This window comes from Macrosteles quadrilineatus, unplaced genomic scaffold (genome assembly GCF_028750875.1).
Source record: "Macrosteles quadrilineatus isolate MER2022 unplaced genomic scaffold, UCM_ALF_1.0 Scaffold_2__2_contigs__length_208266976, whole genome shotgun sequence".
Taxonomy (NCBI): domain Eukaryota; kingdom Metazoa; phylum Arthropoda; class Insecta; order Hemiptera; family Cicadellidae; genus Macrosteles; species Macrosteles quadrilineatus.
The window spans coordinates 116,350,706-116,419,828 of NW_026542595.1; the positions used below are offsets into that span (position 1 = coordinate 116,350,706).

The 69,123-nt window shown below is 33.6% G+C and overlaps 3 protein-coding genes across 3 annotated transcripts; 1 reads left to right on the forward strand and 2 right to left on the reverse strand.

Moving 5' to 3' along the window:
- Window positions 1-1,847: 1,847 nt before the first annotated feature.
- LOC128984804 (uncharacterized protein K02A2.6-like) lies at window positions 1,848-5,762 on the reverse strand. The gene has a single exon (XM_054404171.1). The coding sequence runs from the start codon at window positions 5,760-5,762 to the stop codon at window positions 1,848-1,850; it is 3,915 nt and encodes a 1,304-aa protein (XP_054260146.1).
- Window positions 5,763-19,146: 13,384 nt separating this feature from the next.
- On the reverse strand, window positions 19,147-29,274 carry LOC128984805 (adhesive plaque matrix protein-like). The gene is made up of 6 exons (XM_054404172.1): window positions 29,266-29,274; window positions 27,806-27,933; window positions 27,176-27,180; window positions 26,593-26,720; window positions 24,922-25,049; window positions 19,147-19,936 (listed from the first exon to the last, which is right to left on the reverse strand). The coding sequence occupies exons 1-6, from the start codon at window positions 29,272-29,274 to the stop codon at window positions 19,147-19,149; spliced, it is 1,188 nt and encodes a 395-aa protein (XP_054260147.1).
- A 5,608-nt stretch (window positions 29,275-34,882) lies between these two features.
- Window positions 34,883-45,210, forward strand: LOC128987474 (uncharacterized). Its single transcript, XM_054408335.1, has 4 exons — window positions 34,883-35,019; window positions 35,884-36,163; window positions 40,784-40,977; window positions 45,017-45,210. The coding sequence occupies exons 1-4, from the start codon at window positions 34,951-34,953 to the stop codon at window positions 45,206-45,208; spliced, it is 735 nt and encodes a 244-aa protein (XP_054264310.1). The 5' UTR covers window positions 34,883-34,950; the 3' UTR covers window positions 45,209-45,210.
- The last annotated feature ends 23,913 nt before the right edge of the window (window positions 45,211-69,123 follow it).

Consider the following 69,123-nt stretch of genomic DNA (forward strand, 5'->3'; position numbering starts at 1 on the left):
TATGATTATAATTTAGGCCTTATAAATATTAGAGATTGTTTTATCAGTGGAAACAGTAAAAACATACTACCATGTTTATCTTTTCGTAAATAAGTCTTTAACTTTTTTTTACAGGTTTATCGTATAAGGCAAGTTACAGGTTACAATTTTATTATTGGGTGAGCTTTGGACAACAACTCAATCGATAATTTTCACCATCGATATTTTCTCACATACTTTTGATTTTTATTACAAACCTAAAGCAACCGCCATAAATAAAGACGAGGTTTCAAATAAGTTATAAAACTCATATAATCTAAACTCATACGTGCTAATAAATGAACAGAATTAAGTGAGTTTCTAAAAGTATATTTCCAATCAAACAAACTGTATACAGATTATTTCCACACTCCATTCTGTGAGTGACCAGTTGAAACACCAAAGCAGATGTTAGTCAGTAATATAACGCATCACTAACTTTCAATAACGATCTTGTTGTTAGTGGAGAGAGCTTTTAAATCACTCTCACTTTTATCAGTTTTATGTATTTTTCTTTGTAGGCTACAATACAAGCCATTTCAACCACACATAAACCTCTTTTGCTGTAAAAATAAGTATATATATTTGCACTCTATGCACTTCAGGATTGTATGAAAACGATTATTTTAATGTAGCTTCCTGAACATACCTTATAAACGACAACCTTACAAAATGTACACTTAAATACTTACTTACTCACTGATGTAGTCACTGGTACCTCAAATGATACTTGTCCTCAACACCACACTGCCTCCACAGCTCTCTGCATCTGTGTTAGTAGTCGTTAGGCATGATTTAGTATGTCTGTAGTCGTTAGGTTAGTCTCTAGTAGTCGTTAGGTATTCTTTAGTTTCTAGTAGACGTTAGGTGTGCTTTAGTTTCTAGTAGTCGTTAAATATGCTTTAGTTTTTAGTAGACGTTAGGTATTCTTTAGTTTCTAGTAGTCGTTAAATATGCTTAGTGTTCTAGTAGTCGTTAGGTATTCTTTAGTTTCTAGTAGTCGTTAGGTGTGCTTTAGTTTCTAGTCGTCGTTAGGTATTTTTTAGTTTCTAGTAGTCGTTAAATATCCTTAGTGTTCTAGTAGTCGTTAGGTATTCTTTAGTTTCTAGTAGTCGTTAAATATGCTTTATTTTCTAGTAGTCGTTAGGTGCGCTTTAGTTTCTAGTAGTCGTTAGGTATGATTTAATATGATAGTAGTCGTTAGGTATGATTTAGTATGGTAGTAGTTGTTAGTTAGAGGTTTACATGGCAGGAACTATAAACAAGCGCAGACACGTTACGGGATCCGGTATTGGCCAAACGGAACATGGTAAAGTGTTATGCTCTTCGTAAAATGAACACTTACCATGATAAATTTGTAATTAAAAAGAAAGTTATTGTTTTTACCGTCCAAGGAAATATTAAAGATCAAAAATACAAGGATAAATTGATTTTTTATATTTTCCTCAGTTTTTTTTTTTTTTTTTTTTTTTAGTTTTAACTTTAGCACCAAATAGATTGTTTAGTAACTTTTTTATTTATTACAATTGTATTACTATTACAGCATTTTATAAATTTTTTCGGACCCTAATCTTGCAATATCGGACGTTTTTTTCTTTTGTATTAATTTAGTTTGTATTTAACTGTTTTCCATGTTAGCATTATTACTTAAAGGTAATTTGGTCGGTTGGTTGATATAGAATAATTAATTTATAAAACTCATTTAAGTAAACTCAATCAAAACTATATATTTACAAAAACAATAATCATGTAAACAAACTAAATGGCAGATGATTCATAACTGTATAACTCAGCTGATAACAATAATCCTACATTTCTCCCCACCCAATTTAGCCTGAGTTTCCGAAACTGTGTTCATCTTCAGGTTCCGTTTGCATTTTCCATTGAGGTGGATCAGTTGCACCTTCTCTTGCTCTCAGCTGGTCAGCGTGTTTTCTCTTTATTTCTCCCCCAACTAAAACGTTGTATGATAGCTCTCCCGTCCTTTCTTGTACAGTTCCTGGTCTCCAGCCCTTCTTCGTTTCATTTTGAACCCACACTTCTTGTTTGGCAGAAAACTCCTTTTGTTTAGATTTTAAGTCGTGGTAGTACTTCTGTCGCCACACTTGATTCTCTATTCTCTCTCTGCTATTACACCTCCACCTATCCAAAGCTGTTGGTATTCTTCTACCATAGAAAAGGACTGATGGTGGTTGGCCTGTGGTCTTTTGTGGGGTGTTTCGATAAGCAAGCAACACTTGTAAAAGTGCAAGTGATGAACTGAGATCTTCTTGTTTGCAAGCACTGTATCTACTCTTGAAGGTTCTGATAATCCTCTCTACTAAACCATTGGTTTTTGGATGATACGGTGCCGATGTGACATGACATATGTTATTGTTCTTACAAAAAGTCTTAAACTCATGGGACGTGAAGGGGGTGCCATTATCGGATACAATTTTTTTAGGAACGCCGTACCTCGAAAACCAAGTCCTTAATCTATTTACAAGAGCAGCAGTTGTCGTACGGTCCATAACTTCGATCTCAACCCATTTTGAGTAAGCATCGATTCCTACTAACCAGAATCGGTTGTCGAATGGTCCTGCGAAGTCGAGATGAATTCGCTCCCAAGGACCGCTTGGCACATTCCAAGGATATAGAGGTACTTCTGTGTCAAATGATCGGTTACTCTGGCAAGGGTGGCATCTACGGACATAAACCTCGACATCCTTATTCAGATTAGGCCACCATACATAATACCTTGATAGGGATCTCATGGCCTCTATTCCAGGATGTCCTTTGTGGAGTTCTTTTAATACATTTTCTCTCAATATCTGTGGCACAACTATTCTTCCTAATCGCATGATTATACCGTTTTCTAATGTCAGCTCTTCTCTCTTATTCCAATATGGTTTCATGGATGGTGGTAAGTTTCCTGTATCTTTTGGCCAACCATGTTCCAGGTAGTCTATAAGTTTCTTCATATTTGGGTCTTTCTTATACTCCAGTACAAGTTCATGATTTGGATAAACGACGTCGATTTTCTCCTGAACCAATGCTCGAATCTCTCTCTCATCTGGATCCAATACTTCTTGTGTCTTGAGTGAAAATCTAGACAAAAAATCAGCCAAACAATTATCCTGTCCTTTGATGTACTGGATCTCAAAATCATACTCCATTAAATACAAAGCCCAACGAACCAAACGGTTGTTTACTACTTTGGTAAGATCTCGATGCATTCCGAATATTCTTTCAAGTGGCTTGTGGTCCGTCCTCACCTTGAAATGTCTCCCACTGAGGTATTGTCTAAACTTCTTCACTGCAAAAACTAACGCCATCGCTTCCTTGTCAACTGTAGCATACCTTTTTTCGGCTTCCGTTAGTGTCCTCGAGGCGTACATTACTGGCCTTTCCGTTCCATCCGGCATCAAATGTAACAGCACTGCGCCAACCCCTTGCTCACAAGCATCACATTCAATAATGATCGGCTTTGATATGTCGTATGGAACTAATGTCTTCTCTAATGACAGGATATTCTTCAACTTGTCGAACGTCGTCTGTTCGGTGTCAGTCCATTTCCACTTAGTCTTCGTACCAGTCAGCTTATGCAAGTTCGAAGCGATCGCATGAAGATTAGGTATGTACCTTTCGTAAAAATTTAGTGCTCCTAGAAAAGCTCGTAATTCTTTCACGTTTCTTGGCCTTGGTGCGTGTCTTATGGTTTCAACTTTGTCTTCGGAGGGATGAATACCATTCCCATCTATTGTATGACCTAAATACTTTACAGATTTCTGAAAGAACTTACATTTTGATAGTTTTGCTCTTATTCCACTTGATTCTAGCCGCCTCAAAACTTCTCTAAGAGTGGTTATATGGGTAGTCTTATCCTTACTAGAAATGATTATGTCATCAAGTAGAACTCCGACATTAAGTCCTTTTAGTAAACTTTCCATATACCTTTGAAATTTTGCCGGACTCGAGGAAAGTCCAAAGGGCAACCTTTTGTAGCGAAAGTAACCTACATGAGTTGCTATTGTCAGATACTTTTGTGACTCGGGGTGTACTTTCATTTGCAAGTACGCGTCTCGAAGATCTATGACTGAAAATATCTTTCCATCAGTTAATTTGGAAGTCAAGTCATCAAAGGTTGGCAAGAGGTGTCTTTCCGGCACGATGTTTGGATTCAAGGTTGTACGAAAATCGCCACAGATTCTTACTCTACCTCCACCCTTGTCTACGTTGACAGTTGGGGTACTCCATTCTATCGGTGTTTCGGAAGGGTCCACTGGTTCCAAAACTCCTTCCTGTACTAATCTCTGTAATTCTCGCTCCACTGCCTCCCTTAAGGGGAATGGAACTCGTCGTGCCCCGTAAGATACAGATTTTGTTCCACTTTTTAGATGGATGACTTCATTAGAGTCAGATATCGTTCCTAGCTCATCACGAAAGAGTTCGGAAAACTCCTGAGTTAATGCCTCTACTTCTTTTTGTAACTCTTTTCTATAACTTTCTTCGTTCTTACCTGCCTCTTTACTACTTGTCTTTCCATTGTCAATACGCCTAACCATTACTTCTCTAGGTAAATTAAGATTGAAAGCTACACTCCACGGCAACCCAAATAATGGAACATCATCTTCTAGTAATACAATGACCGGCAATCGCTTAGTACGATTACGTAAAGTAACGTCCACAAAAGCCTTACCCATGACTTCTAGCTTATTTTTCCCATAGCCAGTGATGACATCAGACGTCTTTTTGAGAGATTCGCCACTTGAATTTATCCTATCCCAAAGAGACAAACTTATAGCACTCACCCGAGCCCCGGAATCAAACTCCATTCTAACATTATACCCGTTCAATTCTACATCTATTGTAGCTCTGGGAACCTTACTCTTGACTGACCTAATTTGTGTACCACTAACATCAATATCAGAACTACACTCATTATCATAAGTTTGATTACAAGAATCATCTACTTTTCTCAAATTACCATCTGTTCTCTTGACAAAATTATTTTTACTTTTGCACATTCTTGCGAAGTGGCCTCTCTTTGAACATTTCTTGCACACAGCAGAAATAGCAGGACATCTATCTTCACTAGGGTCATGTGTAAACCCACATCTATAACACCTATTGAAGCCATTAGATTTCTGTACCTCTGGTTTCCTCTTTTCCTTACTGTCACTTACTTTGAAAATCTCATTTTTACACGCATGTTTGGAAACTTCTTCTCTCGCACGTTCCATGGATTGAGCTAACTCTAGTACTACTGTTGACTTAACAAGCTCACCTCGGTTATCAACTCCCTCGGGCCATCTTTGTCTGACTTCAACTTCAAATTCTGGACAGTTGCTTCCTACTGCAAACCTATCTCGTACTCGTTCATCTAAGCTATCTCCATATTTACAACTTCTAGCTAAAGACTTCAATCTGTTATAAAACAAAATAAATGTCTCACCATCTTTTCTTATAGCTCTTTCAAACTCAAACCTTGTTGCAAAAAGGGTCCTTGTAGGCTTGAACAACCGGTTGGCTTCCTCTTTGACTTCGTCGTAGGTACACTCCTCCCAGACCCTTGGATACATCTGGTCCGACAGTGCCCTGAGGTGCTCCTCTCCGATATTTGCCAATAGAAGATCTCGCCGAGCCGCTTGTTCTTCTAAGTCAGCACCACCCAGTCCCTTAACTCTGCAGGTCAACTCAAAACGAGCTATGTAGTCTTCCCACAATTGTTCACTATTATACTCTTTAAATGAAAATCTGCTCATTCTATCTTGTATGCAAGACATGTTACTACAGTCAATTACACTCTTATACTGAGACTGGTCTGTTTTCCTCGGCATTTTCTCGTCGCCAATATAGAATAATTAATTTATAAAACTCATTTAAGTAAACTCAATCAAAACTATATATTTACAAAAACAATAATCATGTAAACAAACTAAATGGCAGATGATTCATAACTGTATAACTCAGCTGATAACAATAATCCTACAGTTGACAGGCAAAATACACAGTTTTTTTCTTTTTTTATATATAATATAATTATACCCTCCATGAGTAATTTATAATAGTATTGATATATTATATAATTGACATATTGTTGGCAAAAATATAGCACGGTGCATAAAGATTGACATAAAGTATTCACCTTTTCTGGGTTAAGGTTAGTTCGCTACATAACCACGGATGCACGACAGCGTGTGTTAAGGCAATGGTCCGAGGTTTGAAGATAACAAGGCACTGAACAGCGCCAACCCAACTAAATGTTACGGCGATTTTGTCATAAGTTCGCAAGTTTTCACTAAATATGATTTTGTATTATACTAAACCCGTTTTAATATAAACGAATTGTTTAATTTAAAACGTCTTTTGAAGTCAACTTGTACTGCATGATAATTGGCGAGTGTCACATTTATAGGTGTGTCCTCTTTTACGAATACACGTGCGAAATTGATTTGTATATTTTTTTTCATGGGAATTTTACGTTGTTTAGTAAATTATCGTTGATCGTTTTTCACCTGCCCTGATGGAAATGTACTATATGTTTTATTGTGATTGCTACAACTGAATATGCAGCAATCACTACAAAACATATAATAAGGTAGAAATAAATATTTTATACTGGCATAAATCAAGGGTCAGAAGTGAGAAAGTTAATTCTGAAAAACTCGTTTGTTACCTCATCGATATTACTACTACTCTATGCCAATATTAACACTTAAAATTATAACATTTGAATTACTCGTTTTGAAACTTAATATTATCCGTAGCTGTTGCAACACTTAGAAGTATCCGGTCAAGACTTAACCGGAACCCAAACTACCTAACTGAATTAAATGGGGAAAGGAGATAACGGTTTCAACTTTAAGTTGGAACGTTACAATTAATTAAACATATGGTTAAACACAATGCTATAAGTACGTTTGAAACACAAACAGTTAAACTATTATTATTTTAAATCTAAATTAGAAAAGATTTTACTCCTAAACTTAAAAAACCTTTCTACAGAATGTTTTTTTTTCTCATTTATGATTAATTACTCTATGAAGTTGATTACTCTAGCAAGTTAATAACTATTTAGTTTTTCCGTTTCTAAATAACAAATTGGTTTCGTAAATTATTGTAATAGATAATTTTGTAATAGTATATTATGTAACAGAAAGCGTAAAGTAACGTAATAACGTGTTAATTTCTAAAATTTATTAGAGATTAACTAGTGAATATGAATTTCGTACACCTAAATCACCCACCCGAATCGGCCTTCCCCAAATATCTACTGTTTATTTGTATCACCCCAAGTGTCCATAATTGTTTCATTTTGTATCTCATATGTTTTATTTCAACCAACGAAGGTGTTTACTGAAGTATCTGGTTCAAAAAGTTTATTTTACCATCAAAGTGCTGAATCAACAATTTACATTATATTACAACCTTATTTTAAATATAGGCTAATGTAAGCCTACCCAAATAAATGATGATATGATTTTCAAATATTAAAAGTGAAGATAATTACTATGAAAGCTATCGGGAAAGAGTACTGACAGATTGAGTAACAAAATTGCTAGGTCATCTACATACCCCCAAAAAAAAAAAAAAAAAAAAAAAAAACAATTGTACCATCCAAACAGGAAAGTACAAAGTGTATTCAAGATAATAATAAACTAAATAAATATTGATGAATATATGTAGTTATGAGTAGAAGAAAACCAGTGTCCTAAAAAACAATCGGCAGAATTGTTACTGAAGAAAGTCGATTTTAACAAGCTGAGTTTGCACGTTTGATTTTTCATTCAGATTCTGTACAAATAGAATGTTCACTTTTGGGGATATTAAAGCGCAATCGACCGGATTTGGAATTTTTGAATGCCAATTAGACAGATTTCCTCGTGGAAAGTTTATTTACCATTAAGAAAATATTTCTACCGAAGTATTTTTAATTAATTCAGAAATAAATTACTCAAATACCCAAAATATACTATTAGAAAATAATGGTAAAGGAACTATTAAAAGATTGTATAAGAGTACCTATGTGTTAATTTTATCATTTTACTATGTTATGAGTAGTATTCTACTAGTGAGTTTATGAGAGTTAAAAAAATAAGTTTAAAGTTTAGTAAAATAACAAAAATTCCGAATCGCTATTTATCTTAAATCCCTTTACCTACTTAATACAAGATTATTTTAAACCAAGATACGGTTAGAAGAAAATCGTGGTCGGCGAGGAGAGGATCCTATCCTTTCTCTCATACTGAATTATAAATGTACCACGAGAACAAAAACTCTATTTTGTGTGAGGCTTAGAATTACGCTGAGTAAAAATTGTAAAAGCTATTTTACTTAAACCAATTAAATCGTCGTAGAACCAATTAAAACACATAGAAACAAGTAAATATATTACAAGTTGTATACATGACAAGCCTTATTACACTGCATTGCACAGTAACAAAATTCAAAACTCCAGTGCTAAAATTAAGAATCCAAAATTGTCGTTTTTGAAAAAACTACTGATATCTTTACATTTAGTCAATAAATTTAGTTTAACTAAAGTTTAGTTTAGTTTTACTTATTATTTCATGAACAGTTGACCACTTTGAAATGTAGTTAAAATGTTATTTTAGCTATGATAAGAAAGATGCTTCTTTGGGCAGTACTACAAGCCTATGAATTGGTTATGAGTGGTACTGCTGAAAGATAATATTGCTCATATGTTAATTATGACAAGAAATATGCTTCTTTGGGCAGTACTACAAGCCTATGAATTTGTTATGACTGGTACTGCTGAAAGATAATATTGCTCACATGTTAGTTATGACAAGAAAGATGCTTCTTTGGTCAGTACTACAAGCCTATGAATTGGTTATGAGTGGTACTGCTGAAAGATAATATTGCTCATATGTTAATTATGACAAGAAAGATGCTTCTTTGGGCAGTACTACAAGCCTATGAATTTTTTATGAGTGGTACTGCTGAAAGATAATATTGCTCACATGTAAGTTATGACAAGAAAGATGCTTCTTTGGTCAGTACTACAAGCCGATGAATTGGTTATGAGTGGTACTGCTGAAAGATAATATTGCTCATATGTTAATTATGACAAGAAAGATGCTTCTTTGGGCAGTACTACAAGCCTATGAATTGGTTATGAGTGGTACTGCTGAAAGATAATATTGCTTACATGTTAGTTATGACAAGAAAGGTGCTTCTTTATCAGTACTACAAGCCGATGAATTGGTTATGAGCGGTACTGCTGAAAGATAATATTGCTCATATGTTAATTATGACAAGAAAGATGCTTCTTTGGGCAGTACTACAAGCCTATGCATTGGTTATGAGTGGTACTGCTGAAAGATAATATTGCTTACATGTTAATTATGACAAGAAAGATGCTTCTTTGGGCAGTACTACAAGCCTATGAATTGGTTATGAGTGGTACTGCTGAAAGATAATATTGCTCACATGTTAGTTATTACAAGAAAGATGCTTCTTTGGGCAGTACTACAAGCCTATGAATTGGTTATGAGTGGTACTGCTGAAAGAGAATATTGCTCACATGTAAGTTATGACAAGAAAGATGCTTCTTTGGGCAGCACTACAAGCCTGTGAATTGGTTATGAGTGGTACTGCTGAAAGAGAATATTGCTCACATGTAAGTTATGACAAGAAAGATGCTTCTTTGGGCAGTACTACAAGCCTATGAATTGGTTATGAGTGTTACTGCTGAAAGATAATATTGCTCACATGTAAGTTATGACAAGAAAGATGCTTCTTTGGGCAGTACTACAAGCCTATGAATTGGTTATGAGTGTTACTGCTGAAAGATAATATTGCTCACATGTAAGTTATGACAAGAAAGATGCTTCTTTGGGCAGTACTACAAGCCTATGAATTGGTTATGAGTGGTACTGATGAAAGAGAATATTGCTCACATGGCAATACACAATTACGTGTAATTAATGATTATTGTCGAAGTGTAAACTTTATTATAATGTACAGGGGTTTTGTATATGCACTACAACTTTAGAGAAATAATTAATAGTGTTGTTAATCCAACTTAGCACAATTAAGGTAACAAGGTATATACAGAAATTTAAATTAGTGATCGGTAAATCATTTCGGTCGATTAAAAAGTAATAAAGTAGGAATTGAAGCTGTTTACAAGGAAAATTTCAACCTTTAAAGTTTCAGTGGTAAACTTTGACTCAAGTTGTTCTAACTATGACGAAAGTTTGCTCAGTAACCCTACTTAGCTTGGGTTAGCAACTTTCTTAACTGAATTATAAATAGAAAATAACAACATTTTGTTACATAAGCTATAAGTATTGTATAAAAATATAGGTATATACTTTTTATATGTTTTTTAATTTACGGAAAATAAATAAAATGCTGAAATTAATTAATGGCTATTTTTTCTAAGGTTGGTAGGTTGTGGAATTTTAAAATTATTTTCTTCTTGGTATTGTACATAGGTTAAATATAAACCCCAACTTAACATTTGTTCTGCGGTAAACCTGAGATACGTAACAAAAAGATAAGTAGAAAACAAATTGAAGATTGCATAAGCACAAAAGGGATAGATCGTCCTGTACTTAGAACATAAAAGGGTAAAAAACTATAATTATGTCAGACAATCAAACTGTTCAAAATATAGAATGTCATAGATTCGTCATAATATTAATCTGTTTACTTGTGATTATAATTAAACACAAGGTAAACGACAATTGTTCATAACAAGCTTTGTAAACAAATAAGGAATAATTGAAAACATATGTTCACGTACAGAAGGCTATTGGAATTACTTGGAACTCAAATTAAAAAGCCATAATCTACCAATTATAGGACCAAAGATGTAAGACCTTATTAAGGTTAATTACTAACACAAAATTGGTTAGATTTTCTTTGATAGGAAAATATTAAATGGCAAATCAATACTAATGTTTCCTAACTTCTCCAACAAAACCACAAACTACATGTGTTAATTTAAAAATAATTTTAAAACCAGCTTATTTTTGGAAATTTGCACAAAATGTACGTTCAACTTTACTAAAAGGTCATCAAGTCATCATTGACAAAATCACCACCGTAAGGAGCCCATAACACGTACAAAACTATCTAAATTATCAATTTTCAATATAAATGGACCTATAGCACGCCCCTGAGGTACACCGTTAGTTACAATATAATAACTGATGTAGAATAATATCTGCGGCTATTATATAAAAACTTCAAATCCCTCCTGAAGTTGTCGTGAACAATTTACGTACACTAAAAGTTTTTCATTAACTCAACAGATGTTTGAACCTGAGTTCAAAATCTTGATTTTTCTTTCTTCTACTTTATCTAGGGTAGTTAAAATTCATTCTGAGAGGAAAAGTCCATCTATCAGTAACCCTCAGGGGATGCCAGACTAGATAGATTGTCGAGTCAGTCGCCGAGTATGTGGGGAGATTAATGAAAGGATACTCTAAAGATAACAAGACGAAGATTGATACAGAAACATTTATAACGTTTATCTACAACTTAGTGGTATTCTTGGATTGATTAAAAAAATTAAATATAATGTAGTATAAGATAAAATATTAAAGAAATTGGAAATTTGAAAATTAAAACCTATTTCAAAACAACTTTGTACAGAACAATATTAACTATTTAAATACTAGAAATGTTTCAACTTCGTATCTTTGTGTGTGTCATTGCATAAGTTAATTAGTAAAATTGCATGCAGAAGAAAATCTAGTGTACATCTATTTTTTTATCTAGAGTACCAGAGTTTAATGGAATTAGTGGGTTATTATATTAATGGATCTTAATATAATAACCAGCTCTACATTTACCCAATGTCATATTAAGTATAACAGTTAAGACTGATTGAACACTTAACAATTGGCATTACGTTTAAGTTGCTTACAATAAATCATAGTGAGTTTCAACTGTAGAAAACCTATTGTGAAATCTGTGTATATTTTAGATCACTGTTGTCGATTAAATGGTCCTCTTTCATTTTAGGGTCGACCTTAGAGTGTTTCACTATTAGGATATGAATCCCGAACGATCAATGTTTTGAAAATAGATGTGTCTAGATAACAGTTTTCAAGCAAAATATATATTTAGAACAGAATAATATAAATAATACGCCTCTGTATAAACCGGAGGAAAAATAATCTAGTTCGTCTGAAAAGATACTAAATTTATATAGCCATATTCAATTAATTCAATGAACATGTTCAATCTAATCAATACATGTTATGTAGAATGAATTGTTTGCATATCAATTGACTGCAACTGATGTTCTCTCCCATCTCAAGTAAACAATTTATAAATCTAATTAATTTTAAACAAAGGAGCACTGACTTTAAGAAATTCTAGTTCGTCCAAAAGGTCAATAGACTTATAAGGGAATAGACAATCAATTCAATAAAAATGTTCAATTTAATAAATACATGCTATGTAGAATGGATTATTTGCATATCAATTGACTTTAACGGATTTTCTCTCTCGTTGAAGTCAATGACTTATAAATCTAGTTAATGTTGAGCAAGGGAGCAGTAACCTGAGCTTATTGGCTAAGACACTCGACGGTCATCTTTCAAAGGCTTTTACGATCACACTAGTTGATAATACCAACCTTAAACTGCCTCTTGAATAGTTTAAAAACTGTAGCAGACATTTTAAAGTTAAAACATAAGGTTAATTCCTTGATTTGTTTTACTTTACAAGCAGTGAAAAGTATTGAGTACTTTTTACCAAATAAAACTAAATAAACCACCTAAATACACATTCTTTGTTTGAAGTTCATTGTTGGTGATGGTGAGTTAATGTTGTTCAAAGGTTTATTGCGGACATTTTCCATCACGAATGTAAAAAACTACATACAGTACATACCACATACAACATACAACATACAGTACACAACATACAGTATACATACAGTACAGTAACAGTATACATACAGTACATACAAACTATATACAGTGCATATTTTTTGACTACTACCCTCTGTAGTGTATTCCAACTTAGGTTGGGCGTTTGTGTATTGTTAGTTGTAATGTGTTAGTTAAGTTTTTTTCACCTGAGGACGGGATCAGATTCCAGATCCCGAAACATTGTGTATTATTTTTTACATTCGTGATGGAAAATGTCCGCAATAAACCTTTAAATGCACATGTTAACAACTTCCTAATGTTATTTAGAAATTTGTTTATTTATTTTGGTATATTATATTCAAATTTTCTATTTTTAAAGAAGTCTGTCATTTGAATGATTGTGGGGTGTGTGGGTAGTTTTGACAGTGATGCAACGGTTTTTGTTTATGTAAAAACAAACACTTTTTGACTAAGTCTATTACTTTGGGAAAAGTTAAATGACACTAAATTTATTACTATACATATGAATATGTATTGTATTTAATTTGTGAAAGATGCCTTTGACCATCCCTTTATTACTTAGCCTAAGTTTTTATTTATATGTTTACATTATTTGTTTGACACAATTTCCATAAAAATTACTGTATAAAAAATCAGTACTTTTTTGAAACTCTTGATACAGATTGATGTTTTTATTAAATGCAGATTTCCTCTTTTCATAGTTTTAAGAATTATAGCCTTATTTAAAACATTGTTTGAAATTCTAACAACCTTTGTAAATTTTTTTACTACCATGGTATATAATTTAACGTCACCAACAAAATAATTTGTTCAAACTAAAACAGGGCGTTTGCATAGTTACTTTATACATGTATACGTTGATTGCATGTTATAAAGTAATTTTCTTAGTTAGACCAATATTTGTTCCATCCAAGACCAAATTTTCCTGTTTGTTTCGTATGTAAAGTTGAAGCTATTAACATCCTCAGTTCCTCTGTGTATGCAGTGAAAACATGTCGTCCCACAACCCAATTCAGGTATTTATCTTTCTCATTTGTGTTACCGTCAAGTTTAGTGTATTCCGTCGTATTTTACTTATTCAAATAATTGTTTGGGAAATTAATCAGTTTAATAATAATTTTAACTTAGTGCTAATATTAGCTTCGGATCTATGCAGGTTAATATTAGCTTCGGATCTATGCAGGTTAATATTATACTCTACTTAGGTCTTTACGTCCCTATCTTAAGACAATTTTAAGTGATTTTTTTTTTCTTTTGGAATCGTTCAAAACGTGTTGAAGGTATTCATCAATAACATATTTGTGGATAACTATTTATTTCATGTTGGTAAACGAACCATAAAGCATTTTAAACCAAGTAAATGTCGTAATACAAACGGGTCCATTGTGGTGTTTTAATTGAAATGGCAAGTGCAACATGTGAAATCATCCTAGAAAGAGAATAAAAATTACCAATTTCAAAATGTAGGATAATTTAACTAGAGAAACACATCAAAAAGATCTTTAGATTTGACTATAGATGTTTAAATAATCTCCCACAATTTAAAGCAAATTATTTATTTCTATGCTCCAGATTAATTTCAAGACGCGATGAAATTTTGAGGACACAATGGAGCTTAGTAATTAAATACAGTAAACTTCAAATGAAATTCTTCAAATATACAAAATTCTTGAATGCCTAGACTGGCGCCACTTTACTCAACATTCATAACTAATATGTACTTTAGTTTCAAAAATAGCCTGTACTTTTACTAGTGTAATCCACACAACCATATTTTTTTGCAAAAACACGCCAAGGTTTTTAAGTATTTAAAAACAGCGTTGATATGTAGATTCAAACAAAGCAATTACATTTTTTTTCACCAACTTTTTTTCTGAATTCAGATCACGTTACAATTTGACCCTACAACGTCAAATTGTAAAATAATAAAATACAATAAAAACACAACACCTCAAAACGCACAACCCTGTAGAAGGGAACAAGTTTCCCCTGGGTAGATTTATTCAAATGTGTACAAAGTACCTTGTTTAAGACTGGAGAGAGAAATAAAGTCAAACAGAACCCCACCTTTGGCTTGTTAGAGTTGACTCTGCTCAGCTAAACTCGCAGGTGCAGTGTTTCACCCGCAACTTACAGCTGTGCTGACAATAGTTTGTTGTTTTATTCTTTTCACCGCGATACAGTAATGTTTTACGTGATGTCTTTTGGTATATTTAGCAAATAAACTTGTTCTTGTTTATAAAGTTGAAACGTGAAGAATTTTAATACAATGTTTTCGAGTGAGAAGGTTGTTTTAAAAAAATCGGATTTTTGAAAAAACCGGTTTTGGTTAAAAATTAGTATTTCCTCAAACATTACTGTTCAAAAGTTATTGTAACTGATGTTATTTTCCCATTAAAACCCCATAAAAAATCGGATTTTATACAAAAGTCGCTTTTGATTAAAATTATTTTTTATGGTCCTTATAATAAAAAAAAATAGTTCAACCCCCATTGCTGAAACAATTACCGTTTAAAAGTTATATCAATTTTTGACATTTTCCCTATAAAATATCATAGTTACTCCCACCACTTACCCACGATAACGGTTGTTCACAAGCTAATGGGAGAAAGTATGTGTCAGATTGCTGATACTGTTTATTTTTTTTCCGTTGTACAATATTGTTGGCTTACCTAGAGATTAGATGTTGCCTGGTTCAAATCATCTCATTCATTTACAATCTTTAAGTAATCTTTGACCTTTTTTCAATGCGCACCTTTTTACATTGTTTGTACAAAGACCCTGTATTCAATTTTTAGGTTTTAAAATTCGCATTTGTTCGTGGTTCAATACTAAACAACTATCGATCTGAAACGCAATAACCTTCACGCATGATTAATAACACGTTACCTAATTATACAGGTTTACACAAAATCAAGTATAATCGTTAGAGTAAATACTATGTAACGAAATTAATAAATAATACAACCTTGGTATATTTGCATTGTTAAGCGAGTGAGTCTTGAGTAAGGTACCATACAAATTGTATTTTTCAACTTTGTTTGTGCTAAGATGACACATGATACAGTCAGCTTTTTTATAATCAGCTGTTAGGTTTGCTCAGCTCACAAATTGGTGTTAGGAGCAACGATCACATGTTAGGAGTTAGCGTTGGTCAACATCATAGTCTCAATGTGGTCTGCTCGATTCAATATGGTTCATTATTTTAAAACTGGAATTAATTGAATCTATGACTTCCAAAATATTTAAATAGTTAGTTTGGATCACAATCTGTTGTATCTGCATAGGTTTAAACTAAAAGCTAGATTTTCTAAAATTATTTAACTCAAATACTCCAATCGCTTTAAAGATTTAATTCCTTTACTATTGTTAGAAATCATCTGATATAAAAGTGATTATAGGCTTCACAACTAAAACAAAATAAAAGTATATTTTTGAGAAAAACCTTTCAGCTGGCCTTAACTTCTATGAATGATAGCAAGTACGGTTGCGTAAATATGGTTGGGCTAATGGATTTTCACCGATGTAACAAAACCGTAAATGTACTCCCTTATATATGTCTTGATTCCTCTATGCATTTCCCATCAGCCCCTCTCGGCCTATTATGTGCAGTCCGTTCTGGGTAGGCTGTCTTGAAAGGCTCAAGATGAATAACCAGCTGCTTGTGACATTAATGGACAAGATGTTTTGTCTGGTTTGGCTAGTCAAACACACAGCATGGTAATCTATAGAGACAATTACAGTCCTGGTAAACAATTGTCTCTGTATTGATTTAAATAAGTAACTTTACCAAAACATTTGATAAATAGAAGAATATCGTGAAAGTAACAACGTTTGGAAGAGACAACATCGTGTAAAAAGAATAGCATGTGAAACTATGACTTTTCACTATTACTTACTGTTAAATAATTATGGTATATAGATGAACGAAATGTAAAACAAGGCAACTGTGTAGACGACACAACTTCAAATAAATTTAACGAAATGATATAAAATTATATTCAAAAGTTTTCCTTTGTAAACCAATACCATAAAACTAATTACTAGTAAGTTTTACCCGTACTTGATAACTATAGCACAATCAAGATTTTTTTCCAACGTCACTTCTTTACTAGTTTTCTTGATTGGTGAAATACACTATACTGTTACATACCAAGTTAAACTCAAGTCTTTGTTTTACTTTTTTGTGTTCGTTTCCACACTGGTGTGTTAAGGTTAGAATAACTGAATGGATTTTTCCTCCCATTGTTTTAGTTAATACTTAATTTTCACAGATAGTTTCAAGTTTTTTTACAATTAATATATTTTCTTTTCAGAACTTAATTCAAATTATTTTTGTCTACTGTTTTTCCACGAAAACTTCCTAGGATTCGTCATTGAATAGATTGTTCTTTAGTTATAAATTTTCCTCACAAAACAATTAAACCAAACTGCAGTTAGTTCTCTACAGAAGGTAAACAATGTCCAAACCAGAATGCACATAAGTGAAACACCATTCGGAATATCACGGCTTGCACAACAATGGCGACCACATTTAGCGTCTGATGTGGCGAATGAAACATACCTGAGCATTTTGTTACTTGATGGACAGCCTGTGATTCAAACAATACAATACAGATGTACAATACACAATACAGAAGTACAATACTGCAATGGTATACATAGGCTAACAATGGACAGGAAGCATACTCTTGTGAGTTGGAGAGTTCTCACTACCATTTATCCAAAGACACTGTTATAATGCATAGCCTCACAAAAATTCGCGGAGCACACATTCTTAAACCTAGTATCAAGTTTTTTAAGTAAAAAATTCACATAATTGCTATTAATGTTACAGAAGAAAATTAAATTTTCCAATTGGTTAGGTGAACATAGGTTCGTGGCTAATTGCTTTGACGCTCTAAAATTTACAATCTTTCTGTTTTACTTTAGTGAAGACCTTGGAGTGTTAACATATGCTTAATTAATATTCGGTGCATTCCATTTGCTGTGTAAACGAATTTAGCTCAACTAACGGACAGACTGCACAGCTGTTTAAACCATCGTCCTCTTAACTTCATGTTAAACCAAGCGTCTTATTTATTTCAGCTTTCATAGTCTATACAAAATATAAAAAAAACAATTATAGCAGCAGTAGCTTACACCTTTAAAGCCTCTTTAAATTATGTTCTCGTCTATTAAAATAATTTTTTTGTCCTAGGACGCTAGGCACGAGCCTAGGATTGTTTTTCACATTACTTCAGGCTAGACCTAGGGGTTGCGGCATTATCACTTAGATAAAATCCATTGGTGACTTGGCGGAGATCGAACCCGGTGTCTCAGGGACTGAAGTCCCGCGCTCTAACCACTACACCAGCTCGCTCCCCAAAAATTAAAATAAAATTGATGTATTCGTATTTTACCATGAAACAAAGTATCTGCCTAGTATTAAAAGTCATAAAGATTATCTTATTTAGAACACAGGATATTGTACAAAAAAATGTAAAATGAAAATTTGTCTCCACAGTCTAAGTAAGGAAAATTAAATCGAAAACTTTTATTGAATACAGGAATAGTTTCCCTACACTCATGTGATATATTTGAAACTTTCCAGGGACGCAATAAACGATATTCTTTTGGTGTAATAATTCTCGCACAAAACGAAAGCAGTAAGTCAACGTCATAGACTCACAATATGCTGGTGATATTACTTCAGCGAACATTTCTCAGACCGAGACATAAGTCTATTACAATACGTCACGTTCAGTTCTTGATATTTAGATCGTGATCTGAATCACTTAGTGTTAGACTCAAGTTAAAATGTGTATTTTTCGGATTAAATTTAAAAATAAAATAATAACATTTACTTAATAAACACTATACGTGATAGCATCACATGGGATAAGAAAAAGTTATTGCTTCTCGATTACTTCAATCAAAAATTTATTTACATACTCGTACCTCCTTCACATAAAAACGCTAGGACCGTAATTTATACAGCACTGGGACTTTACAATATTGTTAAGAGTTAAAGAATATAACTTACTACTGAATCGTTCGAGTTTTAAGAATTCCACACGACTTTCCTTCATTTTAGGGGTTTCTTGAGGAATAATTCGCCTTAACTTAGTGGGCTTAAATACCTACACTTTTTATCGGTATACATGATTGATATTACCTTTTACATCGAAAACTATTTAGGAAAGCTACAAAAACATTGTTTATTTTACATTATTACCCTAGGTCAGTTTCAAACGCATTGTGTAACCATTGCAACTATTATTAAAATTTACAAATCTAACAAATCACTTTTGTTAAAATAAAAACTTGCTTGTAAAGTGTTGACATTCAGCTGATGATCGCCGTGTATTAGGCATGTAGCATGTAGCTCGACATGTATAAAGCATATAACATGTAGCTCGGCATGGATGCAGCATGTAGCTCGGCATGTAATTCGGAATGTATGTAGCCTGTAGTTTGGCATGTATGTAGCATGTAACATGTAGCTCGGCATGTATGAAGCATATAGCATGTAGCTCTGCATGTATGAAGCATGTGGTACATAACTCGACATGTATGTAGCATGTAACATGTAGCTCTGCATGTATGTAGCATGTAGCATGTAACTCGTCATGTTTGAAGCATATAGCATGTAGCTCGTCATGTATGAAGCATGTAGCATGTAGCTCGGCATGTATGAAGCATGTAGCATGTAGCTCTGCATATATGAAGCAAATATAACATTAAGCTCTGCATGTATGAAGCATATAGCATGAAGCTCGTAATATATGAAGCATATAGCATGTAACTCGGCATGTATGTAGCATGTAACATATAGCTCGGCATGTAGCATGTAGCTCGGTATGTATGAAGCATATAGCATGTAGTTCGGCATGTATGTTGCATGTAACATGTAGCTCTGCATGTATGAAGCATATAGCATGTAGCTCGGCATGTATAAAGCATGTAGCATGTAGCTCTGCATGTATGTAGCATATAGCATGTAGTTCGGCTCAGTCAGAACGAGCTTGGTGACAATACGGCACGTTTTTACGCCTCCGTTTTTCACCCGACGTGATCTGAATGGATAAACGTGACTCAACTAAGCGATCCTCGAGCTTTTCTCAGAAACTTTTATGAACACACTCCACGATGCATCATGCATACGAATCTGCCACATGAGATAAATGCAGTTTTATGTTAGCTTATACTTCTAGTTGGGTAACTGAGTGGTTTAGTGTTTGTCAAAACTCGGGAGGTTGAAGGTTCGTGTCTAAATAAATTATTATGCTTTTCTCTAGGTTTCAAATACGGGACCAAACTGTAATTTTTCATTGCGTTTTGGTTTCAATAGATGGTTACATAGCTACACAGATCCTCTTCATTATATTCATTTATTCACGGTATAACTATTTTACAATAATTTATAATAAACATTCATTTCAACATTTCATCGAGATACTAAATAATAAATAGTTTGTCTACTCTCGTCCCTTATTAGCTTTTAGCGTAATAAGACCTTAAGGGTTAACATCTGTATTCTTGGGTATAGACAGTTATATAGAATGATTTCTTTTACATTTTGCATAGGTTCGGTAGAATTGTGTTTGCATTTAGGTCCCCAAGAGCTGTTTAGTTACGAAATACACATTTCTAACTGTAATCAGCGACATCATAAATGTTTCACGACATGAACGAGTGGTTTAGAGTAAGCCCAACTGAAATAAACACCACAGTGGTTTCCCGTATTGGCAGGTATTACGCTTGTTGGATAATAGAATTCAATACAAGGCTTATCGTCCAGTGCCATCAATTACACAGCTTACAATGTCAACTCTCTGATCGGTTAATGAACAATTCTGCGCGGTTTTTGGTTATCGAAAATATATTCTTTGATTGATTTTAAGAAACAATAAAAAGTCACTAGTTTCATATCGATAGTAGATAGCTCAGTAGTGCTCACCTGGTGATCATAAGGTCACCGGATCGAACCTGAGAAAAGTGTGAAATTTTTTGAAAGTTCGAAACTGGACCCAGCTGATCATTGGGCTTTCAATGGTCCTGACTAATAAAACAGCTGATAGGCAGTAAGAAAGCTACACAAGGCATCACACTCCATTCTACACTCATCCTTCACTCATATTTGGGTTAAAATACGCATATTGGTGGCGTCCCCATCTTAATATGAATATGAACAAATTTCAAGTAAAGATGGCTTTATTTTTTTTTCTTTGATATCTTTATTGTTGTTTTTTATACAATGTATAACACAAAGATACAGCACACACAAGAAACAATAGGCAACTTAGGTTAAAATGTCGGTGGATTTTATACACTTTCATAAGCTCTTAAATATAGAAGAGGCAGTTTGTCCGGTCACTTATGTCACTCTGTTGTAATTTACAGTGTGTGCGAGTTCTACCATAGACAAATAGAATTAAATATAGACTGTAAGCCATGCTTTGGTTAGCATAGGTTCTGACACACACCGCTGGGAGTGCCATGCAGTTACGGCTTTCGTGCTACGTAACTACACGGCACTCCAAGCGGTGTGCGCCAGAACCTATGGTAACCTCAGCACGGCTGACAGTCTATATTTAATTCTTTTTGTCAATGGTCATACAGAGTTATTTTCTTCAGTACTTTTATTAAATAAAAAAATATATTACAGAAAACATTTTCTAGTATTAAAACGTGGTGGTCTTTAGTAGAAAATGACTAAAATACAACCATTCCCATGAGAAGCCTCTAGATTGCACCGATTTGTGTTGCATTGCATATAGATTGCATGATTTTCAATATGTCCTTAAAGTATCTTAAAGCAAGGAAGTAAGTTGAAATATCTTGTAGAGGATGTTTGACACAAAGAAGTAAATAAGAAAGACGGACTGTGAGCTTCCACTGCTGGCGGGCTTCATTAAACTGCCTTTCGTACAAGTAAGATTGTCTTCATCAAATAATATCCGAGAACACAAAATATCCCTTAACTCGCTTTTCCTCACTCATATTGACATTGGGTTTCATTTCACTTTTATTTTTCCTACCTGAAAAATTACACAAATTTCGATCTAATTTATTTAAACACATTTATGGTTAAAGGTGATATAAATTAGATTAAATTCCGTAAGAATATTTGTCATTGGTTTAATCAGTATGCAGGTTCGCTGTTTAGAGGACAAAGTATTTTCTTAAACCAAAAATACTTTATTTCCGTTATTTTTTTACTCTGCAAATGCTATCAAAAGTATCACTGATAACTAGACTTCTGTCAAATAAAAAAAATATTATATTTTTCGCTATCGAGGACCCAAAAGTTAAACGTTTTTAATATTTAAAAAGAAAACGCATACCCACAGCACATTAAATTGATTGATTTTGAATAAAATCGAGTAAAATAATGACTATATTTTTAGATACCGGTACGAAAAATAAAAGTTACGTGATCAAAGAGAAATATCTTATATTACAAAAGTTTTATTTTCTTGTTCAGCTGTAAAGTTGCCATACTTTAAGACCATCGAATGGGTGAACACAGAAGCAATCTAGATATAATTGGTTTATAGATTAACAAGTAAAATCTCCTGTCATTGCCAAACATTGTCGTTAAGCTTTGTTTATCGCAATCGAAGCCAACTTTGATTTGAAAAGTATATTCTAAGTATAAAATAAGTATGATTGATAAATGATTCATTTACTCAAGATATCAGATTGTAAAAACATGTACAGAAGGACCAAAATTAAGTGAGAATTAAATAAACTATAATGTTTTTCTACTAAACTTTATTTCAATTACAAGCCTAAATCTTAAGAGAATATGAACTCACTTATTCAATAACCAACATTTTTGTTGTTGGTAATAAATAAGGGAATTGATGTTTAACCTGTTAAGATGGTTCCACCCGCCGGTTTTTTCCACGTAAACATGGTCCTACAAAAAAGAACCTCGTGGCATTATTAAGGTGTTTATCGAGTTGAAATACACTGAAATATATTCAAAAAGATCCAAACTATACATGTACTGAAACTTCGTAATTGTTTCTTTAATTATTTACAACATCACTTTAAAAATCCATAAATTAGTATTTTAGATGTGATTTTAGCTTCTAAATAATACTTAAACGTTAATTTATCCCCATTGCAATCTTTGATATGTTAAGAGCACAAAAATCACACAATCATTGGAAACAAATTAGTTGAGTTTTGAGAGCTTGTACCGTGGAGGCATGTTAAGAAACATTACCATGTTTAGCCGCCATCTTTAATTGACCGGGTAGAACTCTCTTAAATTAATTTAATCCCCGAGTCATAAATTGACATGACATATTGCCTCAATAGTTTAAACATAAATACAGCTCGTTTTAACGTCTTTACAATGTTTCCCGGACCACGTACAGCAGGAACCATAAAGTGTAAGCCACCGCTACATGCGAACACACTTACAGACTCTGCATATTTTTACGACTGCCGTAAATTATGACGATATTCCAAAGAGGATGAAACTTGTTTATCCCCACTTAAATGGTCCATAACCTCTTCTAATGACATTCCGAAATAAATTTAAGACCTTTGGGATGTAAAAGACTTCATGGAATACGTAAAAAGTATTAACTCATAAATTGTAAAACATTATAAATGAATAGTACGAGTAAGAATATTATTTTAATTGAATTTTAGCATAATGAAATTTATGTATCTTGTACAATTAATTAAGTTTTGTAAAATTTTAATATTATATAGTAAACGCAGACTTTTTACGTCGTTTCGGGGTCATTTAACTATATTCTACATTTAATAAAAGGTTTTTTCACGTCTGGTTTATATTGATGTACGTATTACACAGGGCAATGATAAAACGTTGGAACACTTTAACATTAATTCGAGCATACCAGGAATTAAAATAACTAGAAATAATATAACTCCAAACAAAATATGCTGAGAGCAATAGCAACTGTTAAAACCAAACAAAAATTTAATAAAAACAATAAAATAAGTTATGATATTTAAGTTTTCCACTTGGCACTCCATCCCAAAAGTGAAGTTTGAAAAGTCTATAGATCTGTAAATCAATGTTTATTTTTAAAATCATCAAATTTTCATAGTTATAACAACATTATTGTTAATCGTAACAATTTGGAGGATTAACTTCTTATTGTATTTTTGTGTTTCGGCAGTAATTAATTGAAACAACTTAGAACTTTAAAAACCCTTTATTTTGCAATTAAATATGATTCAACTTGTTGACAAATTGTGCCTAGCTTTAAATTTCATAGGGAAGATTATGTATTTTATTTTTTTTAGGCAAATTTAACGTTTTATTTACTCTTTGCATTTCCTCTCCTAACTTACTTACTGGAGCTACAGAGAATGCAGTATGTACCAAGTAGGCAAGGTTTAACAAGGTGTAGCTCCTAAACGAGAAGCCTAAGAGAAAGACTGCAACAAAAAAGTTTAAAATTGCATTTACATTCAAAACAATTATAAAATACAAGGTGTTTTACACACAATTTTTGAAAGTTATTTTTAGTAGATTTCATACAAAGTATGTCGTAAGAAAACAATGGAATTTTTAAATTTTTTTTTTTTTCAATCTTACTGTCAATGAGATTCTAATGGTGACACAGTCAAGTTTTTCACCATATGCACCAATATAGCAGTTTTAACAAAATATTTAGCGAGAATCACACAGAATTGTTCATTAACCGATCAGAGAGTTGACATTGTAAGCTGTGTAATTGATGGCACTGGACAATAAGCCTTGTATTGAATTCTATTATCCTACAAGCGTAATACCTGCCAATACGGGAAACCACTGCGGTGTTTATTTCAGTCTGAGCTTACTCTAAACCACTTCATTCCAAGTTAAATCATTTAAAATCACTCTTGACATTTATTCAAACTGTTATAAGGATCGTTTTAAATTTGGTATTCGGGTTCAAAGAAGAGAATGAGAAAATTTTACTAAGTAGCAAAAGGGAAATTCAAACTTTAATTTACAAAATATATCTTAAATATGGGAACATGTCAGATTAATACCAATTAATTAAATGAGCATACACACAGTTACTTGAGATTTGAGTCCTTGGGTTGGGTAGAGATGTCTGACGGTAGACTGAAGTGGGGAGCGAAGATCACCAGGGGCGGACAGTCTTTGAATGGGTGAATCTTCTCCAGGAGCGTGTAGATGAGGGGATTCTGCGTAGCCGTAGAATCCGTAGAAGGTAGAAGTTCACAAAATCATTTAGAGATGGATGGATCTGGGAAAGAAAAATGGCTAAGTCCCGATTGCAATACCTATTTCAGATAATTTAGTATATCTCAGGTATTTATGGGTCTAGGAAGATAATTTTTTCACAAAAATATTAAACTCTTTAAGAGCACTAACTCTCTGGTCAAATCTCAAGTAACTGTGTATATACTCATTTAATTAATTGGTATTAATCTGACATGTTAAAATATTTAAGATATATTTTGTAAATTAAAGTTTGAATTTCTCTTTCGCTACTTAAATAAATTATCTCCTTTGGTCTAACGTTATAAATTACTACAAATTCAGAATCCGGCTCGAAGGACCATTTTGTTGGGGGCGGGTTCAGAGGAGAGAATGAGAAAATTTTACTTTAAGAGTGTTTGCTAATATTGAAGTTTGGTAAAATAAATCAAATATACATTACTTTTATAGAGGCAGAAACCTAAAAATACTGCAATTAAGGGCTAATATTACACAATTCTTAAAAATAACACTAAACATATCTTACAACAAGTAATCAATAACAACGAGGGAACACTTGTACAATTATTGAAGTAGGTAAGTTGTGAAAGCAGAATAAGCTACTAGTGATGTGACAAAACCAAATCTCAAATCTCAAAACCATCAAAACTACGGAAAAGTTTCGGTTTCGAGATTCGATCACTGAGTTTTGAGATTCAAAATTGAGGATTTTGGCAGTTATATTTCTGAAACTGCTGATATTTTTTGCCCCATTATTATTTTTATTAACACTATTTTCACACAAGATGGTAGCAATAGAGCAAACAGATCACCATTAACAGTAATGAAACAAGTTAATTATATTCTGAACTTCAAAAGGCATTTTAAATACTATAACTGAAACGACATACAATTCAGTTTCATAACAATATTTACTAAACAGAAACAAAAAGAAAATATTTACCACTAAATGTTTTAATTGATTTAATATGCATGTTTATGTTAAGCGACTATAATAAGACAATAAACCGAAACCTTTCCGAAGTTTTGATGGTTTTGAGATTTGAGATTTGGTTTTGACACATCACTAGTAGCTTATTCTGCTTTCACAACTTACCTACTTCAATGATTGTACAAGTGTTCTCTCGCTGTTTTTGATTACTTGTTGTAAGATATGTTTAGTGTTATTTTTAAGAATTGTGTAATATTAGCCCTTAATTGCAGTATTTTTAGGTTTCTGCCTCTATAAAAGTAATGTATATTGATTTTTTTTTACCAAACTTCAATATTTAATTAGCAAACACTCTTAAAGTAAAATTTTCTCATTCTCTCCTTTGAACCCGCCCCCAACAAAATGGTCCTTCGAGCCGGATTCTGAATTTGTTGTAATTTATAACGTTAGACCAAAGGAGAGAATTTATTTAAGTAGCGAAAGAGAAATTCAAACTTTAATTTACAAAATATATCTTAAATATAGGAACATGTCAAATTAATACCAATTAATGAAATGAGTATATACACAGTTACTTGAGATTTGAGTCCTTGGGTTGGGTAGAGATGTCTGACGGTAGACTGAAGTGGGGAGCGAAGATCACCAGGGGCGGACAGTCTTTGAATGGGTGAATCTTCTACAGGAGCGGGTAGATGAGGGGATTCTGCGTAGCCGTAGAATCCGTAGAAGGTAGAAGTTCACAAAATCATTTAGAGATGGATGGATCTGGGAAAGAAAAATGGCTAAGTCCCGATTGCAATACCTATTTCAGATAATTTAGTATATCCCAGGTATTTATGGGTCTAGGAAGATAATTTTTTCACTAAAATATTAAACTCTTTAAAAGCACTAGCTCTCTGGTCAAATCTCAAGTAACTGTGTATATACTCATTTAATTAATTGGTATTAATCTGACATGTTCAAATATTTCAGATATATTTTGTAAATTAAAGTTTGAATTTCTCTTTCGCTACTTAAATAAATTCTCTCCTTTGGTATAACGTTATAAATTACTACAAATTCAGAATCCGACTCGAAGGACCATTTTGTTGGGGGCGGGTTGAAAGGAGAGAATGAGAAAATTTTACTATTCTGAACTTCAAAAGGCATTTTAAATACTATAACTGAAACGACATACAATTCAGTTTCATAACAGTATTTACTAAACAGAAACACAAAGAAAACATTTACCACTAAATGTTTTAATTGATTTAATATGCATGTTTATGTTAAGCGACTGTAATAAGACTATAAACCGAAACTTTTCCGAAGTTTTGATAGTTTTGAGATTTGAGATTTGGTTTTGACACATCACTAGTAGCTTATTCTGCTTTCACAACTTACCTACTTCAATAATTGTACAAGTGTTCTCTCGTTGTTTTTGATTACTTGTTGTAAGATATGTTTAGTGTTATTTTTAAGAATTGTGTAATATTAGCCCTTAATTGCAGTATTTTTAGGATTCTGCCTCTATAAAAGTAATGTATATTTCATTTATTTTACCAAACTTCAATATTAGCAAACACTCTTAAAGTAAAATGTTCTAATTCTCTCCTTTGAATCCGCCCCCAACAAAATGGTCCTTCGAGCCGGATTCTGAATTTGTGGTAATTTATAACGTTAGACCAAAGGAGAGAATTTATTTAAGTAGCGAAAGAGAAATTCAAACTTTAATTTACAAAATATATCTTTAATATGGGAACATGTCAGATTAATACCAATTAATTAAATGAGTATATACACAGTTACTTGAGATTTGAGTCCTTGGGTTGGGTGGAGATGCCTGACGGTAGACTGAAGTGGGGAGCGAAGATCACCAGGGGCGGACAGTCTTTGAAGGGGTGAATCTTCTCCAGGAGCGGGTAGATGAGGGGATTCTGCGTAGCCGTAGAAGGCAGAAGTTCACAAAATCATTTAGAGGTCTTCCTGTCACAACACTTTGGTACTTTTACAAATTAAATGGAACTCTCTGACATTTAGAAGGGGGCGATATTATAAAACACATACTTTAATAATTGCATGTTAAACGTTATTAGTTTACTTTAAAACAGTCAAAATCTAATCTACTATATACAAGAGAATGAGCAAGGAGTACATGTTGACTCTGGGTTAACTAATGCAAGAGTGGACAGTGCAGACTGGAAAAGTAGGTCAGATAAGATAAGCTATCTTTGGAAATCCTGGTACTAGTTGAAAATTCAAATATATTAAACTAAAACCAAACAGGAATATTTAGATTAAGTTATATGGATATTATAACGGAAAATAGGTTACAGTCGATAGACATCTTGATTTTATAGATGTGTTTAATGTCGTTACAGATGATTGGAAGAAAGTATTAAACTTAAACATATTTTAAACCACCCCTCCTTCGTACGGGGTTAGCGTGTAAATATACTTATTGCAGTTATGGGAGAGGACAGGGTTTAAGAAAATTTGGTTATCTATCTATATGTTAATATGCAAGCATGTTTCTTAAAAAAAAATTTCTCAGCTCGTGTGCATCGCAGGAAAAATTTACGCATACAGTTAGAATGATATTTTCCTGTAGATGTGCAGAATCCCTTTGAAAATTAAAATAGGCTCAAAAATAAGCACATAATTGAATTTGAAATTTAAATAACAATTATATGGACTTAATAGGTTGCTATGCTGGAGACGAAAAAACAACGAAATATAAACAGAAAATCAAAACAAATTGGAGAAATTACAATCACATGTTTTATTTACAGCGAGGGGTGAAAATATAGAGAAGCCTGTACCTTTGAATTACAACTAGACATTCCATCCCAATGTTAAAGTTGTTGCCAGTTTTAATGAAATGGATATTGAGTAGTTGATGTGAGCCACCAATAGATTGCACTGATTTCTGTGAATACACGAGGTTTCATACCGAGTCAAACTTATGGAATGGCACTTATGATAATGTTATTATAAGCTATTAGCAAAGCAACTGTTATGACCCATCAACTTTGTCAACAACAAACAATTAGGTAGAAAATATAATTTTAGACACGCATTCTTGACTGGCTCGCACAACTACATGTTTTTTAATAAAAAAATAGCAACAGCAGGTCCTCATATATGAGATGTCTACTTCAGTATCCAATAGTCAATGCGTGTACATTACATATTTTTGGTCGAGTTTTCGACCCTTGGACGACCCCTAGTTTTAGTTTATACGGTATACTATAGTATAGCACATCTACCATAGCCATAATATTCAGTTGACCTAATCCATAGAACATATTAAAAGTTCTCATTTTGTACCACAGCTTTTTGTTTCTTGTTGGTTCAAATTAGCTGTTATAAATGCACAAAGATAATAGTGCTGCACCCTGTTGGAAAACCTTATAAATTTTTGATGCTATTTAATATTATAGAACCAACTTGTGCAGTTAAAACAGCTGAGAAAATTATTATTCCTTTTAAATATGAATACTCATAAGGTTAACATGCGAAACTCCAGAGCCACTGGGGCTGAGCCTGAAAGGATTTTTGAGATTAGAATATGTCTATATGTTAATCGGAAATGTGAGCTATCATCATACCAAATTTTAAACCAATTCAACCAGTATAGTTAATGCGTTATTGAATTTCAAACGAATAAATACACAAACTATCACATTTTGTTTTAAACAGTGTTGTGTAGGTTTAGTATTTTTAGCTTTTACTTTTAACAAACATCCATACATCCGAACTTTCTCACTTATAATATTAGTAGGTTCAATGTATCATAGCGATCAACCATGTATAAAAACAATGTATAATGTTAATTAATACCAATTATTTTTGTACATTACATTAATTTAGCAACACAACAGGCCGCTGTTTCATTACATTAATTACAATACATGTTACAAGGTGTGGTAATGTTGAATTCGTTTTTACTAAGGCTAATTTATATTCTGGTCTGTGTCAGAAGTATATCATCCAGGCAGAGTGGGTAAACATGTAACTGCTTTTCTACGTTGTTCCGAGCGAGAAACGTTCTCAGAAAAACGTTACAGCGAAAAAACGTAAGTTGAAAATGTAAAGAAGACCAGAGTAGAATTTAATTTTGTATGTGATTTAATTATCAGCCTATTACTGTTGCTCATTCGTAGTTTTGAAATTTTGCAAATAATAATAATAGCGTATTAGGTCAGGTTCGCGCTGTTTTCTAGTGAAACAATTTTAAACTAGATCCAATTATTTATCTTTTTCGAGGTTATTATCAATCATTGAGATAGGGACCTAGGTACGAACTCTAAGCCAATATGAGCGAAGGATGAGTGTATGTAGGATGATCAGTGTAGCTTTGTTACCGTCTGAGATCAGCTGTTTTATTAGCCAGGATCATTTATTTAGCTCTATGATCAGGAACAGCTGGGTCCAGTTTTGAACCATTAACAAGCTTAAGACTAATAACCACCAAAGTATACAATGCAGGCTTTCTATTAAATGAGTAGGAAGTCAATGCATTGCCTGAAGCCTGTAGGCAAAGTATACAATGCAGGCATTCTATAAAATGAGTAGGCATTCAATGTATTGCCTGAAGCTTTTAGGCAAAGTATACAATGCAGGCATTCTATAAAATGAGTAGGCACTCAATGCATTACCTGAAGCTTATAGGCAAAGTATACAATGCAGGTTTTCTATTTAATGAGTAGGCATTCAATCCATTGCCTACAATGCAGGCATTCTATTAAATGAGTAGGCATTCAATGCATTGCCTGAAGCTTTTAGGCAAAGTATACAATGCAGGCATTCTATTACATGAGTAGGCATTCAATGCATTGCCTGAAGCTTTTAGGCAAAGTATACAACAATGCAGGCTTTCTATTAAATAAGTAGGCATTCAATGCATTGCCTGAAGCTTTTAGGCAAAGTATACAATGCAGGCTTTCTATTAAATGAGTAGGCATACAATGCATTGCCTGAAGCTTTTAGGCAAAGTATACAATGCAGGTATTCTATTAAATGAGTAGGCATTCAATGCATTGCCTGAAGCTTTTAGGCAAAGTATACAATGCAGGCTTTCTATTAAATGAGTAGGCATTCAATGCATTGCCTGAAGCTTTTAGGCAAAGTATACAATGCAGGCTTCCTATTAAATGAGTAGGCATTCAATGCATTGCCTGAAGCTTTTAGGCAAAGTATACAATGCAGGCTTTCTATTAAATGAGTAGGCATTTAATGCATTGCCTGAAGCTTTTAGGCAAAGTATACAATGCAGGCTTCCTATTAAATGAGTAGGCATTCAATGCATTGCCTGAAGCCTTTAGGCAAAGTATACAATGCAGGCTTTCTATTAAATGAGTAGGCATACAATGCATTGCCTGAAGCTTTTAGGCAAAGTATACAATGCAGGCATTCTATTAAATGAGTAGGCATACAATGCATTGCCTGAAGCTTTTAGGCAAAGTATACAATGCAGGTATTCTATTAAATGAGTAGGCATACAATGCATTGCCTGAAGCTTTTTGGTAAAGTATACAATGCAGGCATTCTATTAAATGAGTAGGCATACAATGCATTGCCTGAAGCTTTTAGGAAAAGTATACAATGCAGGCTTTCTATTAAATGAGTAGGCATACAATGCATTGCCTGAAGCTTTTAGGCAAAGTATACAATGCAGGTATTCTATTAAATGAGTAGGCATTCAATGCATTGCCTGAAGCTTTTAGGCAAAGTGTACAATGCAGGCTTTCTATTAAATGAGTAGGCATTCAATGCATTGCCTGAAGCTTTTAGGCAAAGTATACAATGCAGGCTTTCTATTAAATGAGTAGGCATACAATGCATTGCCTGAAGCTTTTAGGCAAAGTATACAATGCAGGCTTTCTATTAAATGAGAAGGCATTCAGTGCATTGCCTGAAGCTTTTAGGCAAAGTATGCAATGCAGGAATTCTATTAAATGAGTAGGCATTCAATGCATTGCATGAAGCCTTTAGGCAAAGTATAAAATGCAGGCTTTCTATTAAATGAGTAGGCATTCAATGCATTGCCTGAAGCTTTTAGGCAAAGTATACAATGCAGGCATTCTATTAAATGAGTAGGCATTCAATGCATTGCTTGAAGGTTTTAGGCAATGCTACAATGCAGGCATTCTATTAAATGAGTAGGCATTTAATGCATTGCCTGAAGCTTTTAGGCAAAGTATAAAATGCAGGCTTTCTATTAAATGAGTAGGCATTCAATGCATTGTCTGAAGCTTTAAGGCAAAGGAAGTGAAATAATAAGCTTTAAATGAATTTATAAATGACTCGGCGTTCTTAAGAGTGTCCACAGGGGTGTTAGACAAATTATAAAATATACATTTGAAAAAAAAAACTTACACAACAATATTGAACTTTTTTGTGCAAGGTTAGTTGTCACTTTATGTTAGTTCATCTTAGTTTATCTTAGGCCTTTATCAGATGAGCTAATTTTTAAAAAGTATCGAAAGTCTAAAAAAAAACTTAAGAAACTCCCATAAAACATACGAATATTTTGTAAATGCTTGGGATACGTTTGTTTATTTTAGATTAGATAAATCCTAACAAGAATACATAAAGCGTTTTCTATACCTAACCTTCAGTGCCAATAGCATTACAGTGGCATTCTATAACAGAAATAGAAAAGTATAAGGAATCTACGATATGCACATATACAATTCAAATTATTGTATTTACACTCCATATTTTTATAAATACACATTCTTGAGTCTAACACTAAGTGATTCAGATCACGATCTAAATATCAAGAACCGAACGTGACGTATTGTAATAGACTTATGTCTCGGTCTGAGAAATGTTCGCTGAAGTAATATCACCAGCATATTGTGAGTCTATGACGTTGACTTACTGCTTTCGTTTTGTGCGAGAATTATTACACCAAAAGAATATTATTTTTTAGAATTCGTATCATATTGCATTTATGCACTTTTTTGTAAAGGTGCTTTTATGGAACAAAGGTTATGCCATTGATTTAAAAGTAGTAATAGAATATTTTATTATCATTGTAATGGATCCAATAGTAATGTTTCCAAGTATTGTAGTGGTCTAGGGATTGAGCGCGGGGCTTCGGTTCCCGAGGTACCAGGTTCAAATCCAACCAATCACCAATGTATTTTATCTATGTGATAATGCCGCAACCCTCTAGAACTAGCCTGAAGTAATGTGTAAAACAGTTCCGGGCTAGAACTAGCGTCTTAGGATGTGAAGGTGGGACATAACCAAATATGTGGTGTTTTTATAAGTGCATTACTGACTAAGTAAATCTTTGAGAGAAAGTTGTCTTGTACGAGTATGGTGAACTACTTATAGTGAAGTAGGTCGGGGTAAAATCTTTCCAGTGACCAAAGGTAGACTGGTATACCATAATAATGGTCAAATATTTATTGCTGAGATTTTCCATCACAATAGTAAAATCAATACACAACGTTTCGGGATCTGGAATCTGATCCCGTCTTCAGGTGAAAAAAACTTAACTAACACAAAACAAATACACAAACGCCCAACATAAGTTGGAATGGATTAAAGAGAGTAGAACACAAATATATGCTTCGACAATGAACTTTAAACCAAGGACCATAATAAAGTTGCACATATCGGTTCAGAAAGCTAATAAACTAAAAAATAAAGATGTGTTTCTAGGGTAAGAATGACTATCACCATTAATTTCTTCGCTCCGTTCTCCACAAAAATAAATTCGATTACTTAAACCAAACACATTGCAACTGTAGTAAGAAAACTACTATAACAGAAAAGAAACAAAAATGCGTTTACAAAAAAAAAAATAATAATAACTTACTTGAAGGAATATAATTTGTTAAATAAATTTACAACACTTTTATGTGTACGTGATAATTATTCATCTTAAAATTACCAATACTAACAATCAATCGATAAAACTTAAACTGTAAAGTAATTAATGTTATATTCAATGAGACTGTTGACAAAAGAGTAACAAACACAAAGCTTTGAGCACACATTGTTGTTAAGTCCCTAACAGCCCGTTAGGGGAGCTAGTGTGGAGTTTACGTACAAACGTAACATTGGTTAAGCTAATGACTGCTACAGCTGATCGAGTTAGGTTCGGTTCCACAAACTGTCGACCAATTGTCAATTAGATCCCGTTCCCGCCACTTCTTGTCATTTTGCCGCGTTTATTTCCAGAATTTCTTTCACGTCAGTGGCATTTTTAAATGTTTAGAAAGGGGTATGAATGTTTTTGATTGTTACTAATGTTTAGTTGTAAACGTATTAAGATTATAATATAATAAGTATGTGAAATATAATGATTGCATTTTTGAATTTATTTTGTAATACAGTAAATTCTTATGAATTTTTAAACACATTTAATTTGTTTACAAATAATTTTACGATGTATGATGATATGATGATAATAGAATAATATCCTGGAATAAGTTTGATTAATGTTTAGTGGTAATCATATTTTTTTAATATTACAAATTAATTTCATAAAATTATAACCATATAATTTATAGTGATCTGTATACATTCATCCAATTCATAAGTTCAGTTTCACGTTTAAACTGAATCATCAAATTAAAATGATACAGTTACACTAAATTTGTTATTGAATGCCAATCCCACTAATTACTATTCATATTATTTTATTCAAGTAATATTGTTACTTGTTAGGATCAATAATTAATTACTGGTTGAAAAAAAGAAGCCAAAAAACTCTTAGGTCTAAGAATAAGTTATGCGTACATTTATGGGATGAATCAGCAGCTTTCGAACTTCCACTTAAAGCTAGAGAAAACGTAAAAAATGTGTTATTTCTATTTTAGTCTTTACTCTTAAAAATGCATACAACATGTCACCTAGCAACATAACTTGGTAATAAACATCCGAATTTAAAAAATTCTAAGTGAAATCTTTTGAAAATTCAAAATTCCAAAATGTTAGTTAGGACAGTATTTTCAATGGTACGAAACCATATTTGTCGACCAGTGACCCGATCATTCACGGTAAGCTAAAATTTAACTAAGTTATGGCACATATTGTATTCTTTTACAATAGCCTATAATAATAGATACCTAAGATGTCTTAATTTTAATCCTACAGCATTTATCACTCATTCGATCAGTCTCTTGTCGAGTCTCTGATATAAAACGTTTTTACTTTGTTTAATGTTCTGTAAGAGGTTATTTGAACCATACTTATCTGTTCTACGGCCCTCAACCGTTTTATGGGCAAATCACGATAAAACAGGTGGAGAATGTACGTATTAGCATGGTGTTAGTTTTCTGAAACTGTTGATTATTCTCTCTGGCCACTCTCAGTAGTATTTTAACCAACTAAGTTACCTTGTGTCAGTCCCAATACGTGTTCCAAGTGTCTTCAGTCACCACAAAGTCTCTCTGATTGCGCTTCCGTCTTGTCTTCACTACTAACGGTCTGAGGACCACTTCTTTGACACTTAACTACTTCCTTTACTTCTCCAGAGTTTCAACCAACAAAGTTACCTTGTGTCCCAAGACGTGTTCCAAGTGTCTTCAGTCACCACTAAGTCTCTCTGATTGCGCTTCCGTCTTGTCTTCACTACTAACGATCTGAGGACCACTTCTTTGACACTTAACTACTTCCTTTACTGCTCTTTTGGAAGTGGATTTTCTCAATTTTATACTATGTTAAACCTAAAATGTGTACTGATTTGAGTCACGTTAACGATGTGATGTTTTTTAAGAGATAGCATACAATATTGTTAAATATTTCAAACCCATTCTTTATAATACATTTCCATGTAAACTTTAGCCAAAGTTTTCCAAATACACATAAACTAACTAGAATCTTATTTTTAGTACTAAACTTAACCTCGAGTTTTTTCCCAGCGACCTGCCGACGGCCTCCACGGCCTCTCGCTCCAAGTCCACAAGGGGAATGAGGAAACAGACGAGACCTTGGACTTCCTGGAATCGACCTTCGCCAGGGAGGAACCCATAGTGAACACCTTCCAGATAGACGACACCTGTGATCTTCAGCGCTACTTGAAACACCAGCTGATCAACGGACACGTCGTCAAACTGGTTAACGAAGACTGTGAGATCCTCTCAGCAGCTGTGTGCTGCTCCACTAGTCCCGGCAGCTCTGATAAGACAAGGACATTCGCAGGTAAGATGTCACTTTGTATTGAGGAAAAATACAATTCACTGATTGAGGGAATTGCTAGACGTTGGCCTCCATTTGTACTAGGGGAGTGCATTGTACTTGCTAGATTTTTGAACTTCTGTCCGCGAGGCAGGCGAAGGACTCTAAGGGATTACATCCCTCACTCACACACTGAGACACAACTACACACACACACATGGTTCACGCGCCGTAGGGCCCTGCTGGCGAGTGCGCGTGCGTTGGAGGAAGCGTCGTTAATCCCTCAAAGTCCGCGTGCCTAGAGGGGTTTGTGGGACTGTACATATATAAGGCCATGACCCTACAGCTGACTCCCCTAGTTGGTACCAACAAAATTACAGTGTCGCTGAGTTACCGTGTCAATACTACCTCAAGTTGTATTCTAGTTCAGTGGAAACAATTGATAAATTGATACAGTGTAGACTTCAATTCTGACACAGCTATGAAGCTATTATGACCAAACGAGTGTTGAGAGATTTAATTATTTTCGAGTGAAGTGTTTTCCTAAGGAAAAATTATTCCACTATCTAGGTAGCTTAGTATACTCTGTGAGATGGAACCTGTATCCTGACCCTACGTCTTCCTGGGGCCAACGATTTATGCCGGGGCTCTGGAAGACAGGTTCAGGAGACAGGTTCTACCGTACAGACTATAGTTATATAAGCTTTGTTATAATCAGGAGGTTGCCCGCTCAAACCTAAGGAAGGTGACATTTTGATGGTTCGGAACTGAATCTAGCTAATCTTAAACCCTTAATCTTCGTCAGTAAATAAGCTTTTAAAGACTAACCACTACATTTAGCACTCAACTTTAATTCACATTCAGCTTATAATATCATACACTGTATTATATCACAGCTTCAACAAAATGATTGTTAAAAAAGTTAACTGGAATTAATATTAGGCTATAAGAATGGTATTTTTCAACAGTAGATTCTATTAACGTTTTTGTAAGTTAAAATATTTCGCTTTAGACAATTAGTTCCTCAACATTAAGAAGCAGATCAAATTTTTATGGGAAAGTATTGTACCTTGGGACAATTTGAAAACAAATATTTTTCTTTTCTCAGGTACAAAATACCAGAGAAATGAAAGTTGGCTCAACGTACAACTGCATGTTTTGCCTTGGAATGTGGGGTGTTGTACCTAGGGAAAAAATGAAAAACTAACAAGTTTTAGCAAATAAACCATTTAATTACATATCAAAATATAAAAACCATTACAGCAAATATTATCTACCAGATTAGCCCAGATAAATATACCAGACCAGTTTATGGACACAGCAGTGATATTCACAGGGAACCTAAGTGGTTTTTTTGACGCACTGAAAATCCTGTAGCAACGGGAGAAGACAATTTACAAATGATCCATTTTTCGTCTTTTTCATATTTAGTCTCATCTCTTAAAATGAACGTGTTTGTTCAGTTTTAACTAAGTACTGCGTTCCGTACGCAATGTCTATCTTTAAATTATTTTTGGTACATAATAAATCATTTTCTTCTTGGCAGCTAGTTTAACTTAAGTCTTCTTTGATTTCGCCACATCCAAGTTACGTATCAATGATTGAAAATATGTTCTTAAGTAGCCTAATTATAATTATTGTTTATTCGTCATTCAGCAGCGTGCTTCAGGTACGTCCGATCTTAATAATCAATAGCTCAAATAAAACCTAGTATTTCACTGAAGGTTCTTAAATCAAAACATCTAGGATACTGTAATTAGAACGCTTGATGGCATATCTGTGTGTTCTTACATTTTATTTAAGACTAAAACTATGAAAATCGGCCGGGTAGAAAAGCTGTACCGAATCGGAAAAGAAAAACTAATATTTTTTTATTGATGTAATTTGTATAACGTAATGATTAATAAATACAGTATATACCTACAACGATGAACTACCCACAATGATATCTATACTTAAAGTTATTCCCCATAGCTCAAACACTCCCACATTTACTATTACATTCAAGTTATCAACGTGACGATTTGAAACCCTTCATACCCCGTTTAATTAAAACTACTCTCATTTTTGCTTAATCTCGTCCTTAAAACCTCTTCTGAACTCATTACCACAGAGTAGGTCGGGGTTTGTGTGTTTATGAGATTGCTGCTATTATTCCTGCATTGCACTTTGCTTTTTACTGCTTCAGTTTCTTGATTATATGTTAACCTTTGCCTTTAGTTCGTCTGTTGTCTTTGTGGCATTACGTACTTAGTTGGATTCAAACTTACAATAGCACTGTCAGGGGGAAATTCGTATTATCGAGGTATTCCTAATTAAGAGGTTAGTTTTTTCGAGGGTTAATACTGTATTTATTCGTCTTATCTATATATTAATTTGAAACTGTTTTTCTTTGTCATAGCTAAATTGAGAGAACGGCTGGGCGTAGAAACTCGGTAGAAGTGTCTAAAGAAAGGTCTTGGTCTGTAGATGAGCCATCAAAAGAGAAACGTGGCAAATTCCCTTGGGGCTCTGCCCCAGTGGCCTTTGAATTCCCATCCCATGTTATTCTTATGGAGGAAAAACTGGGTTTTTGTTCCAGCTAATTTGAGAGAACGGCTGGGCGTAGAAACTTGGTAGGGGTCTCTAAAGAAAGGTCTTGGTCTATAGATGAGCAATCAAAAGAGGAACGAGGCAAATTCCCTTGGGGATCTGCCCCAGAAGCCTTTAAAGTCGCCTCTTCAAATTTGTATACCATATGCATAATTCTACACTACTTTTTAATGAAACAGCTGTAAATATTTAAATTGTGATTTATTGAATTTTTCAAAATGAAGTACAGTATTTGCAATGGGTTTTCTTATTTTAAAATCGATTTTATTCTGCATCGTGTCATGTTTTGCAATATAATGTCGATTACCAAATCAGTGGAAAATCCTAATATCACAGTAACTCTTAAAATTATTTCTTATGGAGTTAACTTATAATCTATTGCATGGCTTGGTTTCTGCCTTTTTTTACCACTTTTGGAGATTGTACGTAGGTGATATTCTTTGGCGTATTGCATCTGTAGACGAAACTTGGGTTGGTGAAATTATTGCAATGGAAACAATCTAGAAATCCTGGACAATTTGATATAGGCTAAAAATTAAACTGAATTAACAATATGCTACATTTCTTGAGCAATCATTGAAATAACCGATTTGCAAACAATGGAAACATAGAAAAAGTCATAGAACACAACCAAGTAGAAGAAAAGAAATAATGTTTTGTTTTCATTTATAATCGTTATTATAGACAACCTAATGCGGCTATGAGAAGGAAAAATTTTTAGAAACACTAAAAAACAAGATCAGCTTTTTGAGAAAAGATAAGATATTTACAAAAGATTTTGATTATATCTAACTGTTGCGTAGATCGTGAGTATTTCCATAACCTTCGTGAGTCGCCTGTAATGCTTCGCAATTGCTCGAATTCGAGCAACAGGTACACTAGTAGAGGTTTATTCTTATAGATGAATTAAAGAGGGATGGGTGGGGGTTTCACGTTGAGACAAGCTTCTGTTTTGAAAACTACGTACTATGTAGGATAAGATCATGGGGAATTCGTCTTGTAGAGGTTTTGTGTATAGAGGTTATAGAAGTTAAGTAGTCCTGGCTAATGTCACAAACAAATTCGTCTATGGATGTTTTTAACCTAATAACTACGTTGTATAGAAGCGTTTTTCGTATTGACATTTATGATACTTTTAAAAAAATCATCTTATTGAGGAATTCGTTTTTCTTGAGGTTCGTACTAACCAACTTACCACTTGATACTAAATGTCTCAACTTAGCTATTTATTGTTCCAATTGCGAATAAGGTTTTCAACGTTTTCAAACCACAAGGCCTAGTGTTTTCGCCAAACATCTGTTCTAAACGGTTCAAATTATACCGATCATTAAGTAAATTACGCTGCATGTGGTGCGACTCACTAGTTCGACACTCGGTCTCCACTATAATCACACCGATGTAAAAACATAAAAGATAACGAAGGTAACTTTTTATGAAGTAGAAAATCCCCTCTACAAACAACTACAGTAAAAAAACAAATCATGCTATCATGGGATAACATTCTAATTAAAATTATGTATAGAAAGTAATTTATAGAATTAGTGATTCAAGGTTCTCATCAACATCTTTATTTTTTATGTTTTCTGTGCATGATTATTTTTATTATTAATTGAAACGGGGACGCCACCTAGGTGCGTATTTTAACCCGAATATGAGTGAAGGTTAAGTGTATGATGGAGTGAGATTTTCTGTGTAGCTGCATTACTAGCCAAAATCTTTTATTTTAAAGTCCGATGATCAGGAACAGCTGGGTCCAGTTTCGAATCATGAAAAAAATACTGACTTTTCTCAGGATCAATCCGGTAACCTTATAATTGTTGGGCTTAAACTACTCTTTAGACGTTATACTTAGGTTCATCTATTGATGGACCTAAAGCTTTAGATATTCTTTGAATAATCAATTCTAGAATTTTAAAAAGACTGCGAACAAATTTACTATTAACGAATTTCGAACATGTTTTTCGGGCCTAATAGTTGATATGTATTTTGATATTTGTATATTAATGGTTCACAAAACATTATATAATCATGATACAATGTATTTTCGTACAGATTGCAACACGTGTTGCCCCAAGACCAAGCGTCTGCTTCACTTCTGGGCTGACATGTCTGACAGCCACAACCTCTACGAGTGCTTCAAGGTCAAAGGTCTCTGGGAGATATCGTACCTGGCAACGTCAGCTACCGGGAGGAACAAAGGCTTGGGCAAAGTGATCGTATCAGAGAGCAAACTCCTCGGCAAGAAGGTAGGTTGGACAACAGTCGTGCAATTGCGCAAACGAGTTCCTTAATTGCGCCAAGCCCAAGCCACTTAGGGGTGGGTTGCGGGCAGAAGTAATTTGTTTATGTGTCATCCTTACCTAACCTAACCTATCCTATCCTATTCTATCCTATCCTAACCTATCCTATCCTAAGCTAACCTAACCTAACCTATCCTAACCTATCTTATCCTATCCTAAGCTAACCTAACCTAACCTATATCCTAACCTGACCTCACCTATCCTAACCTAACATAACCTACTCAATTACACAGTTAAAGAGGGCCGCTACTTTGTTAAGGAACGTATCGTGTGGCTCCCTGGAGTAGTTGGCACAATTAATGCTCACCCTTGACAACTACTAAAGTGTGTTTGTTGTTTAAGTGTTTAGTTCGATTTGAATTTTGGGTAGCCTACGATCCTTCGATTCTAGACCTTAATTATATTTCTGATTCCTTTACGTGTTTCACAAAATCCAATACTGATTCGTTTTATGGGTAGAAAATATTAGAGTTATTTAAAACATCAGAATAGTTTGTCCATCCCCTGAATTCTTTTTAGTATATAATTTATAACTTTTCTAATGATTTGATCATTCTTGAATGATATTTAATCGACTCTAAAGAGTTATTCCTATATTTATTTTTTATAGTTTTCACATCAAGACCGTTCAAGTATGCGGTTGATAGGTGTGCGATATATGGTTTTCTCAATTCAGACCCTTAGTTTGTATCCTTTAATTATGTAGTAAATTAATATTGGATAGGACCAGGACCTATAATTGTAAAAAACTTCATAGGCCTCTTGTAGAATTATTTTAGAATTCGTACACCCGATCATTGAGTTACACATGCAGCTGTATAATTAAATTGATATATGCCGACACTTAATTGCTTCGCTAACATTTATTTTGGCCTCAACAGTTGGAACTGCCAATTACTATGTGAACACGTCAGTTTTACCACGGTTCTTGTATACGTGACAACTTCTAACCGTAGTGGCACTTTTGTCTCGTCAGGTATCCGACGTTCGCGTTCACTCTAAGATGATTTTCAAGATACTCTTTGTCGTATCAATCTGTGTAACCGGGATTCAATCAGTTTGCGAAGAAAAGGATCTCAACAACATCAAGAGTCTATGGAACGGCCGTTCTCCAGAAAACGTCCACTCATGGTATGACGGAACTTGGACTGGCTACATGATCTCCGAGACTAGACCAGGAGATAATGACAAATTGATATGTCATAAGGAGATTGTTGACGTTCTAAGGTCAAAAGGAACTTCAATCATACGTGACGATGACCCAAAATACAGCAACGATATGGAATTTACGTTTACCCAGTCGGAACAAGGAGTTTATGAGCAGACGTTTGTGTATAAACGTAAGGATGGAACAGACGTTCCGCATACATTCAAGAATTACTTGGTGTATCTAAAGGATGGCGTACAAGCGTTCTGGACCTGCGGGGATACTTTGCGTAAAGGAAATATCTCCATTTTCATCAAAAACTTCAATAAGGAAAGTGTTCCACAGTCTCAAATCGATGAAGCTTTGGCTGCCATCGAGGAGGCAAAACTGCCAAAACCTACAGTAATTCGAACCGACTGCCCGGACCGACCCAAGTGACGGATACACTTTTACTATTATACAGAAGTTTAACAAGGTTCTGTTGTAAGCGTGCGTATTAAATGGTGTGTCAATACATTTGTGTCTTATTAAATGCAATTTATCATTTCAACTATCAGGTGCGAAATAAAACAAAAAATTTGTTAAGTAGAATATACAGGGTGATTGATATAAGTGTGCCAGCTGTTTTATTCGAAAGTTATAAGGGATATAAACAAATTAAAAAATTGTAACTGCCTTGGATTTTTTATTTTAAAAATTTTGGTCAAGTTGAAAAAATAATTTAAGCTGTCATTTTTCGAATATTGCTGCCAACTTTGATTTTTCTTAAGGAAGACCCTATATGTTATGATTTGTTTAGAAAGTAAATGCCATTTAAAAACGTTTTTATTCCTGGAAGTTTTTCTCTAAATCGACTCATTTAAGAGTTGCAGCGTGTTAAAACTAAGAAAAAATTACTTGCAGTCTACATTACGCACCATGTAGCTCCTAAATTAGTAAGGTTAGAGAGAAAATGTTAAGAGTTAATAAATCTTAAAATTGCATCTAGATTCTTAAAATAAATAGTTTAATTATTTTAAAATTGTCTGCCGTTTTTGAAATAATGGAATCAATATTTTTAAGTTTTTAAAGGTCTTTTTAGAATGTAGAATTTTCTCTCTAAACTTACTCATATAGGAGCTACATAGCGCAGAATGTACCGCAAGTAATTTTTTCTTAGTTTTAACACGCTGTAACTCCTAAATGAGTAGCTTTAAAGAAGAAAATGCCAAGAATATATACGTTTTTAAATGGCATTTACTTTCAAAAAAATATTTAAATTTTATACAGTCTGCCTTCTATGATGCTCACAAATAGATTGCCGGTGTAAAACTATTTTTCAATTCAGTGTTGATTGTCGAAATGAATGGGGAAATGAATGTAAGTTGATTGTGTTGAATGTATAGAACCAATTTGTTCAGTTGAAATAGCTAAAAAACATGTTTAATTATTTATTTTGAATATGAATACTCGTAAGGTTAACATGGGAAACTACAGAGCCTCTGGGGCGAAGCCCTAAAGAATTTTAAAGTAAGAATATGCCTATATGTTATTCGGAAAAGTGAGCTATCATCATGCAGAATTTCTGCACAAACCGACCAGATAATGGGTGATGCGTGATTAAACCAAAAACACACTCAAACTTTTAATGGCGTGAATAAAGCCTGGAATTCGCAAGTCCAAGTCTGTCTATGTTTCGGCAATTACATAGTTTAAGTTTAAGTGACTTACTAGTGATATCTTGCGTTTTTTGGGTTGACTGGGACGTTGGCGTCGTCCTTTAATCCAGCTACTAGGAGGTCACGAATTGTGGATATTTATAGACATGCATTGTGGATGCGATGCTCCCTGGTGTGGATTAACGTCCATGTGAATGCTACTCCTAGCCACAGTGCTATCCTGATAATTAGACCAATTCGTTAATTACAAGGCAACAATTTGGTTCGGATTCTACTGTAAACTGTAGGTCCCTCAGTTGCCATTGGCTGTATGGCCTATTAATTAACATATGTGTCTAAGGAACATGTCAGCCTTAGTACTACTAACAAGACTACAAGATCGCGCCACTCATACTCCTATTAGGGTTAAAAATGCACCTAGTGGCGTCCTCATCTTAAATAATCGATAATTGATTGATTGGGTTCGTCACGATTTTGAACAGGGTGATTTCAAGATACAAAGATCTCGCTAGTAATGGCAAATGTTTATTGGGGAATGGGCACACGGGAGGGACAAAGGCTAAAGGTGTAGTGACGTCATATCTCTAGTAGCTAATGTATACTCTTGAGGCAACACGATTACCGTAACGAAACGATGAGTTTTCAGCGGCGTTCGTTGCGTAGTTAGTAGCGTTTCGATTTGGTGTTCAGGAGGTCCCGGGTTCGAATCCCGCTGGTAGCACTAACTTAAAATTTTTCATATCAGCAAGTTTGGTTGGTTAGGTTAGGCTATGACAGTTTAATTTTATAATACTAAATTTTAAAATTAATTTTATAATTAATTAAAAATTATAAGTAATCATTAATTAGATTTTTATCTTAGACTATACAGTTTTTATATTATCAGCAAGTCTGGTTGGTTAGGTTATGTTATGACAGTTTTATTTTAAAAATAAAAAAAATATTTTATAGTTTTAAAACAATATTTTATAATTAAAAAGTTAATTTTATAACGAAACATAAAAAAATGATTTTTTTTCAACTTAGCGGTTCTAGCGGCGAACGCTGACACTACAAGATATGTTAGCCTTAGTCCCTCCCGTGGATTCTAATCTGTAGAAGCTAAGATGTATTCACTCCAGTAAAAACTATATGATTTGAAAAGTGTATCTCCCAATCATTTCACGTAAATCAATTCCAGGAAGGTTTCTCCATCTGTCGGATGGACTGCACCAACCACTTCACCGCCAAGTTGGCGGAGAGTCTCAGCTTTGTCACACTTCCTCCGCGGAGTTGTCTCACCTTCCGGGACAAGAAGGGGTGTCCGTGGCTGCCGAGACAACCGCCGCATCCACACGGCAACATCGTCGTCTCTTACGACTTCCTTACATGATTCCGCACGATTAATAAATTATATATAAAAAAATAAACATTGTAGGTTTATTTATCTTGTTGAATATAAATCCGATTTGTGAAACTTTTTCCACACTAGATACTGTTACGAATCTTAGAACAGAAGTATGGATCATAAACATAAACAAACGACGAAACTGAACAGAATAGTATATTATTTTTTGTTTGTATGTATTATCCCACCTTTTAAATCCTAAGACGCTAGGTTCTAGCATAGACAAAAAGAATTAAATATAGACTGTCAGCCGTGCTTCGGTTACCATGGTTACCATAGGTTCCGGCGCACACCGCTGGGAGCGCCGTGCAGTTACTTAGCGTGTACGTCGTAACTACATGGCGCTCACAGTGGTGTGTGCCAGAACCTATGGTAACCGCATCACGGCTAACGGTCTATATTTAATTTTTTGTGTCTATGGTTCTAGATAGACCTCCCATGTAATGTAAAAATTTTAAGCAAATAACGTGATGCAATCTGTTGAGATGGTCTACCAACTAATAACAATATTCTTCGTTAAGTGATAAATCAATCAGCTGTTTGCTATGCTACTGCAATGGTTTCAATTAATGTTTAACACAATACACTAGTAAACTCTGTTGAGATGGTCCTGAAAATCACCAATTTTATTAATATTTTGAGTTGTTTTTGTCTCTGGATCACAGAACAAACTATAAGAGGTATAAAATTACCTGAGTACTGCCAGAGTGATCCTGTTGGTCCTTACGGATTACGCGTTTCGAGGAGCTTAAGTCCTCATCATCAGATCTTGTACAAGAAACACATCTATCACTTTGAAAAGGTCGTCAAAAGTTTAAATATACAACACGGACACATAATAAATTAACACATTTTACGATTACGGGTAGGCCTACCGACAAAAACTTGCAATGTCCGACCGCACAGTTGTGCGGTTGAATTTGAAAGCCGGGAATCCTGTAATATGATCCATCTGGCGTAGCTTTTGAGGTGGTGTTTTGTACAGAGGCTTTGTCGGGGCAGGTAGCAGGTTGATGACGTAAGCCAGGAGTTAAGTGGGTTATGAACAGTTCCGAAAAAGTAGTTAAGTTAGCTACAACTACAGCTACAATGAAATGTAGCTACAGCTATAATTTTAGCTACTTTTCCAAAAGACGTTACTTTTACTTTTACTTGGTCATGACTTTAACCTACAACTGTGCGGTCGGACATTGCAAGTTTTTTTCGGTAGGCCTACCCGTAATCGTAAAATGGGTTTATTTATTATGTGTCCGTGTTGTATATTTAAACTTTTGACGACCTTTTCAAAGTGATAGATGTGTTTCTTGTACAAGATCTGATGATGAGGACTTAAGCTCCTCGAAACGCGAAATCCGTAAGGACCAACAGGATCACTCTGGCAGTACTCAGGTAATTTTATACCTCTTATAATTTTATTAAGTTTTTATATCACATGGGAGAGTTGATGAAAGCTAAGAACTGTTTTACAAATATCTTAAGGCTAGTCCAGAGGGTCGCGACATTATCACATACCGGTAAATAAAATTCATTGGTGATTTAGCGGGATTTAAACCCAGAACCTCAAGCTCCTAAGCCACGCGGTCTAGCACTTGAACAACTCCCTCTTTTAATTATTAAAATTGACATATTATGTTTTAGACGTTTTTAGACAATTCCGTTAAAATAAAAATACCAAATAATATGTTCACCTAGTGTCGTCATTTGTTTATGTGTAAGACCCATAGTTTCTGTTATCAAATGTATGGGTACTATGTGGTCATTCGAGGACGTTGCTGATATTGTGATTTTGAATGTGTTTTTCAGTTGTTACATAATATTTGTAGCTTGTTTACAGAACATATCGACATAAACCATTAAGCCAGAAAAATATGTAACCGTTAAATAACTACATCTAGTAGTCAATAAACAAATATATTTTTTTAAATACATTTTTGTTATTTATATCCTAACCATTATCCTGCAAATGATAAATTGAATTTATATTATTGTTATTACTATCAATACTGTTAATCTTATAAATATAAAATACCAAAAGTGTTTGTCGTATACCATTTTGTATTCTTTGTAATTTTACACCGCAAGTAAATTTACAGAAAAAAATTGTTAAGGGAGAACAATTATTGCGAATGAGTGTAACGTAGAACAGGTGGTTAGAAAATGCAATGTAACAAAGGTGAATTTAAAACTACAAGGCTAAATTCACTATAAAATATAATTTGTATGTAAACATTATCGTATAAGAAGAAAATCCAATTCAGAAACTCTGAAGAAGTAAAGGAAGTAGTCAAGTGTCAAAGAAGTAGTCCTCAGATCGTTAGTAGTGAAGACAAGACGGAAGCGCAATCAGAGAGACTTTGTGGTGACTGAAGACACTTGGAACACGTCTTGGGACTGACACAAGGTAACTTTGTTGGTTGAAACTCTGGAGAAGTAAAGGAAGTAGTTAAGTGTTAAAGAAGTGGTCCTCAGATCGTTAGTAGTGAAGACTAGACGGAAGCGCAATCAGAGAGACTTTGTGGTGACTGAAGACACTTGGAACACGTCTTGGGACACAAGTTAACTTTGTTGGTTGAAACTCTGGAGAAGTAAAGGAAGTAGTTAAGTGTCAAAGAAGTAGTCCTCAGATCGTTAGTAGTGAAGACAAGACGGAAGCGCAATCAGAGAGACTTTGTGGTGACTGAAGACACTTGGAACACGTCTTGGAACTGACACAAGGTAACTTTGTTGGTTGAAACTCTGGAGAAGTAAAGGAAGTAGTCAAGTGTCAAAGAAGTGGTCCTCAGATCGTTAGTAGTGAAGACAAGACGGAAGCGCAATCAGAGAGACTTTGTGGTGACTGAAGACACTTGGAACACGTCTTGGGACACAAGGTAACTTTGTTGGTTGAAACTCTGGAGAAGTAAAGGAAGTAGTTAAGTGTCAAAGAAGTGGTCCTCAGATCGTTAGTAGTGAAGACAAGACGGAAGCGCAATCAGAGAGACTTTGTGGCGACTGAAGACACTTGGAACACGTCTTAAAAAACTGTAAGAAGGGCTTGGTTTTGCATGTGTAGGTTTCGACTCTGGACCTCAATTATATTTCTGATTTCTTGAGGTGTATCACAAAATATAATATTGATTCGTTTTATATGTACAACATATTTTAAGTTATTTGAAGCATCAAGAAAGTTTCTACATCCCTTGAATTATTTTTATAGCAATGTATTATATTTTTTGATCATTCTTGAATTATTTTTCATGGGACCTTAAGATTTATTCCCATCTTTTTTATACTTTTCACATCAAGACCTTTCATTTAAGCATGTGGTTGATAGGTGCGATGTTTATGGTTTTCTCAATTCAGATCCTTCTTAGTTTGTGACTTTAATTTTGTAGTAAACTTAATTATGTGATAGGACCAGGACCTATAACCGTGAAAGACTTTAGAGGCCTAGCTCTTGTAGAATTATGTTAGACTTCGTATACCTGATCAGTCAGTGAGTGAGTGACGCATGTGGAGGGTAATTAACTTGATATATGTCGACACTTAATTGCTTCGCAAACATTGATTTTGGTCTCAACAGTTGGCACTGTCAATCATTACTAAAGAACACGTCAGTTTTACCACGGTTCTTGTATTAGTACGCAACAACTTCTAACCGTAATATCACTGTGGTGCTCCTCTTATCAGTATCCGAAGTTCGCGTTCTCCGTGTTATCATGATTTTCAAGATACTCTTCGTCGTATCAATCTGTGTAACCGGGATTCAATCAGTTTGCGTAGAAAAGGATCTCAACAACATCGAGAGTCTATGGAACGACCGTTCTCCAGAAGATGTCAACTCATGGTACGGCGGAACTTGGACTGGCTACATGTTCTCCGAGTTTGAAGAGGGAGAAAACGAAAAAGTTGTATGTCATCAGGAGATTGTCGACGCTCAACAGTCAAAAGGAACTTCGAGTGAACGTTACAAAGACGAAGGAGACAACGCGCCGATACGGAATTTACGTATACCCAACCAGAACAAGGAGTATATAAGCAGATATTTATGTATAAAGATGAGGATGGGAAAGATGATCCACATACATTCATGAATTACTTGGTGTATGTAAATCCCGAGGCTGGTGTACATGCGATCTGGACCTGTGGGGAGAGCGTGTCTAGAGGAGCTTCCTCAATTTTCATCAAAAACTTCAAAGAAAAGAAAGAAAAGAATCAACTTCCAGAGACTGCAGTGCAAGAAGCTTTGCATGCTATCGAGGCGGCAAAACTGACAAAACCAGATCACGTTCTCACCAACTGCCCCAAGTGACGTGTACACTTTTACTGTTATACAGAAGTTTAACAAGGTTCTGTTGCAAGCGTGCGTATTAAAAGGTGTGTCAATAAATGTGAGTCTCATTTGCAATTTATAATTTCATCCAGGTGCGAAATAAAACCAAAAATATGTTATAAAATAAGGTAGGAATACATGTTTATTCTATTTTACTTTATACAGTCTGCCTTTTATGATGCTAACAAATAGATTGCCGGTGTACAACTAATTTTTCAAATCAGTGTCGATTGTCAGTTGTATCGAAGTAGTTAACAACGCAATCGCAAGAGATGTTAGTGATGTAAGATAAAAGTAATGTCGCAAAAATCGCTTAATATTGTAAATTCTCACTGCAACTGCTAACCATTGTTCACGTTGTAGCGTACATTTTACACTATTGAATTACCCTAATAGTAAAATCCATGGATAATTTATTTGGAAGGTGTTTCATTAATTAATTAACAAATTAATTTTATCAATATCCATGGCAGTAGAAAAATACTCTACAGATGCGTTTTTCTCCACTTGTAACGATTAAGACTTAATCCAACCTCTATATACTTCATTTGTCCCTTAATTATATAGTCATCATTTTCTGCAATATTAATTGTTGTGATTGTCTATAGCTCTGAAGATACAAAAGATATTAAAATAATTGTTAATCTACTGGATAGGGGCACTCATTCTCAACAAAAAATAAAAAAAAAATAAAAAACTTTTGTGTTTGAGCCAAGAAAACTAGTTTGAAAATTCAAAAATTGTCCGTGTTCTCCTTCTCCTTGAATGTTGACGGACCTACAGCCGAAACCACTGGCTTAATTTAATGATTTTTATGTAGTTTGAAAGCCCTTAACGTGTAGGTGTGCCTTTTGAGGGTCTCAAGTCGGTGCGTTGACCCATAAACCCTTGGCAAGCCCTCAAAGTACGATTTTGGTTAATTTAAATAAAATGGGATTAAAATCAAAACAAAAAAAGGACCAGCTGCGATTAAATCTCAATTAATTTAAATGTTAACAATGATCGTGTATCATGTTATGCGATGTTGCAGTTCAAATGCTTCTGTTCCGTACATCAGAGAGATAATAAAGAACTCATAATTTGTCCTGAGTTAAAACAACATCTTCATGATTACAAAGTGTCTCCCTCTGAGGTTGTTTTAGATACAGTGGTTATAAGAAATCTCCCTAACAACAATTCATATACCCTGACAGAGCAGCAAGACTGTGCTTTGTTCTTGCTGGACTTATTGGAGACCAACAAGGGCATTATAGACGAAATCTCACACAGCACAGTGAAAACTACAACTTGCCAGCATTGTCATCACACATTCACAGGGCAAGAGGAGACAGACAATCTAATCAGAATCCCCGTGGTGGCTGGTAAAGTAAATCTGTTAAGCCTTACTTTAAACGACCACTGGGAGCCCTTGTTAGATTATGTATGCAGTAATGCTGAATGCGGCCAACGAGGAACCCTGGATTACAATTATGAGGTGTCATAAAAACATAATTAATTCGTATTACTAATGAAAAAATGTATGAAATTCACCAAAGGTTTTCAAAGATGCAGCGGGCGTTTTACAACGGTAAGGTATTGCTTTAATAGTAATGAATCTCTTTCATCGTAAAGAACAATGACTTCCGTGGTATTTATCCTTTAAGCTTTGTGAGCTAATTTTCCCTCAACGCAACTAGAATATTCTAGGAATTATATACATTTTTTAAGTTTTTTTAAAGAACCCCTATTTTGTTTCTAATCCCTCAACGGCATTTCTTTAATGGTATTTGGTAAAGAATAGTTTATATTTGACTTGTCAACATTTGTTTCTTAGGTACTGTCTGCTCTTAATCATACACATACTTATGATATGACTTGTATGATGTCGGTTTTTATTCAAATACTTTAATATACAAGAATTACGATCTTGCAATTAATACACTAACTAGATGTCACCCATTCAGGTATTTAACGTTTAAAAAGTTAATAATATATTAAAGCCTACTTCGCATAACTGTCCCCAAACCTTAGCTATAATGTGCAAATCTAATAATAAATTGGAGTAAAATAGTTTTCCCACTTTTCAGAAACTAATGTATGGAAATTAATAACTCCATAGATTGTCAACTCAAGATTGATTATCACGCGTTGCCAATTTCTCCCCAGCTGAGATTCTCAAGTTTTTTAATAAAGCAAAGGTGTTGATGACAGGCAAGAGGAAACAAACAGCCAATAATGTAGAAATATCTTTGGAAAGCGTTCAGATGAGAGTTCTCATAACTGGGAACAAATGACGAAACATAACTTAGGTGATCTGCAATCGCAATGTCATTTACGTGTAGAAGTTTTGAAACCTCGTTTGATGTTATTGTAAAAAGTAGGAACTTGGAATGTAATGTAATTTAGTTGAATTTTCATGGTTTAATATTCGTTCTGAAACAATTTTTGTTAATTCTGAAGAATCGATATTTAGAAACTTCTTAAAATGCAGTATCAATAAAATCTTGATAGAAATTAAATATTTACGGTAATTCAACGCTTGTTAAAAAAAATCACTGTTTCTAAGTAATATGAAAATAGGACTATAGTCATTAGACACGAACAAGAAGCAAACTTGTGTTTGTCTTTTAAGAAATAGAAGCCACTTTCAAAAATAAACGATAATTTCAGACGTCAATAGTGTATAATGATGTACGAGTTCAATGACGTTTTTTCTTACACATCAATCCGAAAAAGTATTTTAACGCAATCTACAGTATATTTTATGACCCGAGTGTAAAAACCCCAAACGCAGAATTACATTTCAATAATAAGCACTGCATTAGTGTCTTGTTAGGATTAAAATTGGCTAGATCTTATTATAAATACAATGAGATGACTACCTCACTATTCATAGTCAATTTCATCATCAAGATCCACACAAATACATAGAATTCAGTGCTCACAAAGAATAGCACAAACTTATCCACGTTCTATATACCTTTAAAGAGGTTTGTACTCATTAAGTGGATGTCGGAAAAATCACCAAACAGAGAACACAATGCGGTTCTTTGACGGCAAAAATTGAATCATTTCTTGACGCAGTAATGACGTTTTTATCTACAAACAAGAGAATCAAAGGCCTTCATTGTGAGCAAAATACTTCCATCCCGGAGTCTTTGGTGAATAAGCTTGTTAAAATATAGTTCAACAATTTTAACTTACAACAGTTTTTTGGAACATTGATAATTTTGTTACAAATAAAAAACAATTAAGAATTTTTAACGTTGGGTATGAGCACAAATAAAACTCAGTTTGTGTAGTGTCAAATAACTTTTATATTTTATGCATAACTATAAATAGGTTATTTCAATTCATTTTCAATCTTGATTTTGTCGCGTTATTTTATAATCTCCTCCATGGACGGATTGACATTGTCGAATTCTTTAGATTTTTGTCAAGTTTAACAATCTCCGCACATACAGTATTGAGGTTTTCAAGCATTAAATACGTACACATGATTATTAACATATACATCAAACATTTAATAGTCAGCATCTGCTGAGAACACTCTGCTCGGTCGGCCTGTGTGATTTATTAGGTTACTAATAGTTTAAAACTGTAATCAGCAACGCATTCAAATAGTTTTGAAGACCAACCCCTTTTTTATTGAAACATTATTTTAATAAAATAATTCAACATACTTAGAAACAGGAGTTACCACTTACATTTTATCCTATCCAACCAGAATAAGGCATTGAAACGATAAATTTTATAGTAGTTCAATTTTACTCCGTTTCTTCATGCTACAAAATCAAGGCACAAAACTTTTTTCATGACTCAGTAAGAATTGTTTCCCAGTTTCTCAGTCCCAAACCAACTCCCAAGGCGAGGCTGTCGCTACAAAGATCGCCTGATTGCTTCCTAATGATCCGACAATACTTCTTTTCATTCTCGAATTCTATCATTGTACAAAGACTACATAGTTACTACATAGCTTACTAACAGACATAAATTATAATTTAACTTAACTAAACTTCAATCAAACTAGGGTTGGTAGATATTATTTTCAATTTAAATGTACCAAGTATTTTTTTACTGTCCCACCTTTATATCCTTAGCGTCTGACGCTAGTTCTAGCCCAGAACTGTTTTACACGTTACTTCAGGCTAGTCCTAGAGGAGATAAAATCTATTAATGATTGGCGGGATTTGAACCCAGGATCTCGGGCACCGAAGCCCCGCGCTCTACCACTAGACCAGCTCGCTCCCCGTACCAAGTCTAAATGTACTTCAGCATGGTGATCGTTATTTCAATCAAATAACTACAACATCTATTGTAAATATATTTGTGTTCTGATATAGACTCTGCACACAATACACAATATGTGATGCACAATACACAATATGTAACACAACCACATTCACAAAGTAACTGTAGTAATTGGACTGATCCAACATGTCTCTTGCGACTGTAAATTTGTTTTCTGATATAGACTGCACACAATACACAATATGTGATACACAATGCACAATATGTAACACAACCACATTCACAAAGTCACTGTAGTAATTGGACGGATCCAACATGTCTCTTGCTACTGTAAATTTGTGTTCTGATATAGACTCTGCACTCAATACACAATATGTGACACACAATACACAATATGTAACACAACCACATTCACAAAGTCACTGTAGTGATTGGACTGAGGTTCCCAACATGTCTCTTGCTACTGTAAATTTGTTTTCTGATATATAGACTCTGCACACAATACACAATATGTGATACACATAACACAATATGTAACACAGCCACATTCACAAAGTCACTGTAGTGATTGGACTGAGGTTTCCAACATGTCTCTTGCGACTGTAAATTTGTTTTCTGATTGAGGCCGTTCACAATACGCCAATCTGACATGTCTAATATACATATATGTATTCTACGTATTTATAATGAGAGTCTTTTGAATTCAAACTTGTATAAGACTTTCGGGCTCATATCATTGACATTTCTTAGACAAATATTTTATTTTGAATCGTGTAGCTGTCTTTAAATATATTTAGTGATTTTACTGAACGAATTAGAATTAAATACTGTAAAATCATGTGTTAGATCTCTTGTCTACGAGTATATAGTCTTTGAAGTATCGAAAGATATCGGTGTTAAAATTAAATTGTAGGCAGCATATAATTTTTAGTCTGATAAATCATATTTTAGTTGCGATTTTCTTACAAAAACTACAAACCAATGAGATTTATGGCTGTTGTGCTAGAGATAATTAATGAAGCTTCTTAAATCGGTTTTTGTACACGTCACTATCCATTCCCCGAGTGTAAATAAATCCCAATATATTCATCGACCTTAGGTTGTTTATTAAGCAGATTTTAACCTTTTACAAAACTATGGTGGGTGAATAATATTAAAGTCAAGTCTTATGTTTGAAATTTATTTTGTAATATATTATTAACGTAAAACATTTGTATTTAGAGAATTAATAACAGGTAGTAAGTTAAATTTAATTATTTTGCTTATGTTTATGTAAATATAATTGTGTGTTAATTTCTTTAATAAAATCTACAAAAGCTCATATTATGCAACTTACGAAGCCCCACCCAATGACATTAATTGCCCAAATGTTGGTTAATAAAGCATAATGTATGTGATAGTTAATAATTAAACCAATATATTCACAGAACAGTATTTTTCAGCAAATTCAGAACAACTGAACATCTTTTTAGATCCGTCAAACCATTGAGGTGCATACAAAGTCAATCAATACAAATATGTCTATTACGGTCTATCAGCGTACTGAGAACTGTTAAACACATCTTCAGATCAATCATTTCATTGACTATATACCGTAATGTTATATCATTTATCATATCATCGAGATGCATACAAAGTCAATCACTACAAAGTACAACATCGACTGTCTTGTCTTCTCATCTAATTGTGTTTGACTTGAAGTAGTGGTTAGACAGCGTTTGACTCAACCATCAATTTGTATTCATGAAGCTGCTTTTAAACATTGTTATTGGTTGATTCCACTATTGAAATACCACACTTTTCAGCAAACCTTCATTCATAAAAACATGTTTTGTTTATTTGTATTTTCTCAGAGGTTTACAAAAAGAATTGATACTTGCCGTAATATGAATTATTTAGTTAAATACTCAGGTTTGCTGCTGTAAGATATAGTTTCTAATTACAACAGTAACTGGTTATTTGACATAAACAAATGTAAATAGTAATTAAATGACTAGGTTTATTACATTATGAAGTAGGAGTCTAAAAATAATACTTGCATAACATATGAAATACAAACTGTAGACAAATCACTCACAGTATTAGTGGTATAAAATTTGAAAAACAATGTTTACGGACATTTTTTTCAGAGTTATACTTATATTAAATCCTATTTCATACCACGATCTACCGAATTTAGTACAACAACTGAATACAATAAAACACTCGTATAACATAAACGATTTACAAGCCAAAATTTGTGGCTCGGTACTTAAAATATAAAACGGTAAATAGGACCGTAATAGTATATAATATATGCATATGATTTAGATGATATATAATTGAAATTGTGTTCCTTTGAATAATTTGTTTTATAAGCCTATACAAGTGTCAATTTTTCAGCTGCCTTGAATTTAGCTTAAACCAGATTATTCTAAAGGTGAGTTAACCCTGACATTTAACTATTTGACGAAAAACAAAATTAATTTTTGTGCGTATGGGAATGATGTCCTTTAAACTTTGTAATAGCAATTTTTCTCCCAACGATAAAATAACAATATCTCATTAATATACCGTTTTGATATAACTATAAAACACCAAAAGCACATGCAAAATAGTTTATGTTAAGTTCAATAGCTGGAATATACTTATTTACAAAAAATTCACTAAACTTTACATATCCAGATCATAAAAATATCTTACAACTTCGTTTAAACAATTAGTTGGAAGGTTTTTGCACTTCAATGAATTATTTATCCGGTTTTTTATTAGATGAAAATAAATACGCTTCTTAGACTTATAACAAAATAAAAAAATAAAATCTTATTAAAAGATTAATTACTCTTCCCAAAGCTGTAAACCCCTTGTAAAGACCTCATCAATAATTCCGTGGCTTACGACGGTCATAACTCTTTTATGACTACAAACTTTTGTCCAAAACTTTTAATGTTTCAGCCAAAAGAATAATCAGCAAAACATTAACTAAGTCATAAACCTTAAACTTTTACTTTCTCCTTCATTTTGTGCTGGCAAAAAGTTGTTATATTTATCATGTTAGGTTTTGTAAAAATGTAGTTAACTAATGTCTTGCTTTTAAAATTATATCTGCATTTTATTTATTTTAGTTGAATATTGTTCACTGAACATAAACTTAAAAACTCACTCAAATAATATTGTTTTGACGACTGTAAAACGTATCATTATTTAATGTTAGTGATATGAATCTACAGGCGTTAACTTCAATAAATTAAACAAAAGACGTAACAATTGAAACAAAATTTTCTTGAAGATAACTCGCAAGGCTGTGATAATTAGAACACAGTTGCACAATAAACGCAAGTCCAAAATGTAGAACTCAATTTCCATAAAATTTTGTTCGTTTTCTTTCCATTTTGAAAACATTTTAAACATTATAGAAACAAATTGGATTAAATGATTTGTTATTAGACATCATAAGTTTTATCTTTGAAAAAATTTCTACACAGATCGATTAAATGGACAGTTGCTTTTCTAAAAAATAAAAACATGTTTGTTAACTCACAACTGTAAACAAAACTAAGACAGGCAACTAAAACTTTTGCATTTCTTCTGGGTAAAATATTGACGAATCAGAAGAAGTAGTTATTGGATCGTTAAGAAGCAAAATCAGACGACCTTTGTAGCGACGGCCTCACCTTGGGAGTTGGTTTGGGACTGAGAAACTGTGAAACAATTCTTACTGAGTCATGAAAAACGTTTTAATCTTGATTTTCGACCACAGTCATAAAATAGAATATAGATTGAATAAAAAGTTGCGTTTTATCTCCTTTGAGTCCAACTGCTAGTTTCTAACTCGTAGCAAACTTTACAAGGCATTTACCGAAATCAAAGAAAATGATTTTTAAAAGCTTATTACAATACAAACCTAAATCACCTAAATGCACCTAAATCTTACTTTTAACATAAAGTCCTATGAAATGTCTTCGTACCTGAGCATTGAAAAGAATTTAGTATTGAGAATTATATTTCTAAACCCAAACTATATTTTAACAAGCTCATTCACCAAAGACTCCGAGATGGAAGTATTTTGCACACAATGAAGGCCTTTGATTCTCTTGTGAGAAGATAAAAACGTCATTATTACGTCAAGAAATGATTCAATTCTTTGCCGTCAAAGAACCGCATTGTGTTCTTTCTTCGCCGAGATCGGCTTAATGAGTACAAAACCGCGCCTTGCCTTGTAAAGCATGACTAGAGCAGTGTATTGTTTGTTAAGTATTTTGTTACATAAATTCTAAAATGCATTCGTTTGTTTAGAAAATAATCCTAATTATTTACGTTTAAATATTTCAAAATGTAATCAGTTAAGAAGTTAAACAAAATGTAAAATTAAGTTGTTTTTATGTTTTTTGACAAGAGTTAACATTACTAAAATTACTAAATTATACTAGTAATCATATGAGATGGAAATGTTCAGAGGAAGTTGGATCAATATAACAAAATGTAATGTTGCCCAATGGCTTATTCCAATATTAAATTTCGTTATACACTTAATTGTGTTAAATAAACAATTTCTTCTTTACATTGATGTGACTGTAATGGATGTTGGTAATTGAACAGTTTTGCTTTGATTGTTAAGCTGATTTGCCTATAGTGGTGTTTTACGGTAACAAGAGTCTAACCAGCTTTAGGTGGCTGATGTTACCAAACTAAGAGTATCCCTACGTCGTTTAGTAAACCGATTAATACTTGTAACATAACATCATGTATAAGGAATAAATTATTTTAAATTGCGATTGTTAAACACCAGTAGGAGAAACGAAGGTTTTTTTATGTCAATCACATCTCATTAAAAGGTAAAATTTTACGGGGGGAAAATTATAAGTTGTACTTTAAAAGGTTTTTTTTTTTCATGTTACAGTATGTGTATGTAAGTTTTCTCTTTTCAACGTAACTGATTGAATAAAACAGGTTTTTGTAATTGTTGAAATTTCAACGTTATTCAAAGACATGCCGTAATCTGGATGGTTATTTGTTTTGTGACTAAAACATAGTTTATTCATAAATTTTAAATGGTTATTTAACTAAAATTTCCAATCAAATCAAATATAAATAGGTCTCTCTATGAATAACCAGACGCAACGATAACAACGCTTGAAGGAGCGTTTCATGAATACAAATTGATGGTTGAGTCAAACGCTGTCTAACCACTGCTTCAAGTCAAACACAATTACACGAGAAGACAAGACATTTTATGTCAGATTTTGTACTTTGTAGTGATTGACTTTGTATGCATCTCTATGATGCAATTGATCTAAAGATGTCTTTAGTAGCTTATACTTAGCTGACAGCATTATGGAGGCAGTTGCTGTTGGGATTTGATTGACTGTATGCAACATTGATATTATTAGTTGTAGAAATTGCTTTGGTGTTGTGTAAAAGATTTTCTTGTTTTAAAACCAAGACAACATGCAAGTACTCCATTTGAAACATAATAGACATGAAACATATTATTATATCTAAAAACACATCGGGATTGTGCAAATAACTTATCTAGTAAAGGAGTTAACAAATATTGTACAAGAGCGATTTGTACTTACATACATTCATAGTCCATATTATATCTATGGATTAAACAGACCCCAATTGTTAATTATATAAAATTTTAACAAAGCTTAAAAAAACTGAAATAATTCTACTCATTTGTCAACTTTACTACCTAAATTTGTGATGAATGAATTACTTATGATAGTTATAATAGGTAGTACTTATGGTAGTTTATAATAGGTTATATGATTACTTTAAGGCCGGCCACACACAGAACCAGGCGGGTCGGGGCGCGACAGGGCACGACGAGACGCCCTGTCTTGTTGCTGTCACACACAGAATGAGGCAGGACACGTCAAGTAAAAAGTTTAGCCCCCATAAACCTGAAAATTAATATGGGATTTTTTATTTCTGAGCCTTGAGCCGATTTAGCCAACTTTTAAATTTGACTTTATACTTGGGATCAGAATAGAAAACAAAATTCAAAGTCATACCTCCAGAGGAGTGGTTTTTGAAACCCTTAAGATATGAACGTTGGCCCTCTATTTCCTCAGTTATCAATACCAAGATAAATTATTAGTAATTCAACCACTGTAGTAATATCATCACTGCATATAGTCTTATCAAAGGGTGTAATCTTCGGTCGTATAAATTGTTAAGTCTCGTATGTAAATTGTATCAGATGTAAAATAATCCTTATCAAAATTAGCCCTTAAGGGAATAAATCACATGACCGCGCATGCGCAGAAAGTTCTGCCCGGCAGCGACTTGCCTCGGGGCATAATTTTGGAGACCTTCGCATTTTGCCCTGAGGGCGCCCGGGGGCGTCTTTTCGACGTGCCCTGCCTCGCCCGGTCCTGTGTGTGGAGCTCCATAAGCGCCCGTGCAATTCCCGTCGCACAAGACGCCCCGGGGCAAAATGCCCTGTCGCGCCCCGCCTTGCCTGGTTCTGTGTGTGGCCGGCCTAACAATTGTCAACTTTTTAACATAAATCAGTATGGACGACAGAACGTGACATTCAAGGACAATGATCTGGAAAATACAGAAATCAGGTTTCAACGCAGAGAAGATAATAATGATCAACTTAAAAATGCAGAAATCAGGCTTCAACCCAGTGAACATAATAATTCTCAAACAGATGAAAATGCTTTAACAAATGTTCCTCGCAAATCAGCCAGAACAAGAAAGCAACGGAAAAGACCAAAGTAGAAAACTCAGACCTTGCTACTGCGTCGCAAGCAGTGTTCCATGCCATCTGGGGCGAAGACCTCTCTCTCCTGGTTTGGATGACTGGAGTTCCACATTGGCTTCGGCGCCACGAGATGCATGGATTTATGGATAAGTTCGGGCAATGCAAGGAAGTGGTGAAAATCGTGCTGCCTAAGTTCATCCATTACAGCAAGCTGGTGTCCGCAAACATAACACCCTTTTTGACAGAAACGAGCCAGCAGATAAGCTCAAATCCCATCCTCGTCGCCATTTCTGTTGTGTATTGTAAGTTTATATATTGAAATAAATACTGTTGGGATTTAATTGACTGTATGTAACATTATGATATAATTAGTCGGAGAAATTGCTTTGGTGTTGTGTAAAAGATTTTCTTGTAAAAAAATACCCCCGCCGCAGCAAACCTGCCGACTAAGCGAATTTCCATTTGTCTGAATTGATTTTCAGTTAAATATATTTTAATAACATTAGGTTTAACGAGTACCTAGGTTTGCTGCTACAAGGAAACTAATAAAGTGTGTTTTTGAGTAAAATATTGATAGCTTAGTACAAAATAAATAAATTTGCCAAGTTTGATCAAAATATATTCATAAACAAGCAAACTACAACATTTGACAATATTCTCCATAAGAATAACACGGGAATTTTAAATTTACAATTTTTTTAATTTTCTCCGTTACTTATAATCGAACAAAAATACTTTTATATACTAAATTATTTGTTTTTTTAAGCTCTTTAAAAAGGTCTAAAGAGAAATTGGGAAATTTTGTGTTTTGAGGGTCAAAAGTGAGAAAAACCAATTTTTACCCCATAAAACCCCCCGTAAAGCCCCGTTCCCATGGTCCGATCGTGCTGGTTCGCGAACTCATTCAAGTTTATCCTGCTTTACACCTTTAAACCAAATTTCATCAAAATCGGACAAAAATTACTCAAGTTATCGCGTTCACGGACGTATATATATATATATATATATATATAACTCTATATATATATATATACATATATAAAAATTTGAACGAATAGTGTTTTTGGCCTCTGGGGACATCAAAATGAAAAAGTAAATCGGTCCCGGGTCTAGGTCTTACCGTGCCACCTACGGTAATAGCTACTTCCCTATAGGGAAATTCGCTAAAACACAACATGTAAGTACTCCATTTGAAAACATAATAGACATGAAACATATTATTATGTCTAAAAATACATCGGGCATGTGCAAATAACGTATCCAATAAAAGGGCAAGCTTGTATTAGAGTTATTTGTACTTACATACATTCGTAGTTCCATGAATTAAACAGAACCCTCCAAATTTTAATTATTTAAGATGTTAACGAAGCTTCTCAAAAAGTTGTGAAATATTCATTTGTATATTTTACTACAGTACCTAAAATTAATACAACTTCTAGTAGCTAAAACAAAAACCAAAAACATATTAACCGATACGTAAAACCAAATTGACAAAAATCTTTACAAATAAAGCGATATTTTTTTATACAGATTTACTTTACAACGGTATACTTTTAAATAACTGAATTCCCTGTTGAAAAATTTACAGTGTTTCATTCCGATTATTTTAGATCAATAATAACAAATTTATTTTTCCTGATTATTATAATTACGTCATTTACTAACCACACCGAAAGCTATTTTTTAAGCATCATTATAGTGCTTTAGTGCTTTTCATAACCTTTATGCACAAATGAACAGGAAACGAGCCGTTTAAAAAGAGTATATAAACATAAACAAATAGATGACACAATTTACTTTTAAAATCATTTTTGTTTTTTAACAATTCCTAATATCCATAAACGTTAGTTTTAATAGAATTCGTGATGAATGAATTACTTATGCCACACCATTCTATCTAATCATAAACAAAAAGAATTACATAATTCTTTTTGTCTATGGTCTAACGCAACATTGTACATCACGTACAACATACTAACAGGATTCAACAATTCCAGCGAGAACTTGGTAACGAATTAGAGGAGTTGCAGAACCACCTGTGACTTGGTAACTAACATCTGTCTGTGGTCAAGAGATGCTCTGGATTTGATTGAACCACTTAATTGTGTGAAACAACTCCCGCGGCCTCTGTAGGGGTGGTTTGTTGTGAAGGGCAGTGTAAATGTTTCTTGGGTAAGAATAGGTTACTTACTCCCCCTATATATAGTATACGGAGAAATTATTGTTTTCGTCATAATTTATTTGAGTTTAGAGTGGAAGTATCAGTTTTGGGTCCCACTGAACCCGAAAAATTTTGTCTAAGTGATAAATGTGTGTGAAATTTATTTTCCGAGATGTTAATAGATGTAGAGATTTAAATAACATTGTTGGTTTACATTAATAAATTGTTTTCTATCAGACGATTTCCGTATGTTTCTGATGTTATATACGAACACTGACCGTTATTTACTCTGCTAAAAGAATCAATAATTCAAATTCTTGTCCCTGAACAACTTTTGATTTTAATTCTCTAGCAGAAAAAACACGGTTTCTAAGTTGAATATAAAATATATTAGTGAATCAATATTTGTTAAAAATATTCAAAGCAGAAGTATTATTGACTAAAATAACTAAAAGGTTTTCAGCAAATTAGAAGTTGAACTTTTAATTCTGATAAATGGACAGCCAACGTCCTTGAATCCTAGCTGGTCCTTCGTTCACCTGTAGGTAAAATAAGTACTTTATCTCCCTAGTGCATATGATGGGACGAAAAACCCATTTCTCACACTAGATATGTATGTAAATTCACCTTTTAAAACAGAAGGCAAGGCTTACAAGTGACCATGGAATGACATCGTAGCTGGGACAGCTTATTGTGCACCTGTAAAACTTGAATTATTTCAAACAACGAATAGATCCTTGTTGAGCTTTTGTATAAGCTTATTACTTCATTTTGTGACACATAGAACATGTTTCATGTTTCGAACAACTGCCTAACAAAACAGCCCTGAGTTAAAACTTTTCGGTAAATATTTAAGTTTTCGAAAGTAAAATAACTTTAAAGTTACATTCTCACGTCCAGACAACCTGTAAACTGTACGGCGGTCTACATGTGAAGTCACTTACCGAGTACGGAGATATTTACGACTGCCGCAAGTTATGGAGCTTAAGAATGAAATATTACTGCGATAAAAATGTGCAACAATTTTAACGGAGCTACAAAATCAATGCACTTTTTAGCCATAACGGTTTTAGGGTCAACAACTATTGAAATAGGACACATTCAAATCAAGGTGATATAAGTGAGAAATATTTCAATTGATATGTACACACATGTAAAAAAACTGAGACAGTTTACTTTTTAAATCGTAAGGAAATGAACTTTACCTATGTCCCTTCCAACTATTTATGCACTATCAGCTATGACACCCAACAAATGACGTACATATCTTCCCAATCGAACCAAACATAACCTAACTAACTCATCAGAGCCTTACCTAACGAAAAGAAAACAACCTAACCTTATTTACACCTTAATTTTCATAAAATAAATCTTTATAGTAGCAGCCCTCTTTTTAAAAAGAACACAATTTCTATGTAGCATTTTATTTTCTATTTTTTATTTGACAAATGTTTGTTAACTTATAACACAATTTTACTACAATTTTTAGATTAAAATATTTATTTAATGTTGCACATTGTGGAAAACTATTCATTTGAGTAAAATTATTAAGTTTAATAAAATTCAGATAAATACGAATTTTTACATCGATGTATGGATGTATAGAAATAAGATATTTCATGGAAATCACACTGTCGACGTTGAACAGCAAAATGGTTAAATATGGACAGCTCCCAACGTAAAATGATAGGTGATTGATCCATCGATTGCCAAACCTTTCATTTCACCTATTTTATTGACAAAGATCATTCATTTTTTAACTAACTTAATATATTTTACTGTTTTTTTTCTTTTATAACAGTTGAAATACCGATTATAATTAAATTATGAGCAACAAATTTGTCTATTTCATAAAGAAATAAAAGATTTTTGGCTGAAGACAGGTGGTTTACAAAATGAAAAAATGTGAAGGTTTTGCTTGAATGTACATCTACAGCCGTATCGACAAGGGAGGTTTGAATTAGGAGAAGGTTTGAAGCCACTTTCTTGCCCGAGGCAATAAGTGTTATAGGGAAACACGATCGTTTGAGTAGTAACATTGAAGAAACAGTGTGCGATAAAAAAATTTAAGAGCTTGAAATTTTATGGAATGGAAATCATATAAGACTTTGATTATGAAAAAAACTAAAATATGTATAAACTTTAGGGTGATTTATTTTATTAAGGTTACAATTATTATCTATTATATTATTAAAGTGATACAATCAAATTTTATGTAAACGGTTAAGGCCATTTACCAAATAAAAATATAGGCATATGTCACATCAAAATGAAGCTTACAGTGTGTAGATTTGCCGAAAAGTATTGATGTGGATGAATTTCCTAAGGGCTCTGCCCCACAGGCTGATTTCCAAAGGGCTACGGCTGGCTGCTTCCAAAGTTGAATTTAATTTAGTTAATGGAACAGCTGGTCAGTACAATGACTGATGTTTGTTTATTTACTCGAAAAAGTGTAATGCTTCATGTAGATTTAGGAGGGTTATGTTTGGTCTTAAAGAAAGGTTGTATACGTTTTGTAAAGTGTTGCTCAAAGTTTCATTTTGTAATTTATATAGTAAGCTACATGTAAAGAGGCTTGACTAAAGTTGAAGAATTATGGTAAAACATGTCATTCGTGAAGCATTAATATTAAGAAATTGATGCTGTTGCTACACTAAGGTATGTTGTCATATACTTTTCAATCTATTAAGATAAAAAGTAGGAGTTTGAAAGTAAGTAGGTTTACACTTTTAACTCAGTTTATATTTTCAAACTAAATCATAGACTTGCCGTATTAAAGCACACATCAGAATTACTTTAATAGCTCTCTAGGTCACATTTTCTTCCCGTTGCAAAGCACGGGTATAGCAGCTTGTTTGAAATTAAGGGTATTTTAAATTCACGTTCATTTTAAAATACATGTTTTTAGTTGAATAGCTATTTTAAAAACAATACTTATAAAATATATTCATCACTAGGGTCTACAACGCTTCAAGACACATTCCCTAGTATAACAAATACAAAGTTTACAAAGAGGTTTTAGAAAATTTATCATCACACTACAACTATTCTTTAAGCAAATTAATTCACAAATAAAAAAATTCGTACAACATTTATATTTATTTGGTTTTTTTCACAATATTTAGCCGTTCTTAGAGGAAGAGATCTATCTCCTCCACTTAACCCTTTTCAAATAATAGCTCAACAGCTGATTAAGTAACATACATAAAAAAAAAAAAAAAAAAAAAAAACTGTAAGGGAACTTTCCCTCAAACCGCCCAAATATTGTTATCATAAGTAATAATTTTTATGTTTTAAAAATAATCTATATAATTAATACGCTACATGAAACTTTGTCGGTTCTCCTCCACCATTTCTTAACCGATTTTATCCATTGACGTCTCATTGGAAAGAGCGTGTCGCGTAGATTTGCAAACTGGCCTTACATTTTTGAAAACGTCCCTTGGGCTCTGCCCCAGTGGCTTTGAAAGTTCCCATGTTATCCTTATGGAGAACATAATTGTTTACATTTTAATCAGCTGTATAATTTAATTGCTGTTATTTATTTTTCAATTCAATGAAACGCATTGAGTACATTTATTTACTATTTGAGTTTGTGTAAACATAACCCCCAAGATGGATCGTGTTAAGTATGGTTGTATCTTAAATTTATGTATTTATCGTTGTTTTGTGTCACTATGAAGGATCGTGTTAGCATGATTGTAACTTAAATTTGTGCGTTTATCGTTGTTTTGTGTAGCTATAATTAGTTTATTTGTTGTTTTTTCTTTTAAATGCCTCCAACGCGACGACAACGAAACATAGACAGGAGGCGTAATCGTGATAACGACCGCAGCTACAGAACAGTGGCGCGTAGTAGGCTTAACTCATCCCAGTCAGCACCTGACCCTAGACAATCTCAACTATTTAGGTTACAAACGCGTCCTAACACTACCCCAAAACGACTTTTCGTTCTCAATTGGCCCTCTATCAATGACCTGTGTTGCCTGTGTGCATTTTGAGAAGGAGAAACCCGGCTGGAATGCTTTAGGTTTATCAATAACGAAGATAAACATGGTCTGAGTTACACACCGGTAATCTTTGAGTTGACTCTTTTAAACTCATTGTGAATATGATATTCGTTTTGAAATAACTCCTTTAATACTTTGCAATTGCTCGAATTCGAGCAACATGTAAACTAGTAACAATTATTTTAAAACGTAATATTTTATAACATTGGTGCTATAACATATTAAAGACGTGTATAAACAATCGAAATAAACGTGGCAAAAATATCAACCATCAAAATAAGCAGGGATTCATTAAACAAAACTCCATTATGTATTTTTCAAAGAGGATTGCATTCATGAAGTTCGACAAGGAGGTTTACGTGCTTGTTACTGACCAGTCCGACCCAAGGCTTTCCAAATGAGCTTTGTTTTCGACAACAACTTAAAACATTAAACTTTTGTGGAATACGAAATCATCGTAGTTGTTCTGCAACTACCGAAAAAGTTGTACAATTAAATTATTTATGAATGTATAAAAGGTTTCATAAACAGAAATACTGAGCCTTGTAATTTGTATAGATAAGTTTAGCTATAAGCGTATAAATAATATCCAATCGATTCTGATTATAACCAATGCTTTTAATAGCTATCGAACACCGTTGTTGACATATGTTATTTATATTATAAAGATCAACAGTGAGTTAAAGCCATTGATTATTTTGGAACACGTCTTTAATTCTATCCGTGCATATCATAGTCAAACACTAAGAAATACAGTATTTAAAGAACGTTTTAAACTATATAAATTACATAATCAACCGCATGATTGGCTATTGTGTCTTGTGTACTCTGATAATTTAATAAAACAGCTGATTTTAAAATATGTTCGTCTATTGTTTATTGTTTTATTTGTAACTGAATTCAATGTTTGTTTTATACTCTTGAGTTATGTTTAGTTAGCGAGTTTACGTGTGCCAATGGTAAAATCTGGTACTAACATTAATAATTACTCTTATTAATTTTTTTATCCCATCAGTATAATATTTTTCAATCTAATGTGTTTATCAATATCAATACTTTGAAGGACATATGGTGCGTAAGGCTGAATACGGATTCAACATGAAGATCAGCTGTTTAATTAACTGTTAAATCTGTATCCATTTAACCAATGATCAAGTACAAGGTCCAGTTTCAAGCCATTAAAATATCTCGACTTTTTCTCAAGATCGAACCAGTGAACTTCTGCATGTGAGGCAAGCACTATAACCACTCAGTCATATTACTTTTGCCTTTCACTGTCAATATGATGATATTCATAACATCATAACACCCCAAAGCTATCTCCAGCCCTTGCCTAAGCTCACAAATCAGCCCTAGTCATCAGTCCTATGTGTTTGTCTGGGTCGAGTGTTTAACACAAGAGCTTTGCACCAAGTTAATAACTCGTATTCATGGTCACGTTCTCAACTAAATTTTATCTTGCTCAAGCTGAAATTAATTTGATACCTCACCCTGTAAAACACAGGAAGTGGGTAACTGTATAGTGATTTCGGGATTAAAATAGGAGAGTTATTACGACTGTATCAGACTTAATGTTTGTTAATCGTGTTGAAAATTATGATGGCAACTGATTTTTCAACACATGTTATTCTCCTCTTGCATTATTTCCTAACGATGAACATTTAATTTACTTTCTTACCAACAGAATGTACAAATTGGCCACCAACCCTACATCAAAAACCTTATGGTTTTCTATTTCCAATAAATCCCATCCACCACAATAGAAAAGGGACTTAAGTCGGCTAAAGAGATTTGAACTTGTAAATATTTTACCAGAGACCTCGATGTAATAACTTGCTTTCTGGTCAAGTTTCTTTGAATCATAGAAAATCCTTAAGCTGTTTTTGCAGGATGAAAAAAGAGTTGTTTCTCTACCCCAGATACTTTTAGAACATGAATCATTTCTGGTCAAGTTTCTTTGAATCATAGAAATCCTTAAGCTGTTTCTGCAGGATGAAAAAATAATTTTTTCTCTACCCCAGATACTTTTAGAAGATGAATATTGATTGCAAAATAAATATTATATAAATAAACTAAAAAGAATAAAATAAATGAATAATTAATAAATAACCTGCGAAATGATATTCAATGTTTCCTAAAAAACTAAAACACCCCCTTTAGTCTTGTAGGACGACAAATCAACTATTATTTTCAAGAGGAAAAAATTAATTATTGATTCAGCTAAGCGGTTTACAGTTTTACATTTTGTCAATTAATATATTTCAACACGTCAATTACGACAACCTAATTAATCATGTTGTGAGAGCTTTGTAAAATCCGTTTGTGACAACTTAATAAGCTTAATAATTGCCAATTTGTGTTTTATTGAGTTACATTAGGATTAGTTTAGGTTCTGAATTTAAGTTTCCCAATTGTATAGTGCTTAATTCATTAGTAGATGAACATATGAAACAATTAAATGGTAAAGTTTTAATTAATGATTGAGTCGTT

Coding starts and splice junctions, on each gene's coding strand:
- LOC128984805 (XM_054404172.1), bottom strand. Junction 25,050..26,592: donor CCCAAGGACTCAAATCTCAA/GTAACTGTGTAT, acceptor ACGGCTACGCAG/AATCCCCTCATCTACACGCT. Junction 19,937..24,921: donor CCCAAGGACTCAAATCTCAA/GTAACTGTGTGT, acceptor TTATCCATTCAG/ATCACGTCGGGTGAAAAACG.
- LOC128984804 (XM_054404171.1), bottom strand. CDS start 5,762: ATGAGCAGATTTTCATTTAAAGAGTATAATAGTGAACAATTGTGGGAA.
- LOC128987474 (XM_054408335.1), top strand. CDS start 34,951: ATGTTAGTTAGGACAGTATTTTCAATGGTACGAAACCATATTTGTCGA. Junction 35,020..35,883: donor CAGTGACCCGATCATTCACG/GTAAGCTAAAAT, acceptor GTTTTTTCCCAG/CGACCTGCCGACGGCCTCCA. Junction 36,164..40,783: donor TAAGACAAGGACATTCGCAG/GTAAGATGTCAC, acceptor ATTTTCGTACAG/ATTGCAACACGTGTTGCCCC.